This window comes from Gadus chalcogrammus, unplaced genomic scaffold (assembly GCF_026213295.1).
Source record: "Gadus chalcogrammus isolate NIFS_2021 unplaced genomic scaffold, NIFS_Gcha_1.0 GACHA103, whole genome shotgun sequence".
In the NCBI taxonomy this organism is placed as follows: Eukaryota; Metazoa; Chordata; class Actinopteri; order Gadiformes; family Gadidae; genus Gadus; species Gadus chalcogrammus.
In genome coordinates this window covers 27,501-90,000 of record NW_026613538.1, presented here as the reverse complement: position 1 = coordinate 90,000, position 62,500 = coordinate 27,501, and the positions used below count along the sequence as shown (strand labels likewise).

Genomic DNA, 62,500 nt, shown 5'->3' with positions numbered 1-62,500 from the left:
CGAGCAGCGTCTTCTCGTCTGCCTCCATTTTGTTTCAACGCAAATGACGCACCGGGTCAAAGGGCACTATAGAAGTGCGATTAATGTTTTTTTTTTCTTTTTTTCTGTGATTAATTAATCGAAATGAACGCGTTAATTTGATAGCCCTAATTTTATTCATATTAAAGGTTGCATCAGCGATTCTGATTGAAACATAAAGTATCACATTAATCTGCTTTTTCCTCACGATCCGCTAGCTGCCCGTCCCATAAGCAGGCTGTCAAAAAAACGCGTCTCTCTAGGCAGCCTAGGCTACGAGATCGCACACAGGAACAAATGGTACTACCAACGCCTCAAAATCAAAATAAACAGTGTTCCAACCAGTCACAGACAAGGGGTGGGTGTTGTGGTGTTTCGCGCTTGTGCACACGAAGTGGTAGCTACAAATTCCTGTCGCATTTTCATGCACGTTCATGAAAATGCACGTCCATGATCATTTTCAAAACATAGGAGGGAGGGGCTAGCTGGCTCTGTTTTTTTGGAATCTCGCAACGGAAGTCAGGGCAACCAGAATCGCTAATACAACCTTTAACCAAGAGGCGGTGAATCCATCTCGGTGCAGTTCACCTTCTGGCCAACAGGATTAGGGTGAAGGAGACACAGGTGTGTGTGTGTGTGTGTGTGTGTGTGTGTGTGTGTGTGTGTGTGTGTGTGTGTGTGTGTGTGTGTGTGTGTGTGTGTGTGTGTGTGTGTGTGTGTGTGTGTGTGTGTGTGTGTGTGTGTGTGTGTGTGTGTGTGTGTGGCGGAGGTGTTGAATGGTTGAAGAGCCTTTGGTGCTCAACACACCACAACAAGCAGGCGAAAAGAGAAAGAGACCCCACACCAACCCAACCCCACTGAATGGACACATAATGAAAGGTTCCTTCAAGGTAGGTTTGTACAACCTAATTCATCCTTTCACCACAGTGACTGAATTAGACTTCCCAGAACTGTGCGTGTGTGTGTGCGTGTGGGTGTGTGCGTGTGTGTGTGTTTGTGTGGGTGTTAAATAACAAAAATGAACGATGCTAACGTGTTCAATAGTTAACCGTCTTCCAGGGGCGCAGGCTTAAACCAGTAGATACAGAGTGAAGCGTTTGAGTCTGCAGCCGTCAGAGCGGCCATGTTGAGTCAAACAGCGCTACGTTAGACGCTGGGGGGGCCATGACGGGGGTTACATCTTGACACGCTAAGACTGTGTGTGTGTGTGTGTACGTGCGTGTTATTGTGTGTGTGTCTGTTTATGTAAGTACGTGTGTGTGTGTGTGTGTGTGTGTGTGTGTGTGTTTGTGCGTGTGTGTTCGATGTTTGTGTGTGTGTGTGTGTGTGTATGTGTGTGTAGCCTCGTAGATGGGTGGGGGGGTCTCCCTCTTCTCAGCGGGGGGAGCGAGAGAGAGAGAGAGAGAGAGAGAGAGAGAGGGGGAGAGAGAGAGAGAGAGGGGGAGAGAGACAGAGAGAGAGGGGGAGACAGAGACAGAGAGAGGGGGAGAGAGAGGGGGAGAGAGAGAGAGAGAGACAGAGACAGAGACAGAGCGAGAGCGAGAGCGAGAGAGAGAGAGAGAGAGAGAGAGAGAGAGAGAGGGGAGAGAGAGAGAGAGAGAGAGGGGGAGAGCGAGAGAGAGAGGGGGAGAGAGAGACAGAGAGAGAGAGAGAGAGAGAGAGAGAGAGAGAGCGAGAGCGAGAGAGACAGAGACAGAGACAGAGACAGAGAGAGAGACAGAGAGAGAGAGAGAGAGAGAGAGAGAGAGGGGGGGAGAGAGAGAGAGAGAGAGAGAGAGAGAGAGATAGACAGAGACAGAGACAGAGAGGGAGAGAGAGAGAGAGAGAGAGAGAGAGAGAGAGAGAGAGAGATAGACAGAGACAGAGACAGAGACAGAGAGGGAGAGAGAGAGAGAGAGAGAGAGAGAGAGAGAGAGAGAGAGAGAGAGAGAGAGAGAGAGGCCTGAGAGAGTGGGGCCCTCACCTCCAGGGCCGGTGAGGGCCCCAGGGGAACCCAGAGGGAGCAGGGCCCCGCGGGGGCCGGTGAGGTTGTTGTGGGGGTCCTGGCGGCCGGCTCCAACAGGCTGTCCCTGTGGTTGAGGCCCAGAGAGAGCACCAGAATCTTGGTGTGGATCTTGGATGTTTATCTCAGACCTGTGTGACGTGTTGCTATTTGGCACCGGGATAACTCTCCATGTGGACGTCTGTGTGAGTGTGGGGAAGGAACCGACTCAGGGTTGAGTCACCGATGATCACTACGGGCTGGATGGATCAAATAGTCCAATCCCTAACTTTATGCCCGTAGGATCGTGTCTGGTCCTTTTGAACATCGTCTTGTTCGGTCGAGGCTTCGGGTCGGTGGTTCCACTCGGCCGTCGGCGCTCGGGAGTGATGGTGAGGGGACTTAACGAGGCCGAATTAAGGACGCGGTGGAGTCTAAGCTGCACAGTGCGCTGTGAGGGTGTGCTCGTGGACTGGACGGACAGCGGAGGAGACTTGGTGTTATTAGAGGGGGCTTCAGATTGGGATTGCATGATGTAGTCAGGGTCCAGGGCCCCGGACCCCGGGGAGCTTACAGTCCCAGGATGTGTTGTGCTGTGTTTGGTGTCCAGTGTATGTTGTCAGGTTGAGTGGTGAAGGTGTCGTGGGGAGTTTCTAGTAGGGGACTGAGATCAGTGACTATATAGCTGTTGAGTGGCGTAGGTTGGGAGTGGGAGAGGTTGGATGCAAGTGTCTGGATGGAGTGAGGGGGAACTCTGGAGAGAGGGTGGTGTATGGTGGTGTGTTGGTTGTTGCTCGGTCCTCTGAGACGGAGGTTCATCTGGTGAGAGGATTTCTGACTGACGTGGGCCTAAATAGAGTGATCTAGGGTGTGTGTGGGTGCTGGTTGGGGAGGCAGAGGGAGGGGGGAGGGGGGGGGATCTGTGTGGCTGAGTGTGGGCTGTGGAGGTGTCGGTGAGGGGAAGGTCCAGGCTCGAGGTGGGGTGGTATGAGGACTGGTCGGTATGGGGGAGGGGGGGAGTAGGTTGAGGGGGTGTGGGTTGGTAATGAGTGGTGAGTGAGGGGCGGACGGTGTATGGAGTAGTGTGTGTTCTAGTTGATGTAAGGTGGTGGGTAATAGTCTGTGGCCCAATCTCTTGTGTGCCCGGTTGGTAGCGGTCTTAAGTGAGAGTGTGTTGGTGGGCTGGGGTGTTTGTGTGAGTTGGTCTATTGTGTGTGTGTAGTGTTCTTTTAGGATCTACATGTCATTGTGCATCCAGGTGTTGGTGTTGTCATTATTTCTTTGTGATGTGGTGTCTGTGGGTGATGGGTTTGATGAAGTGTGATCATTTGTGGACCTGTCGTGACATCCCCCTGGGGAGTTCCCGGGAGGACACCGCTCTGTCCGCTGTGTCCCTGTGGTGCAGGGCCTGGAGTATTTTATAATATACTTTGTCTTTTCCACCGGGTGTGTGTTGGTGGTGGTGGGAGGAGTGGACGGGTGGATGGTGGAGGTGGTCTTTGTGGTCTGAGTGGTTGTGTGTGTGGGTGTGTTGGTGTGGGTCTGGTGTGCTCTGTGGTTTGATATGTGTGTGTGGGTCTATTGTGGTGATGGTGGGTGTGTGGGGGTCTATACTGAAGGCTGGGGGGGTCTATAACGGGATGTAGGTGTGGGAGGTAGCGTGCGTCTGTTGTGTGCGTGGTAGTGTGGCTGTGTGGTGTTGGTGCGATTGGTGTAGGTAGGCCTCCAGCTGACGGTGACGGTGGTGGTCCCGTGGTGGGTAGCCGGAGAGGGTGGTGGTCCCGTGGTGGGTAGAGGCGATGGCAGGACGGTCCCTGGTAACTGCTGACGGTGACACAGCCAACGGGCCCATAGAAACACACTTCTATTGGAAAGGATGAAAAGTACATCAGAGTAAATAAAAGGGGGGATCTGAGGACCCCGCCGGCACACACACGCATATAAATATATACACATAAATATATGTATAGATATAAACATATGGATAAAGAGACACACACACACACACATATATCCACGCATCCAGACCCATCCATAAACATCCTCTCATTAATTTTCAATCATGCGCATTAATACAAAATATAGGGATAAAAGGAGCACACTGCAATCTCAGTGAATTCATGGGTGAAAAATGCAAGAACCCTAAAAACACATATAAATATATATTAAAAAAACATGGTATAGCATGCAAGAAGTATTAAAAACACACAGGGTAAAGATAAGTGCTGGCAGATAAGTGCAAAATAGATAAAATGAATAAATAAATAAATAGGAATATGAAAAAAGACTAAATAAGACATAGTAAGAGAGGGGGAGAGGGGGGGGGGGGGAGAGGCTGGGGTCAGTGGGGACCGTTGGACTATGTCAGGTGAGCTAGGGATCAATACACGTTGGGTAATGGTTCTGCCGGGGGCGTGGTCGAGGGCAGAAATCCTGATATGGGTGAGTTACTATAAATGGGTTGGTGAGGACTGAGGTCCGCTGTGGTGGGTGGTGTTGGTGGAGGACCAGCAGTGGGTGTAGTCTAGTTGATATCTAGTGGTCTAGTGGACACTATGAACGCATTCATCAACTCGCGTGCGACATGTTCCCTACTGATTCTAAACTGGAGTTGGAAGAAAGTGAAAGAAAAGTCTAAATGGAGCTAGATGACGTACGGGCACGGACCTGTGAAAACAAGGCGCGTAATACGCCTCAGAACGTCCCTGGGCCGACGGACGCGTTCCGCAGGCAGCACATGACGGGATGAAGCAGACTCGGAGAACGCGGTAAAAGCAGCGACCTCGTCAGAAGAGACTCACGTCCAGGCCCAGCGGGAGGGCCAGCTCCGGAGTCCTGGTCCCCAAGGTGTAGTGGCTGGGTCGGCGAGGCTCCGGGCCCCCCACCGGGGGTCCATAGGGGCTGGGGTCAGGTCTGTAGCAGGGCCAGCGGTAGCCAGGGGCAAGGGTGGGCTCAGCCCACCCAAATGTGCGCCATGCCCACCCAATCAAAATAGAAGAAAATGAATGATAAAATTTTGGTGGAAGTCCAGACCCACTATCGGACGGACCTGTTCGTTTGCTGTCCAACAAAATGTCAAATCTAATTCAGCCAATTCATTAATACTAAAGAATATACCATTACCATGCATTGCTTCTAATTGGGTGGGCCGGACAGCCTGCCTCCAAGTTACCCACCCGCTTACAGTGGATACTGGTACACACACACACACACACACACACACACACACACACACACACACACACACACACACACACACACACACACACACACACACACACACACACACACACACACACACACACACACACAAACAAACACACACAATGCATTGACCAGTGCCATCACTATGCCATTTTATTCGGGTATTCGGGATATTATTGAATTAGCCCTGAATATATATTGGGTAAAAAAAAAATATATATATAACAGTTTAAAAATAGAACCTGTTTACCACCTCAAGTGAATTAACTCATCCTATCCCCAGTCAGATCCATGTGTGTGTCTGTGTGTGTGTGTGTGTGTGTGTGTGTGTGTGTGTGTGTGTGTGTGTGTGTGTGTGTGTGTGTGTGTGTGTGTGTGTGTGTGCGTGTGTGTGTGTGTGTGTGCGTGTGTGTGTGTGTGTGTTTGTGTATGGTCTGGCTCACTTGTATTTATTTTACTCTGAAATAACTTGAAAGCAGCACAGCAGTCAGGTAGCTATTTAAAGCTATAATGAACCACGTCTTTTTTTAATTTAGGTAAAGCATTATGAAGAAATTTGCATGCATAATAAAGCATAGGAATATATTTTTGAACCTTTACTCTGAAGGAGTGTCTTCTTGAACCTTTACACTGAAGGAGCGTCTTCCTGCCCTCAGAGGGTTCAGGTTAGGGTGGAGAGTCAGGGTTTAGAGTCAGGGACAGAGCTGGTCAGGGAGGAGTGCTTTAACACAAACCTCTTCACCTGCCTTCTGAATGGTTGGGACATTTTGCAATGATTAATTTGGGAAAATGGTTTCCTCTGCTTTTCTTTGCAAATGTATTGTATGCATTAATGTTCTGTCAGGTGTTTTTGTTTATACTGTATATTCAAATCCTACATTGACTTCTGCATGTTTGGTGCGGTTCATTAATTGTCCTTTAACTTGGTTAATGTCTAGCTAAACTCCTGCAATACATTTAATATACATGATGAATGTTATTCGGCAATGTTCATATCATCCATTTTGTAAAAATATAAAACATTCATGTTACTACTAAATTGAAGCCTATTCATGTATTTAACAACGTACATTGTTAAATACATGAATCATTTTGATTAGCCCCGAATATAATTTTTGGGTAAAATAAATAAAATTACAAATATTTAAAAGTAGCCTAGTCTAGATAGTCCATCTGGCAAGAGAATAAACAGTTTAAAAACATAACCTGTTTACCACCTCAAGTGAATTAACCTATCCTATCCCCAGTCAGATCTGTGTGTGTACGTGTGTAAGGTCTGTCTCACTTGTATTCATTTTACTCTGAGATAACTTGAATGGAACTTAAGATGTTTGGGGATGAGCAGCACAGCAGTCAGGCCGCTATTTAAAGCTATAATAAACTGTATTTTGTTTATTTAGGTAAAGCATTATGAAACAATTTGCATGCAAAATAAAGCATACAAATGCCCCGGATGTTTATGAAATTTAGAAACACCCCTATTTTTTTTTACTGTAAAGCAAATAGGCCTATTTAAATCACTATTTGAGGCATCAAATGAAAATGGCCAATCAAACATTTACATCACAATCATTTATTTGATATATATATTCAAACACAATATCTATATAGTCTGTTTAGTATATAGCTCTGGACAACCACAATCCAGGTTGCCCATCAGTGTGTGGAGGGAGGATATGACCACACACACAACAGTGGAGTCTCCATCACCTCTTCATCAGTGTGTGGAGGGAGGATATGACCACACACACAACAGTGGAGTCTCCATCACCTCTTCATCAGTGTGTGGAGGGAGGATATGACCACACACACAGCAGTGGAGTCTCCATCACCTCTTCATCAGTGTGTGGAGGGAGGATATGACCACACACACAACAGTGGAGTCTCCATCACCTCTTCATCAGTGTGTGGAGGGAGGATATGACCACACACACAACAGTGGAGTCTCCATCACCTCTTCATCAGTGTGTGGAGGGAGGATATTACCACACACACAACAGTGGAGTCTCAATCCGTGTGTCTAAAGTAAGTTTGGTTTTCATGCGTCCTATCATTACTAGTCCGATCTTTGTCCACTGGGTGGCGCTTTAGAGACTGATTCAACTTGTGCTCCAGCAGCTGCTCTGTGTGGAGAAGCTTTAAGGTAGAACCTTAACACTAACTTAACCTCTTTGTTATTCACTTTATGTCTCCTCTTTGTGGTTCCAGTCTTTACTAAAGGCCTTAGCTGTTCAACAACCCCATTACAGCAAGTTTATGAATAACTAATACCTCTGACAATTTGACCCAGTTATAAGATCACCTGAAGTAACTGATTAACTAATATCACTGACTATTGAGCCCAGTTGTAAGATAAGTTAATGAATAATGTATATGTATGACTGTAGCAGCCAATTCCTTTGCATCGTGTGTGTGTGTGTGTGTGTGTGTGTGTGTGTGTGTGTGTGTGTGTGTGTGTGTGTGTGTGTGTGTGTGTGTGTGTGCATGGCCTTGTACTAACCTATTTAAATGGCATTCAAATAGGTGGCAAGAATATATATCTCAAACATTACAGGTATATCAAATGTAGATCAGTGAGGTACTCAGGGATTAAAATCAACTTGTGAATTTATTAATTCAACTGATTTAAAAAATACATAATTTGCTACATGTGTTACATGTGTAAGATGAGCCATGCATAATCAAATAAAACAAATCCCTATACCACACACATGGGTTAACATAAAGAGGTGACATGCATGAGCATAATGACTCACTTCTACTGAGACAATCACCATGTATTCAAACAATTGACAACAATAGCACAGTATGTGATCGTGGAACCCATTCATACAATAGGCAGTCTTTGACTCTAACTATAGCATCAAATAGTTAACTTTAACCTATAAGTCAAGTCAGAGCTCTGGTCCAGACAGTGGTTTGTTACCAGTAGAGCTCTGGTCCAGACAGTGGTTTGTTCCCAGTAGAGCTCTGGTCCAGACAGTGGTTTGTTACCAGTAGAGCTCTGGTCCAGACAGTGGTTTGTTACCAGTAGAGCTCTGGTCCAGACAGTGGTTTGTTCTCAGTAGAGCTCTGGTCCAGACAGTGGTTTGTGACCAGTAGAGCTCTGGTCCAGACAGTGGTCTGTTACCAGTAGAGCTCTGGTCCAGACAGTGGTTTGTTTACATGTCCTTGACCAGACCTGCAAACCTGAACAAATGTCCTCATTCCCCCCAGTTGGGACACTCTGCTCTGTTAAGCTGCTCTCACTCCGCCGCGCGGCAACTCGCCGCCTCCATTCATTTCATGAGGGACGGGCGGCAGAGGGGAGGCGGTAACAACCACGGCTGTTGGACCAGGAAGCCCACGTGAACGCGCACAGATTTTGCCCTACTGTTCATGTTTTCCTGCACTTTAACTTTTGGAGAATATTTTCAAAAAGCACAAATCACTTACTTTTAAGCAAGGCATTTATTCAGACAAATAAAGCCTAAATAAATAAAGCCTTGTATAAATAAGTAAAGCCTTGTTTGAAGTCTAAAGTGCATACAAGACAAATAATCTTCTGACATTCAGCTTGTGTGTGTGGTGTGTGTGTGTGTGTGTGTGTGTGTGTGTGTGTGTGTGTGTGTGTGTGTGTGTGTGTGTGTGTGTGTGTGTGTGTGTGTGTGTGTGTGTGTGTGTGTGTGTGTGTGCGCGCGAGTTGACCAATCATTGCAAGCCAATGATTGGTCAGAGTTAAAACATGTGACACCGTTTTTCCAGCTAATATAGCAGGGCTGAAGGCTGAGAGAAGCCCTGGAAGCTGTCAGAGAGGAGCCATGGACACTGTCTCTGAACCGGACCCTGGACTCACTATGGAACCTGAGGACAAGTCTTTGGACCCGAGGAAGACCAGCCACAGAAGATTTGGTAGGTGACCTTTTTAGAGCATTTAAAAGAAATAAACCACTCAAATAAATACTTTCATGTATGAATGTATGAATGTCTTACTGTGTAACTGTATGTGTGTACATGTCAATAATCAGGGAATAATAACAAGTATGCTGGAGACCAGTTGTTCTGCTTAAGTGTGTTCATAATTCAACACGAGAGCTACAGTACTTCTGATGTTTCTTCTAGATGGGGAGGGATTCTGCAGACCGTAGGAACACTGTCTGGACTGTGAATGACAGCCATGCAGTATGAATATATCCCTGTGTACATAACTGTGTCTGTGTGTGTGTGTGTGTGTGTGTGTGTGTGTGTGTGTGTGTGTGTGTGTGTGTGTGTGTGTGTGTGTGTGTGTGTGTGTGTGTGTGTGTGTGTGTGTGTGTGTCCTATTCCTGAACAGCCCTAAAGTCCTGCAACATTGTCTTGCTGATATTCGGACTGCTGAGTATTCTCTTAATCTCCCTGCAGTTCAGTGAGTCTAAATCATATCATCCTGATTAAAATAAAAATAACAATGGAGGTAAAAATTATAATTAGGGGTCCAAGCCAACAGGTTGGATCCCTATTGTTTTTGTAAGGATTGTTATTATACTTCCTTCGTTAGAAGTGGTACTACAGCCCAAACCGTAAATGGTGCACACAAGCCAATTGCATGACTAGATCCAGGTCCGTGAGGTGACGGCAGACGACAAAATCCAGACACGCCGGCCACTAGGTGGCGCTATACCTAGGAAAACATGTTTGGGGCTATAACTCCCACACCGAACGTCCCACAGTCAAAAACGTTATACGCACAGATTCACTGGAGTCTGCTGCATCTTTTGGCCTAGGCCACGCCCATTTGCGTCTATAATTTTTTTTCGCAAAATCGCGAAAACCGCTAAACTGTTTCTTCGCTACTCCTCCCACATTTCTTGACCATTCGACACCAAACTTTGCACACGACATCTTCAGACGCACACGCAAAGAAATCTACAGACACTTTTTTGATCCGACCTTCGACGACGAAACGGTAGCATTTTGAATATTGGTTTATGAGCAAAATTAGACGTGGAAAATCCAAAATCCAAAAAAATCAAAAATTAGACATCGGATCAAGTCCAAATTTTAGACACATGTCGGTGCTACCCTTAATGGCGTTCAATACAAAATTCGGAATATTTCGCCATTAGGGGGCGCAATAAACGAGGAAACTGTATATCTTCTACTAAATTTCGCCATTAGGGGCCGCCATAAACGAGGGAATTGTTCATCTCCTAACTGGCCTAAGGAATGTTCTGAAAACGCGTTTGGGGATATAACTCCCACACCGAACCTCCCACAGTCAAAACCTTCGTATCCACAGGTTCACGGCAGCGTTTTGAACACATGCTCCGCGTTGTGCCGGCGAAATGCACATTTCTTGGACCCCTGCATAACTGCTTGCAGTTCTAGTATTATTATTGATATTACTATTATTATTATTATTATTATTATTGTCATTATCATTATTATTATTAATAATAATAATAATAATAATAATAATAATAAAAACCATAATAATTCATTCTTATAGTAAAACTATAATGCCATCCAGTCCCTTCCGGCTACCATTGTATGTTGTACATCCTGGCACTTAATGTACACACTTTGGTACGCACTTAATCTACATTGCACATATTCATAGTACTTAATTGTGAAGCATCTGTAGTAGCTGCAATCACTGCTATACACAGGGGATGGGGTAGCCTGGCGATTGTTAGAACTTGCACTTGGTGCTATGAACATCTTTACTGTACCGACAGTGATATATTGTTTCACTTCTTATGAAAAATTAACTTACTGTAAGTCCCTTTGATAAAAGCGTCTGCTAAATGCCCTAAATGTAAAAGTAAATAATCATAATAATTGTAATTGTTATAAGAATTTGCATTAATATTAATTTGTATTAATACTAATTAATATTAAACTCATTAGGGTTTTCTAAAAAACCCTAATGAGGGTTTTATAGAAGTTATGAGAGTTATTAAATACATTTGAGTTATTTCATTCAATTAATTTTTTTTCAGGCTTAAAGAAAAAAAAAATGGTAGGACCTTTTAGGACAGGTTATAATCGCCTTAAAATATGTGCAATACAAAACTTGTAAGGGATAATTAGGATGCATACAATAAATAGCTGATAGTAAGAAGTTAAATTTAATTAACCACAAATCCATTGCATATTTTAAACAGTTTAAAATATGAAACGATAAACTGTTACTCTGTCTGCACATCTCTAGTGTTTACGTAGGATCTTTTTCTGCAATTGCTTTTGTTGGGTTCAATTGGAGCTGGTTAAAGGTTTTGCTTTCTTCGCTGCAAGCTCTGCCCCTGACTCATTAATCTCCCTGGGAAATCTTTGTAGACACTGCTGTGTTATTCAATCATGTTTGAAATGGCAGGCCAGAATACTGGGTGTGAATCCCCTGGGTCGCCCTCTAGTGGACGGGTGTTAGGAGAGATTGAAGGGAGTGTCTGACGCTGCATCTCTAGATGCGTGTTGTAAACGTTCACTCCTCTCCTCCTGGTTTCTTCAGGTTCAGTGATGCCCACGGAGGAGGAGGAGGAGGCCCCCAGCATCACAGAGTTCCACTCCTCTACCCACGTGTTGCCCGTGGGCCAAACGGCCCGCTATACCTGCCATGCCGGCGGCACGCCGGAGCCCACAGTAGAGTGGCTCCACAACGGCAGGCCCCTGGAGAGGAACAGCACAGTCAACCAATCAGAGGCCTGGGTGGAGAGGGGCTTCCTCTTCGTCAGAGGTGGGAGGTACGGCGTGAACACGGTCTGCTGCATGGCGAGCAACAGCGCTGGCACGGCCAATCACAGCGCTGAGCTGCTTGTCTTTGGTAAGTCCTGGATCCAAGCAGAGATGTTTGTTGTTGATGTAGCAATAGTGTAACTATCATGTCATGTTCAGGAAAACAGTACTAGTGATGAATGAGTGTATTCATAACACTGTTGTTGATGTTTTCATAACATTGTTGTTGATGTTTTCATAACGTTATTGTTGAGGTGTGTGTATTTATGTATGTGTACATATGTATGTACAGTGTTGGGAAAGTTCACTTTCTACGTGAACTAGTTCAAAGTTCAGTTCAAAATTTTTAAAATGAACTAGTTCAGTTCAAAGTTCATAATTCAAGTTTCAAATATGATCTAGTTCATAGTTCTTTTTTTCAATATGTTGCTGTGAGCTATTATTTTTCAAAATGTTTGCCACAGCCCATATAGAACCACAGACAGCAATTATTTTATCAGTTTTATCACTGAAACTATGTATCAGATATCCTCTTCATATCCAATTATCCTGATCCAATCCTTATCCAACCAGGGTATACATTAGCATTGAGGGGACATCCTTTCCCCATTGTTGCTTTAACGCTTTGTTGCTGTCCATTCAGTCCACACTAGTAGCAGCTGCAGCTTTCACCCTACAGTATATTCTCAAAAACATGAGGAAAAACTTGCTGCTTGAATGTTATTTTTTAATAATACTGGAATCCTGGAAAAATATACCAGGCAGGTTCAACAAACAAGTTACATTACATGAACAGTAAAGTAACCATTCCAATAACACAAACTGAGGTAGGAAATCAAGGTTGAACTTGAAAGTCCAATATTCAAAGTGCAAAACATTTAAACTTTATTAAGTCACTTTGCTTGCCAAATGAATACGTAAAACAAAACAATAACTTAAAAAGAGTCAGTCAGAGTCCAAGGCCATGGACAGTGCTCCTACTTTCCTTCCAGTGAGTGGAACTGAATGAATATCACTGGTTACAGAAATAACCAAAGTAATAATAATAATAATGAATGAAAAAAAGTCTGTGTGCAGGGCCAATCCCTTATCTGAATGAAGATCCTCTGTCATTGGTCACAGTGTTCTCTCCCTGGTGGATCTGCTGTTTTTTAGCTTCCTGTAAAAACAAGATACAGGTATGCTGTTATTTTTATGCGGCCAGGCCCGCCGCTCCCTATACGCAGAGTACGCAGAGTGCGTAGGGCACCAAAAAGTAAGGTTACAAAAAAAATAAAATAATTGAATGACAAAAATATATAAATGAGTTATGAAGAGACCGTTGTTTTTTCTTAATTGTATAACCTATCACTAAATTTCGGAAAATTAGATGTTTTTACCTAATATATAAAAGGAGCCCCCCTGACCCTAACGGTACAGCCTTCGAAGCTCTCGTCTTTTCGCATCGGAGACAGAGCATGCTTTTGCCGGTTTTATCAAGCTGTTTTTGAATGGCGATTCTTCATAATGGCAAGTAAGAGACAACAGGAATCTGGTGCTGAAAAGCTCAACTGGCCTCCCTGACCGGTTGAGCTTAGGGCACCCAAAAGCTTAGCAGCGGCCCTGTAAACACAATTTTTAACATACCGTCAAAACTTTTTGTTGGCATTCAGGATGAGCTGCTTCTCAAAGTTGGCATCTCCCAGCCGGTTTCTCCTGGGTCTGAATGAGATTGTAACATCATGATTATTATGGTAAAAAAAATTTAACAGTAATCTGTATTAAAGGAATTGTGAACTGAGGCAATCACTGGTATATTTTTTTATTTTGAAAACCAGAACTAGAATGATATCACCAAGAACTATAATTTGAGGCTGGGTATTTACTGTACTTATTACCAAAGAATAATAATTATGTAATATAATCACAGTTTTTTCCTACCTGAATATTAGACCACCGATGCTGAAGAGCCTCTCTACTGGAGCGCTTGAGGGCAGGGCAGTGTTGTGTTTAATGAACAGCCTTCTGAGCTTTGAAAACTGCAGGTATTCATCAAACCCATCTGTGGTTGGGGCATCCAAATAGGTGTCCACTTCAGATTTTGGATTAACCTCAGTTTTTTGGTTAAATCTGAAGAATGACGCTGCAGGATCTTTCTTGACATGTTTACCACTGGACTTGGCTGGACCTGAGTCATCAGAGTTGAGGGTTTGAAATTCTCTTTTCAGCATCAATCTGTACTGCAATTGTTTCTCCTCATCTTGGACCCAGTCTAGCTTGAATCTTGGCACCAGCATAGCGGAGAGTATGTGGTCCCTCTTCTCCAGAAGACCTGCCAGCCTTTTGCTCAGGGATTTCAAGATACTCTTTATGAGGGGTCTGCATGTAATGAGACCCTCTGCTGCAGTGGGCTTTATGCTCTCATCCAACAGGTCATTCATATGACATTTCAGCTGCACAATTGTTGGAGCCAGGTAGCAAAGAAAGATGTTCTTCTCTGCTTGGAGGATGTTTAGTGCAAGTGCTAAAGGCCTCATCACATCCACAAACTTGTGTATGAATTCAACTTCCTGTGGAGTAAATCTGCGAAAGCCAAACTCATCACTCACAGTGTGCAAAAGCAGCTCGTCATGTAGGGGACTGGCATCATTTTCAGGGGTGACCTCAGCCACGTTCATTTCTGCCTTGGTAGTTAGTGTTGCTATGCGAGACAGTCGCTCCATCGCGAGAAAAACTGAGTTCCATCTTGTGTCATTTGTCTCAACAAAACCAATCCCAAGCTTTTCCTCCACAGCATCAGAAGCCTTTGTACTTTGCTTAACCAGGTTCCACAGAGCAGATGCTTTTGCAAAAACAGCCCTCGACATTGTTTTGTAGCGTTTTTCAGTAACCTTTTCCGTATCTTTGGCCACTAGATTCAAGGTGTGAGCCATGCACCTTCTGTGAGGGGGGAGAGAGGGATGATCCAGACCTGAGAGAGGCTCAGGCTCCATCTGGACATTTTCATCTGAGTCCTCACTGGCGGCAGCAAAGGCTGACACTTCATTGTCATCTTCACTTTCAGTTTCATCAAAGTGGACCACTGTCTCTGGCACTTCAGTATCAATATCCATCCCAAAACAGTTGAATGCCTTGATAAAATTTGCAGCATTGTCTGTTACTGTACACACAACCTTGTTGTGGATTTTGAATTCTTTGTTTACTTCTGACAATAATTTTGCCAACACATCATGTGTATGTGCTCCTTTAATCCGCCGGCATGCCAGTACTGCAGAGTATCTCTTAGAAACATCAGTTTTGTTTAGCCAGCGGACAGTGATTCCCATAAATGCCTTGTTCGCAGCTGACCAGCAATCTGCTGTTGTGCACACAGCATCGATCTCAGACAGTTCAGTCTTAAGTTCACATATGTTTTCTTTAAATTTCTTGTTTAACAGTGTCTGTAGTTTCTTTCTCGATGGCACCGTTTTGGATGGCTGCAACCCCTTAATTAAGTTTATGAAAGCTGGGCTTTCCACTTTACTCAAAGGCTGCAGGTCTCCGACAATATACTGCACCACCAGGTGGTCCAGCTGCGGCTGGGAGATGAAAAAGGAGCCGCTGTACGCGGTTAATGGGATTTGAGTGGAGGTCGAGGATCTGTCTTGACTGTCTTTGGATTTTTAATTTGCTTGCACATACCTTGAAAGGCTAGCCGGGTGCTTCAGTTTTATGTGCCGTTTCAGGTTTGCTGTGGATGTGACTGAAGTGCGGATTTTCTTTTTGAAAGCCGGCGGGCAAAGTTTGCACAGAAATGTAAGATTTTTCCCATCCTCACCGACCTTGTCATACAACTCTTTTAAATTATTATACGAGTCTAATCGCCTACATGCTGCTGTCGTAGCCATGATGTTTATTGTTTTGAAGACGCATGCGCGTGCGACACTGGTGGCTGTGTTGCCAGGCAGATAGGGTGTTTTTCCTAGGGTGAATTTCGAATTATATTTATAATTCGAAATTCGTCCCAGCCTTTATACCACAGATACTCTAGGGTCTATAGCGTATAACCGCGTTGTCTGATTACAGTTTAATTCATTTTTCACGATTTACCAGCTCTCGTTTTGAAGAATAATCACCGCTCCATTCGTTTCAATGGGAATCTTGACGGTCCATATTTTTGGCGGATGCGCATGCATCCGCCGTGTAGATAAACAAATAATCCCCCTATTGAACGAAGTTAAACCGAGTGACCGTGCCGTTCACAGACACCAGAATGAACTAGTTCACAGTAACGTTCATCAGGCAGAGATACAGTACGTTCAGTTCACGTTCGCCCAAAATATGAACGATTTCATAAACTATCGTTCAATGAACGCGTTCAGGCACAACACTGTGTATGTATGTGTTCATATCTATGTATATGTACACAGAGCGCAGGAGAACAGTACTAGTGATGATGATGATGATGATGATGAGGATGAAGAGCGGTTCAGCAGCTCATCATGTCTGGTTCTCCCTCAGATGCCTGTGACCTCACACTGGACCCCAACACGGCCCACAGACAACTCTCTCTGTCTGAGGACAACAGGAAGGTGACACGGGTTGGAGAGGACCTGTCGTATCCAGATCACCCAGACAGATTTGACTCCTGGCTCCAGGTGTTGGGTAGAGAGGCTCTGACTGGCCGCTGTTACTGGGAGGTAGAGAGGGAAGGAGGGGTTGGTATAGGAGTGACATACAGAGGAATCACAAGGAGAGGAGGGGGTGGTGACAGCCTGCTTGGACTGAACAACAAGTCCTGGAGTCTCGATTGTCTTGATGGTGGTTACTCTGTCTGGTACAACGGTATAGGGACAGTCCCCCCTCTCTCCCCCGCTGGCTCCACCAGAGTAGGAGTGTATCTGGACCGGCCTGCTGGCTCTCTGTCCTTCTACAGAGTGTCCCCAGGTGGAGGAGGGTCCTCAGACACACTGACACTCCTCCACACCTTCTGGTCCTCCTTCACCCAGGAGGACCTCCTCCCGGGGTTCAGGGTATGGAGGAGGGGGTCATTCACTGTGTCGGTTGTAGGAAAAAAACAAACGGGCGTGGGGGCCCCTTTGTTGTAGAAAACAGTGTGTTCGGGGAGGTGCTGCTAACCCACACAAACACACACACACACAGTCACATCGACACACGCATATACAAACACACACACACACACACACACACACATAGACACAGAAACACACACATACATACACACACGCACACAAAAAACACACACACACACACACACACACACACACACACACACACACACACACACACACACACACACACACACACACACACACACACACACACACATACAAACACTGAGAGGACTGATAACTCAGTGTCTCTGTGGCAGTTAGTCTCTCTCTCTCTCTCTCTCTCTCTCTCTCTCTCTCTCTCTCTCTCTCTCTCTCTCTCTCTCTCTCTCTCTCTCTCTCTCTCTCTCTCTCTCTCTCTCTCTCTCTCTCTCTCTCTCTCTCTCTTCTGGTATAGCATGATAAACCATCAAAATACATTTAAGATCTCCCATAGTTAGATAAGCACATTTATTATTTGAAATGTATATAAACAACGCCTGTTTTGGTCTTAAGGGCTCTTATATCATCATTTTTATCATAATCCTGATTTACAACCTGATTTAAAGCAGATTTTATATTTTATTCATGTTAACCAAGAGGTCTATGGGATAATGTTGCATGTTGTAAATTACTTAAGACTGAATCTTGATTTTTCGTGTTCTGTTGGGAACCAAGCGGCCGCAGAACATGTTCAGTTATTAAAGATACGTGCTCACCTGTTGATGATTTGTAAAGTCTGCTGCTTCTATTGTTTTAGTCCTCGTATTTATTGTGTACATGTAAGGGACTATTTTTCTGTCTTATTTGTTAATGAAGCATAATTGCAATAAACAACTCATTGGATCCAACTGAATGTTCTCGTGTGTTCAGCTGATGATTTCTCCTTTTATTATTGAATAATGCTTCTGTGGTGAGACGCAGGGGCAGAGCCCTTTGTAATGATCAGGGCCGTCACAGCCAATGGCTTGCGTCTCCATCCTATTTATTCTGAGGTCGCTTTTTGTGTCGGGAGGTGCCACAATTTGTCTCCTCGTTACTTCCTGCTACGCCCCTCCAGGCAACTTGCTACCGGTATGAACGCGTGCTTTTCCTATGGACGCTCTGGCTCTGATTTGTTTGTAGCATGGTGATTTACTTTTCCACACTGGTCGCTTTGCAGCGCTTGTGCCTGTTGCTTGCTGGTCCCTGCTGGTGCCTGCTGGTGCCCTGCCTTGGTTGGTGATGCGTGCAGGTTGTTGATCGCGTAACAGTCTCGGTGTGGATTCCAACCGAATGCTAACATTCAGCGGTGCGCTGTGAGCCGCTGGCTTAAGTAGGAAGTTGCCAACTTCCTGGTAGGTATCCCTTATTTTATATCGCTATTGTTTTTAGAATTATGTTTAGCACTAACGGGGTGACCTGTATGCCTTCTAGGTACTGCCGATTGTGTCGTTGCCGACTGCTGTTTTTGCCACCCGTTGTTTACCACCAAAGCTGCCCAACGGTCCTGGGCTAGCCTGGAGGATAGCGGCGAAGACGCTAATGACCACTCCTTTTGAACGTGATCCGGCTGTCTGTTGACTTGTCCTTGTGTGTTTCCACCTGTCCGTGTCGCAACTAGTGTGTGTCGGTGTGTGTGTGTAGAGTGTTTGCGCGTGCGTGCGTGTTTGTCCTGGGGAAGTGTTTGGTTTAATTTGGGGGATTCTGTTCATGGTTTGTTTGAGCCCTGCTTCTGTTAACCCACTGGCAGGAGGCCTTTTCATAGCTGCGGATAACCAGTGGGCTATCACTAGGGTTGCCAACCGTCCCGTAAAATACGGAATCGTCCCTTATTTGGCAATTAAATGTTGCGTCCCGTATTGAACCAATACGGGACGCAATTTGTTCCGTATTTCCATAAATTTCCAATACACATGTCTGTCACACACACAAATACTAAATCTAACAATAATGATCAAAACAAAACACAGGGAATACTACGGTCAGCAAAATTGTCGCGGCGGGATCTACGCAAGACCCGCTCCGGTCATCTGTGTGTCTGCGCATGCGTGTGGTGGTCACGGTTGCCTAGCGACAGACACCACACACCGGCGCTGCTCACAAAACCCGCGCCTTTTAAAAATGCCCACTACACCCGGTACTCCACCACGTCCTCAAAAGCGTAAACGCTTGCAGAAGTACGGACGTGAGTGGGAAGACGCACATCCTTGGCAGCGTCAATGGAGGTGTTTACAAGGCAAGTTGTAAAATATGTCGACGAGTGTTTTCAGTGGCGCACGGTGGGCTGTCTGACATCAGACAGCATGCAACAGGAGAGCAACACTGCAGACACGAAAGATCACAGAAGACCCATAAGCGTCAGTGTCACAGTTCTTCATACCCCAATCATCTCCTGAGGTTGATACGGTATGGGACATTATGTTGTGATTGATTTCCTATCTGGTTGTGCTTTTGCCAGAACATCGCAGTGCATGGGCAGAGCCTATTTTAGTAAACTTTTGTGGTTTGATTGATTGTTTAGGATGTTGAGTTTTAAAAGTCGAATGAACGACCATTTATTTAATATACAGAAGTATATAAATATTATATATGGCCATTTAAAGAACAAATCATACTAATGGATTAACAGTTAATAAATAAAAAAATACATTTGTTAAAAGAAAACCTTTATTCTTTAATATACATACATTTCCTGGATTAAAAATGTTTGTAGAGCTTTCTGTGTATTCTGTGTCACAATTTTTATATTTTTGAGGAATGCAGTGTTCAGTGATCATTACATCAATTATATTATTAGTGTGGTTTAACTGGATGACCTGACTTCTTTTCAAGTCATAAGACAGGCAGCAGACAAATGTTCAATTTAATCAACAATATGTCATCCCACTCTTCCTCTCTATATTACCGCAGCTGAGGTGACACAGGTGTACCCAGGGCTGTAGTGGTCAAATTAGAGGTGGGTAAACTATGAATTTTTTGATCAGACCGACCTCGACACAACGCAACGCAACGCAAAGTGTTGCGACTATAAGGCTAGCCTGGCTATATTCCATTATGTTATCAATTAAAGTCATATTAAATCAATCGATGACAGTCAATGAATGTGTTTGTAGTTTATTCAAGTTATTCAAATTTCAACAGTAAAGAAAAGTATGTGTAGATTAAGAACTATCTATCTATGGCATGTGTGTATGTGTGTGTATTAGTATGCATGCTTTTCACAGTAGTACCCAGAGGGCCTCCTTGTCCTCCACGTCAGGTCCTGCATTGCAGGGGTGTGTTCTGGAGTTCATGGGTCCCCTGTGCTTCACCAGCCAGGACTTCTCATACGTGTTGGATTGAACTTTGTGGTGGCTGAGTGGTGGGCCATTCAGTTGAATAAACATCAAGGACGACACTGTGACCAAGTGCAGACTGCATCTCAGGGGGCACACTATGATGGTCATTAAGCTGAACCCCCTCTCACACTCAGCAGTGCTAACTGGAATGAGATGGTCGATATTCAGGAGTGGTGCAAGGTTTTCTGGAATGATGCTTGAGTTATCCTTAAAATCCCTATATCCTTCAAGAATTTTTCTGTCATCAAGTCTAAACCTTTGGGCAAGTTGTTTCAACTTGGATTCCCCTTACTGCTCCTCCAGGGAACAGGCCAGTTTGGTGGGAAAATAACTTTAAAGAAAATAAATAATAAAATAAAAATATTTATAATATATAAAATACAAATATTTATAAATATTTATTTTTTTATTGGTTTAACCGCCAACCGCCCGAATTTAATTAAAATATATTTTTTTGTCGCGTCATCCGCCCGATCCACGGTTCAGCCGCGGAGCCCACGGCTGCAACCGCCAACCTTGCATCTCCAAATTGAGGCTTTAACATAGCGACCAAGCTATAGCGAAGTTGATACGCCGAAACCGGAGTTTAATATGGATAGTAAAACTCTGAATGACTTTCACTCATTTTGACGTGGGCAGTACACGGATAGCATGACTACGCATTGGCCAATCTGAATGCTCGTAGTCACTTAATAGTTTGTCAAGTAAAATTGATTTATAAATCACAAAAACAACTCATGTGAATTGATCATCTTCAGTCTTACTTTGTACTTGAGGCCTTTTTCGGGCATCTGTTGGAGTGGGAGCACTCGAAGGTCTCTTCAAAAATCGCCTGATATCCATGGCTAATTAATGACAGGTAGGCAGGCATGATAATCCACAACGCGCAGGGCCATGTGTTTACATACTTCCTGTTTACATATTTTCCTGGATCCTGATTGGTGTCGCTGCCGCAGCCGCAAGGCACTGATTGGAGGGTCACAGACCATAATAGCATAGGCCTAGCGCAGATGAAAATGATTCAGATTACAGCGTTTGTTTGTTCAACAATATGAAACCTAGTCTTAGGTGTTTTAAAGTGATGCTGAATTTATTTCCGATTATTCCAACGGCAGAATACAAGGCACAGGGAACTTAGAGGTGCGTAAACGCTATTTAGAGGTGCGTAAACGCTATTTCCTAAATTCCAGAGGTGCGTAAACGGCGTTTACGTGCGTTTACCCTCCACTACAGCCCTGGGTGTACCACACAGTCAGACACAACCTCAGCTACAACAGTGTTGACTGTGCACATAAACTGAATCAAAAGATTCTCCTGGATTCAAAAATTGTAAAAAAAAATGTATAGGGAGAACAAAGGCAGAGGCAGTGGTTAAAGATGTCCTTGCTCCAAAGGTAGTGGCTGATGTTCTTAAGGCCCTAACATCAGATAAACCCCTCCCATTTTCCATTCAGACAGATGCATCAAATAAAGGCAACAGGAAGATGTTCCCCCTTGCTGTTCAATACTTCAGTCCAGAATGCGGGGTCACCAACAAAATGCTGGATTTCATTGAAAATGCAGATGAGTCCGCTGCTGGGATTGTAGCTCTCATTGAGCAGTCGCTTGACAAATTTGGCTTATCGTTGGATCATGTGACAGCATTTAGTGCACTGCAGACAACACAAATGTGAATTATGGAATTCAAGACTCTGTCTTCACCAACTGGAAGAAGTAATAAAAAGATCTGCTGCAAGGAAACTGCCATGCCCATATTTTGCACAACTCAGTGAAGCATGCTCTTGACCAGCTCACTGTAGATGTGGAAAATGTTGTGCTGAAGGTCTATGCCTTCTTTTCCACATCTGCCAAACGAAGAGAATCACTCAAAGAGTTTTGTAGGTTTTGTGATGTTGCGTTCCAGGAAATTCTGCGACATGTCACAACCAGGTGGCTCTCCCTTAATCCAGCCATCACCCGGCTAATGCAAACCTGGATTGCACTGAAATCGTACTTCATCAGCCTGGGGGGAGGAGTGTCCCAAACAACTTCGAGCATTGTTAAATTTCAGTGAGGACTCAACTGAGGAAGATGGAGACATTGTGGAGGTTTACCTTCTTTTCTGCAATAATATCCTCTCTCTCTTTGAGGAAGTTGTAAAGAAGCTGGAGAGTGATGAAACCACCTGTGTTGAGTTATATTCCATCATGGAAAACTTCAAGCAAAAGCTCACACAGAGACGAGATTAACAGTTCTATGGCTACTTAACTAAATTGAAGCTGCAGCGTCTCCGTCCACTTGATGCTGACATGGCAAGGGCAGATTTTACTGTATTCCTCAACACAGCACTCTCATATGTTGAGAAATGGTTCAACTTTTCGGAAGACTACTGGTTGTTCTCACTGCAACCTCTCTCTCTGCACCATGGCACCATGACCTTTACTGACATTGAGAGGGTGACCACCAAGCTCAACGTCATCCATAAAGTCAACATGGATGAACTTTATGATGAATGCTCCACATCAAAACCCATTCTGAAGAGGCTCAAAGAAGATGCTGAAGATGAATGGAAGTCCAAAGGTGTGGCTGCCAGGTTGGTGGCTCTCTTTCGAGTAGCTGACCTGCCAAACATGCTGTCTATCACCAGACACATCCTGAGCATCCCAGCATCCACTGGATGTGTGGAAAGGATCTTCTCCAGAATGGCCAACAAATGGAGTGACTAGTCTGCAGGAATAGGTGCTCCACAGAGCTCATGAGAAGTGAGCTGCTGATCACTCTCAACTTTGAGCAGTCCTGTTCAGAGTTTTACAACAGCGCTTTGAAAGACAAAGAGTTACTCAGTGCTACAAGGAGTAACAAGAAGTACACCTGGAAAAAGAAGTAACAGTTTTGAGGGGAGGAGTAATGTTGAGGGAAGGAGTAATGTTTTGCACTCTTTTTTTAAATACGTTTATAAGTGTTTTTGTTGTTTATTTGTACTGTTTTTTTTTGTAAAAATGTTCAAAGAGAGTCCCTATAGTTATGCACTTAAAAAGTAACATGAAGTTCTCAGTTTATTTAGTTTATATTTTAAAAGTTCATTGCTGCACACGCCACACAAAGAGATTTCATTCAAGATTTAATTGACTGCACTTTATAAGAGAATGTTATGTGATAATAAAGCATTTCAAGCTTTAAGTATGACTAATTCCTTTCTTGATCAACCCTTTACTAAAAACACCAGCACAAAATAAAACATACCACTGCTGCGGGCGCCGGCCCCCGCCCCACAGGAGTCGGGCCCGTGGTGAGCGTCCCTTATTTTAATTTCTGAAAGTTGGCAACCCTAGCTATCACGCATGTTTAAGATCCTTTTTTTTGGCCTGGTTTGTGTATTTGTGTTATATTTTGTTTGTTTCTTACTGATTTCCTTTTGTGAATTACATTTTGTGTAGTTGTGTGTTTATTGTTTTGTTTGGTCGTTTGTATCTGCCCTCATCTCTCTTTTGTTCCTTTGTTTTCAGGCGCTGAGTGCCCACCGCAGGGAGGCAACTAGATCCTTTAGGTGGTGGTGCCCCCCTTCCCGAGTGTGGTTTCACGTGTGTCCTCTTGGAATTTCTCTTATTTTACCATTTTGATCCTGTGTTGCTGTGTATGTGCGAGCACGAGTGACTGGTTGGTGTTTATGTATCTTCCCCTCCGTCTCCTGGTATCTTGCCCCCTGCTGGTAAGCCTCAGCCCTAACCATCCTGTCTATCCCCTACATACCAATTGATTTCCTTTATCATGTTTGTTACATGTGGAATCCACATGTTTTAGTTAATAAAAACAACTTATTTTTGGAACCTCGTCTCTGGTGCCGTCAGTCAACGAACGTGTGTGCTAAATAATTGTTTTGATTTAATCGATTATTATATCCCAGGGTGCAATTCCTAGGGTGGCGTTGTCGGCTAGCTTGTTTTTCCCGTAATGCCACAGAAGCATTATTGGCCCTTAACACTAATATTCAGAAAAAACACTGCCTCAAAAGGCTATTGGCTTAAGCAATACAAGTAGAGGCATATACTTGAACTTTATACCCTGAACTTTAACGCTTCGTGCCCACTGCACCGTCAGTCAACGGACGTGGGAAGGCGTGGCTGACGGATGGGGGAGTAGTCTTTGCAGAGGCATCCGTCAGCCAATCAAATCGCTTCGCCGGGTTCTTCCCGCTTCTTCCTGCTTGTTGCGATGCAAGATGACCCGCTTTCCCGCTTTCCAGTATCATCAGAGCCCGAGTCGCGTCACAGTGCTTAAATTTGCATACGCGATCTGATTGGATGACGGATCCGTCGCTGCCGAAAAAGTTGAACATTTTTCAACTTTTTGACGGAGCCAAAGGCTCCAATGGAACGGACGGATCCACAATGCATTGCGCGTCCGTCCCCATTCAAAGTCAATGGTGATCAGTCAACGGACGGAGGTAGTGGGCACGAGGTGTTAAACGTTGCAAACGTGCAAAAACATAATTATATATTTATGTGGCATTCAGTCCAATGCTGGAAATATATCTGTGGCCTTCAGTAGGCCAATGCTGTGGTAAAGTATGTAAAGTATGACCAAGTGTTTCTTTCGTTCAATAGATAGAACGTTATCAATCCCCTGTGGGAGAAATTTGTTAATGTTTGTCCCTACAATACAACAATGGTAAAAAAAAAAATACACGACGGTAACTGCGTAAGTCAAACCGTCCAATCTGAAGGCTCTACTTAACCACGGCCCCTACTCACTTCCCCCAATGCAAAGCGAACAGAACTGAGTAGGGGAGGGCGTAGCCTAACTAGTTTGTGACAGACCCAGAGAAATGCAACGCAAATTCAATGTGAACATATATGAGGCTTTAATAAAATCCCAGATGATTTTTAAATTCCGCCACACATTTCTTAAAAGTGTCTCAAAAAGAGGGCATGTCCAGGCAAAAGAGGACGTCTGGTTACCCTACGTACGGGAAACCCATTTGATTCCTACCTGTAACACTGTTAAATAGCGGCCCAAATTGGTGAGCGCTATCCTGGTAAATTCTCTGCGTGAGAAATACGAAGTGTGGCGTGTGAGCGTGTGCATGGGTTGAATTGCGTGTGTCTCACGCTGAATGCGTGAGACTTGAGAGCCCTGTTACCGGTATATTATCCCGGATGCCGGACAGTCGCAGTTCAGCAAAAGAGGCGTAGAAGAAGAAGCGGGCCGGATGTTGACAGTAATGGTTGTGGAACTGCGCAGCGCCGTATAACGAATGTATTAAATATGCAAATTAGATTGGACCTTACTGGAAAGTATTACCCGACACAGTGGCGGGTGAAGTGACACAATTCACCCGCCACCTTACAAATCCACCCGCAAATGGCGGGTGGCGGGCATTCATTTCCATCCCTGACGCACACACACGCACACACACACACTTTCATTTTTGCCTGACTTGGAAACATCAGTGCCAGTAAAGTCTGATAACAAGAACCAGGATTTATGGACGTTTGATAGAAGCTGTATCTTTATGATCTTTGTTATTCCTCACCTCTTCTCAATAGACTGATTTCCATCTTTAAACTCGTCAGGATGATCCATAGACCAGTCACTCTTCATGGAGACACAGCTGGGTCCAGGGGAGTCTGCTCTCTGCTGCTGTACTCTTCTAGAAAACAAGAACCAGGATTTATGGATGTTTGATAGAAGCTGTACTTTTATAATATATGATGAATCCTCACCTCTTCTCGATGGACTGATTTCCATCTTTAAAGTAAACAGGATGATCCATAGACCGGTCACTCTTCATGGAGACACAGCTGGGTCCAGGGGGAGGGAGTCTGCTCTCTGCTGCTGGACTCTTTTAGAAAACAAGAAACAGGATTTCTGTAAGTTTGATAGAAGCTGTACCTATATAATCTCTAGGGCTGTCAAGTTCTGGTCGGTTGGTTGACTGGTTAATCGATATGCACTTGTTGGACCAAATTCTCCTTGGTCGGACAATGGCTGGTCTTCCTTTCATAAGAACAAAGAGCTTCTTAATCCATTATTTTAGGGCCGGGAGGGACCAATGCAGACCGATGTGTTTTATATTTGAGAGAAGAGCTATATCGTGTTAGAAATAACATTAATTATGAATGAAAATATGGTTGAAGGCTCCGTAGTTTCTGTTTAAATAATCATATGGTTAATTAATCTATAAGACTTATAAGACAAGAGGTCAAACCCCCTGGTTTCTCAACGTTGAACTGGCCCATAAGGAAGAACGCTAGTCCTAACTTACTGAACCTTTACTCCGCTACTTACTCATTGATTCCAACAAAGTCATCGATCTGGCAGCATTTGGTTAAAAGGACAAGGAAAAAGCATGCAAAGTGTAGAGTAAGTTAGTGGGCAGATCAGCTAAAATGGTAAGGCATGAGTACTTTTTTCTTAATATGTCTGTGATTCTTCATCCCTGTAGAATGTTGGTGTATTTTAGTGTCTCTCTATTGTTCATATCTCTAGTCTAGGGACAGGCCAGGGCCTCTCATACTGGTACAAGGTGTTCCCCAACATTCTGCCATTGTTATGTTTGAACAAGGTTAAACCGACCTGGTCCTCCGGGACATAGCCAGGGCCAGATACCTTATCAATGCTGAGAGTGCGTCTGTTTTCATGTTATTCATATATCCCCTTTTTGTATAATACTCGCCCCAACCCTTTGGTTCGACGAGAAGAGGGTTCGACAGCCAAGGAACAAGTCATCGACCACCGGGTCCACTATAGATTATTCAACCTAAGTCTGTATCTCGCTGTATTCCTGGAAAATAAACCATCTATTCAACCCTCTAATCCAACCTGTCAAGCTGCTTGATTTCGACTTCAAGAATTACTACTACGACTGAAAATACACAACGCAGAGTCCGTCCGAACAGTTTAGAAATACCGTATTTTCCGGACTATAAGTCGCGTTTTTTTTGTAGTTTGGCTTGCCCTGCGACTTATATTTCGAAGCGACTTATATGCCAAAATTGTGCGTACATAATCTTCGGCCGCAAGATGGCACCGTCATTCATTAGGCCTACAACTGAACGCTGCAAGCCTACTGCACCACCGAATAAATTATATTCTCGTCGTCATCGTCCTCAATGTCCTCCGGTTCAACCAAAGCTACCCCAGCCTTAGCTGCAATGTTGTGCAACATAGCTGTCACACATATCACAGCGCATGACTTGGCCGGCGAAAACTGGAGCCCTCCGCTGGACTTGTGAAGGCATCTAAAGCGCAACTTCCACCTCCCGATCGTGCGCTCAGGTTTAGGACCGCGGCGCATACGCGTCCGGTGGAATCCCGGTGTCACTGAATTCGGTATACTCTCAGAACTACGAGTGGGACTGACACACCTATATTGCTATTGCAATTTTATTCAGTCTCTCCAGACTAAACGTTCTTGTTTAAATGTTTAAAAATAAATGCGACTTATACACCGATGCGACGTATATATGTTTTTTTCCTCGTCATGGAGCATTTTTTGACTGATGCGGCTAATACTCGGGAGCGACGTATAGTCCGGAAAATACGGAAAGCTGAAATCTAACATCCCCCTTCGTGTTTAACGCTCGCTAGGCTTTGAGTGGGAACACATCAGAATTGGCTTCTTGGCACGAATCCCAGCAGCATCCAGTGGGCCCCATTATATTACAGAGACTACAGTCCAAATCATCATCTCTAATCAATGCTTACCTCTTCTCAATAGACTGATTTCCATCTTTAAACCCAACAGGAGGATACATAGAGTGGTCACTCTTCATGGAGACACAGCTGGGTCCAGGGGAGTCTGCTCTCTGATGCTTCTCTCGGCTTCAACACACACACACACACACACACACACGAACACACACACACACACACACACACACACACACACACACACACACACACACACACACACACACACACACACACACACACACACACACACACACACACACACGCGCACACACGCACACACACACACACAGCTTTTACTCAGACTAATGATGGAGTCATGATGCATCACTGCTGAGCTCTGAGATGGACAACAGTCACAGACAGAGAGATCCTCTTCTTACCTCTTAGCTTCGCTCTGGCGGCCAAGTTCCCCAGACAGAGCGGTCTTAGAGGTAGGACCCCCCTCCTCTATCTCCTCATCCATAGTAGACTGGAGACCAGGACACAAACACAACTCATCCATCACTTCAATTGCCTTTTAAACTTTAGCTATTTATTGAGAGAGAAGATCATTGTGACTGCGTCACACTAAAGCATTATGGACGTCATAGACCATCAATATGAACCCCACAACATAACCACACTGCCCTCACTACAGTACAGATTAGGGCTGTAAGGATACACAAACTCACGATTCGGTTTGTATCACGATTTTTGACCCACGGTTCGATACATCCCACGATTTTTTTTAATTTAAAAAGCATTTTATTTAAACAACACTTATATACCAATTATCTTAATGTAACATTTAATAACAAATAATTTGGAACACTGAACAGATTTGAACAGAAAGAATACTATTAAAGTATAGCTAAATTAATAAAGAAATAACCAAAGATTGCAGTTGGAGGATGCTTTTTGCTGGTAGGCATAATAGGGCCCCTTTAACTACGCTTCTTATTAGGCTATGTAGCTTAAATAATGACATAATCAGGCCGTATAGAATGCAACATGTTTAATAGCCTAACTTTCAATAGATGAGGAAAAACATGAACGTCGCAATAACGAGGCTTAGTGTTACGAGTAGCATATGTGTGTGCGCGAGAATGGCAGTGTGCGTATGCGTGTGTGAGTGACGTCAGTGAGTGAGTGGACGAGCGAGGAGAGCGAGCGGTAGCGCGTGTGTCTAGTGAAGAAGCGAACGAGTCCGGTAGAATAAAGTACCCATCCTGTCAATAATCGGTGGCCGCTTCATTCCGACCTATAAGCAGACAAACTGCCAGTCAAATCACACAAAAAAATAGAGACAGGGATCACATAGGCATTTTTTTTCGCGCTTGGCACACTCTGGATAAATGTCGTTCATATCGCATATGAGGACTTCGACAGCTGTGGAGAAATGCAATCCTCCGTAGCCACGGAGAGCTGTCATCACAGAGTGGGCATCTCGTCGCATACTTATGGCATCGATAGGAGGGGGCGCTGTCAGTAGACTATTATTCAGACAAATTATTAGCAAATTTCAATCGGACAATTTGACCGAAGAGTTAGAAAGGGTATATCGCGCTTCTGCCTTCTCACACCGCGAGACAGGTTTGTGGCTTTGAGTGTCGCGATTTCGGTTTCGATACGCGTATCGTTACAGCCCTAGTACAGATGTGTACAGCAGATGACAGATGAATAATTAAAGACCTTGGAGACTGAAACTGTGCTTAAACTACAACACAAAAAAGATATACAATACACTTAAAAAATGCATTGCGGTACAATTAAAAGTAAAGAACGTTACAATAATTTCTCCACTAGAATAAAGTCTGAATTCTGTCACTTTACTGAACCACAGATTCCCTATAAATCATCTGGTGAAGCTCAACACATCGATAGTCAATACAAACAAATATTCAACTTTTTGGCAGCACATTCACATATCAGCACATTGAAAGGACTTCTGTCACGTCCTTTTTTATTTTGGAGTAGCATCAAGACAAACTAATCTCTTGAATATTGAACGTAGTGTTCAATTTACCACATGGCTCAGAAAAGCAGTGAAACATGAACTAACGTTGTATTGTACAGTAAACTCTGTCTTTGATTGATAAGTGATACACAGAGACATATACCATGATGAGATCAGTATTATATACCAGTAACCTAAAGACAATATAAACGCTAGTAAACTGTCAGCCTACCTTACCTTATCGTATCTACTCCGGGATTATATTGCGTCCATATGGTATAAAGTTGTAAAAGTATAAATGTAAGGGAAGAAACGGAGGTTAAAGTGTTTATAAAACAAGTTAATCAGGTGAAAGGAAGTGAAAGAAAGGCTCCTGGCTGCGAGACCGTCCTGAGGAAGAGAACTGAACGGTTTGACTCGCAGTGAAAAGAAACGAGGATACGCCCCTCTCAGCACGGGTCACGTGTTTTCTGTGCAAACGAATGTTATGAATGCAGCGCTCGCGCACAAGAGTCAGGTACAGAGAGAGATAGAGGATGGTAACATCCCCCATATAAGGTAGTGGTGTCATCAGCCACACGTGGCTCCATGACATATTTGGCGCAACAGTGCCTCCTCCTGAACAAATACAGTTAGATGCATAATGATGCATTCATACACTTATCCACTCTCAACACACACACACACACACACACACACACACACACACACACACACACACACACACACACACACACACACACACACACACACACACACACACAAACACCCGCGCACACAAGCACACACACACACACACACACACAGTGGCGTAACTATCGGTAAGCAGGGTATGCGGGCGCGTACGGGCCCGGGCCAATCAGGGGCCCGCCCGTCGGTCTTCGAAATGTTCCACTAAGGGCGTGTTCACACAGGCAGTTTTTTTATATTAAAAAACACCTGACCCGGGCGGTTTTTTACCAACTAAAAAACTGACACGGTGGTTATGTCAAGTTCATTCTAGAGCAGAATGTTCTAGAGCCAACGTTGCCAATCGGTTACCGTATCAAAGTGGTTTGACTACGCTACAGTAGCCGCGTTTTCATGGCAGATCTATGCCGCATAGATTTCTATGCGGCATAGATCTGTTCCTAAAATGTGTTCCGAATGAACTGTATAGGCTACATGGCAGTAACAAAAGTGTCCGTTATGTCTCTCGCGCACACCTGACACGTCTCTGGACCGGCGGCGACATAATGGATGTCTTATCACTATCGGGGATTTTAAATTTGATTTTAATGAAAGCACAGCAGGAGAGAGCTTTTCTCTGCCTGCTCCTTTAATTAAGAAGGAGGAGGACAGCGCAGCAACGTCAATTTCTCGTCAGATCTTTATATTTACCCTAAGCGCCGCCGCAAACAAGAGGAAGTTGGATGCGAGTCCGCAGCCAAGACTGGTGGGAGAGAGTGGTCTTACGGGAATTTAGTGTGTCAGTTACAATATCGAGGATGAGAAAATTAGCCCTTGTTTTGGCGTTAGATGACAACGACGAGGATAACGATGAACCCTCCCGTTTGTGGGTGCATGACATAAACCGGGGACGGCAGCAGTACGGGGCGTTTCATAGTTGTATTCAGGAGCTACGGTTTGATAATGTCCCAAAATCCCACCGATCGTCCTCCAGATACTCTCCTTGTGATATATGTTGTGGTATAACTTGTTGGTCATGTCATATAACTCAACATGTTCACTAACAAGAACAACAAGTTGCTCCGTCGGGAAAGACTTCTTGGTTTGGGTCGCCATTCTTGAATTTCCAACGTTTTTCCTAGTGACGTAGGTTCTCGTTCATTGGTCAGCTGTCAAAAAACTGCCTGACGTCGGGTGCTTTTTCTTGGCGAGTTGAATTTATCCCAACTTAAAAACCACCCAGAGCAGTGAAAAAAACCCGCTGGCAGCGGTGTTTTTAAAAGCACCCAGGATGTTTTTACAAAAACACCCTGTATCATAGGAATATAATGTAAAACATCCACCCGCACCTGAAAAAAAAACTGCCTGTGTGAACACCCCCTTACGATACTCTCAATTGAGAATGCCCGTGCGCGTCACCTGGACGTGAAGGACTTAATTGACAACTTCGGTAAGAGGAAAGCCCGGAAAATGCAGCTATGATGTAAGTAAGCACATTTCTATCTATTTAAATAATCGGGTATTGCCTTTTAGTTTGTATTGCGTCTTTGGTTTTTAGGTGTGCAGTTCTTCCGTACCCCCCCCCTGCTCTCCGCAGAACCTGCTCTCCGCTGGTTCTGCTCTCTGCTGGTTCTACTGGTTCTGCTCTCCGCTGGTTCTGCTCTCTGCTGGTTCTACTGGTTCTGCTCTCCGCTGGTTCTGCTCTCTGCTGGTTCTGCTCTCAGCTGGTTCTGCTCTCCGCTGGTTCTGCTCTCTGCTGGTTCTACTGGTTCTGCTCTCCGCTGGTTCTGCTCTCTGCTGGTTCTACTGGTTCTGCTCTCCACTGGTTCTGCTCTCCGCTGGTTCTGCTCTCCGCTGGTTCTGCTCTCCGCTGGTTCTGCTCTCTGCTGGTTCTACTGGTTCTGCTCTCCGCTGGTTCTGCTCTCTGCTGGTTCTACTGGTTCTGCTCTCTGCTGGTTCTGCTCTCTGCTGGTTCTACTGGTTCTGCTCTCTGCTGGTTCTGCTCTCCGCTCAACCCTGTCTCGTCAAAATTACGTTCCCAGAAAACTATTCGGCATTATCAATTACGTTTGTCATAAAACGTATTTTGTCCACGATTACGTTTTATTGAACGTATTGCAAATACGTTCGTCCTCAGCCTATTTTTTGCCATTTATTAACCTCTAGGATTATGTTTGGTTGAAACGTATCCCAGATAGGTTAAATGTCAACGTATAGCACATTATTGTCATTAAGGCATATCTCCCTTTCAGGGAACGTTTCATTTAACGTATTTTGTCTGAAAAACGTATCTTGGCCGTGAATACGTTTTATTGAACATATCGCAAATACGTTCGTTGTACGCCTATTGTTTTGCTATTTATTAACCTCTAGAATTATGTTTGGTTGAAACGTATCCCAGATAGGTTAAATGTCAACGTATAGCACATTATTGTAATTAAGGCATATTTCCCTTTCGGGAAACGTTTCATTTAACGTTATTTTGTCCCTGATTACGTCTTATTGAACATATTGCAAATAGGTTCGTTCTCAACATTTTTGTTGTTATTTATTTAAGCTACCTCTTGGATTACATAGGCTACATTTAATTGAAACGTATCCTTAATAGGCTACGTTGAATTTCGATAACACATTATTGTCAGTATATAGGCATAGGCCTACCTCTCGGGGAAGCGTACGTTTGATTGTAATGTTAATAGTCCAACGTTATATCAACATGTCACAAGAGGAGAAATTAGCTGCTGACGGGGTAACTGTAGGAGCGGGGGTTGCTTTGTTGATTTCTTTATCTAGGGCTATAGCTGTGATCAAAGCGGGAAGTGTGCGTTGTCTGGGCGGCTGCCTGAACTGAGCTGCAGGAAATTATGTTCACATGTTTCTTCATTCATTCATGAAGGCTATACCGGTGAACGGTGACGTCAGACTCACGCCCACCTACAAACCAATCAATGTCCAGTATCAGCCTGTCCTCTCGGAAAATACGACCACGTAGGTGGTTTGTTCCGCCACAGATTACGACCCGTTGGAATTTATCCAAAACGAGCGAACGAGGCCCCCTACAACATGTGCGGGAGGTAATAGGATATTTTTCCGTGAAATGGCGGAGGCGGACAATAGGATGTTTTAGTATTTGGGTTTGATAGTTATGACAAAGAATATTTTAGCTCTCGACAGAAAAACATGGTTGCTATGGTTGCTATGGACGCTGAAAACAGCAGCTCGCATGCCGTTTAAATCATGGCTATAAAACCTTTTTCTTTGCTGATTATGCTATTTTACGTAACCGTGTAACGATATTTAATTTAACAACTTTAAAACAACTTTAAGCACGGAAGGAAAAGATAATTCACCGCCGGAAGTCGGGAAGGCCCATGCAAGTGAACGGAGCGTTCCACGGCATTGAGAAGAGCCGTTTAGTAAATAAATAAATACATTTATTTATTTATTTATTATACGGAGACCACCAGACTTCCTCGAGGTAACAAGAATGGTCGATTAAATTCAAGATGGGAGAATGGCGATAGGGTGGCGTACGGTCCATGGCCTTGCGTCTATGAATTTCATTCATAGAATTACCGAGTTGATGTTCAATGGTCTGATACAGATCTTGTTATAACGATAATTGAATAAAAGCTATGGTCAACTTATAATATTATAACAAAAATAATTATATATATATATATATATATATATATATATATATAGAGATAGATAGATATAGATATATATATATATAGATAGATAGATAGATAGATAGATAGATAGATAGATAGATAGATAGATAGATAGATATAGATAGATAGATATAGATATATATAGATACATATATAATGTATATTTTAATATTTAATGATTGAAATAAAATAAAGGCTTTAAACATGTGACATGCCTACGTTTTTTTGCCACGTGACAAAAAACGCGTCACGTGACTCTTACGTTCGCTAAGGTTGTTGTTGCCCCCTCTGCTCGACATGGCTCCAAACCACTTGGGCGGCAAAGGAGCTGCCTCAATTGTTATGTTTTTGTCGTAAACTACGGTCCGCTGGTTAGGAAATATTCCAAGGAGTCCTTCAAAAGGGCACCTTGGAATATGTTTATATTTTCCGCATTTTAGACTTTTAGAGTTTAGAAATTTTATTGATACAGCTTTAACCTATTTGTGAAAGCCAAACACCAAGCTCATTGATTTAACGAGGCAGGGTTATTTGAAACAATTAATTATCACATGTGTGAGGTCATTCCTCCTCCTGAGTGTGCTTCCTATTTATGTCTGTAGTGTACCCCAATGTCCAGTATAGGGTGACGCACTGCAGCCCGTGTAGGTGATAAACAGGACGTAGGTAGGCCGTAATGAAAAGTTATTTAGTGCGCTGGCAAAACTGCAATGTAGCCCAATTTTCCAAGTGCCCCTGACTGCAGCCCGCAGATCGAGGAGGAGCTAAATGTGGGCGGGCTTAAACGTTTAAGCCAGCCCACATTTAAGGAAAATTCTGCGCAGTATCATGGACTCAGACGGAAATACGAGTCCATGATACTGCGCGCTTTTCTGCCTAGAGGTAAGTTGCCGCTCTCTGTTCGTGTACATTATAAACTAATGTATGGATAGACCAACAAGTTGATCATTAAAATATTCATGGAAGTAACATGCATAGGCCTCATGTTTATGTCATGAGGTCGTTTGAAAAATAGCATTTAGGCAGTGTTTTTAAGCTTTTTTTAACGCCATGCCCTCGGGCGTGGCGTCCACATATGAGGACAATTAAATAATCTCCAATATTTTTGCTTATCATGGTAATATTCTCCAAACCACATTGGTAAGATATGTTTCGTGAAACATTGAAACCTGATTTAAATTTTGCTTTTCCCCTCCAGATGTGCCTGCACCACGACATTGCACCACATAACACACACATTACGAAACCAACAGTTCTTTTAAGAACTCCTCTCTGTTTGTCTGTCTGTGTCTGACTGACTGACTGATGGTCTGTCTGTCTGACTGACTGATGGTCTGTCTGTCTGACTGACTGTCTGTCTGTCTGACGGACCGTCTGTGTCCTTATTTTCTCTGGTCAGGTAGGTTCACTGCAATGCTTAAAAAAAAATCATATTTCATATCCGGGTTTATAAAAACAGTTACTAATGCGCTATATTTGTGTGTGTTTCTACCCTAGAGTATGTCTGAGAGAAATAAAGAAGGTAATCAATGAATCATTCACTTGAATTAGAGTATGATAAGGCATAATAACAGGATTTGAATATCAACATTTAATGCATAGCCTTACTCTTTGTATAGTGCATTCCATTTTGATATTGGAATTCTGCGTTGACAATGATCAAAATAAATGTAATGTGTGACGGTCACAGGGTTGCCTTGTGTGGTGGTGGTGCTGCTTCTGGTGTGTTCTGTGTTGCAGGTTGCTGGTTGGTGGATTATCACCTAACGAGATGCAGCTCACCTGAGCAGGCTGGGCTCAGGAGCCTATAAAGCAGCCCCGATCAAGTGACTCCTCTCTCTTCCTGGCCTGCAGCCCGATCCTTAGTTTCTGTTATGTTTGTTTGTTCACGGTATTCTTTAATAAATTCATTAAGTTCATCCAAGACCATGTGTGGCCTCCCCTTCAATGGTACAACCGTTGAGCCAGGTTGTAACATATGGGGGCTCGTCCGACCAATTTGAGTTTTTCAACGATGGTAAAACTATTGATAGTTTTCACTGGTTTTTGGGGAGGCCGGTAAGTCTTGATCTTTGTTTTGGTGTTTCTATCAGTTAATTGGTGCACTAGTTAATATGTTTTGAAGCTCCTTTGTGGTTTTGTGGATCAGTAGTGCATGGTTGGGGATTGAGCTTTTCATTGGGTAATCTGCTGAGGTTAGGCTAAACAGTTGATTGTCCAGTGAGCACATGTCGGAATTTGAACTTCCCCTGTTAGGCTTCAGTTGCGTTTCCCCTTTGGGTTGCGTGAATTATTTTTGTTTCGTTTGTTTAATCCTTTTGGTAGTGCTGTGGCAACGTGGTTAGTGTCAATTGTTTTCGGACAATTGTCTCGGGAGCACGTCCGAAGGATCTTGGGGGTTGTCTGCTTGTAGGTCGCCTTTCAAACCGGCTGGTTTACAGTGCATAAATACCCACCGCAAGCTGCATGAACACTAGGGTCAGGATTATTTAGTTTTGGATAGGCAGTTAGTGGGGAAGTTCCAATTCTATTTGCATCCCAATAATCAACAGTCTTGTCATGGCTTCTGTCAGTAGTTTTGTTCAGTCTCCCACTGAGGCAATTTTGAATAGTTGCACAAAAGACCAACTTTTGAAGCTCGTGGAGCATTATGGTGTTGACATTGGGGATAAAAAGTTAAAGGAGGAAATTAAAGGGGCATTGAGGGCTTCTTTAATTGAGAGTGGTGTGTTGCCAGCCACAGTGCAAAGTAATGCTGCGGTTGAGTCTGTTTCTCCTCCTGTAGGTCTAACATTTGAGCAGCAGAAGGAGCTGTTGCTGTTGACATTAAATGCGGAGATGGAGAAAGAACATCTAAAACATTCTTTGGAAAAGGATAAATTAAATGCGGAGATGGAGAAAGAACATCTAAAACAGTCTTTGGAAAAGGAAAAATTGGGGTTGCAACAGTACCGATTAGACCTTATTAAAGCAGGAATGATTGTGGGTAATGCTGAGGGTTCAGGATCGTCTGAAGAACCCGCTACAGCACAGGTAAAAGGGTTTGATGTGGTTCGTAATTTGCGTCTTATACCAAAGTTTGACGAGAAAGATCCAGACACGTTTTTTATCCTTTTTGAACGTGTAGCCGATATGAGAGGTTGGCCTGAAACTGACCGGGTTGTTATGTTACAATCAGTATTCACCGGAGAAGCCCAGGAAGCTTATTCCGCTCTTAGTGCAGTGGAGTGTCAGACCTATTCCACTGTAAGAGATGCAGTTCTTGGAGCATACGAGTTGGTGCCAGATGCTTATAGGCAACGCTTCAGGTCCTGGGAAAAGGCTGATAAACAGACAAACGTGGAATTTGCAAGAGAGTTGTCTAAACATTTCAATAGATGGTGTTCAGCAGTAGGGGTCATTACATTTAAAGATCTCTGTGATCTCATTGTATTGGAACAGTTCAAAGATTGTCTTCCATCTGAAGTTGCCACTCATATTGATGAGCGTGGAGTGAAAACGGTTAATGAAGCAGCAATTCTGGCAGATAAATATATTATGGCTCGAAAAGGAAAGTTGGGGAGAAGCCGTATTCCAGATGTGCAGGCTAAGAACATTGGCCGCTCTGCTAAAATGTCGTGGTCGGAGTCTGCAAAGCCGAACCGTAGTTCACGTTCAGGTGGCTTTGATGATGTTTGTAATTACTGCCGTGAGCGAGGACACTGGAAAGCGGATTGCACCTGGCTGAAGAGCAGATTTAACCGAGGAGGCAATGCATTTCCTAAACCAGCTGCCTTAAGTGTTCCAATTAGGAACCTTCCAGTTGTTTCTGATAAAGTTCTTGAGGCAGTTAAAACTAGGGATGGGAATTGATAAGAATTTCACGATTCCGATTCCGCTTATCGATCCGATTCCTTATCGATTCTCTTATCGATTCTCATTGGGTGAGAAAATAAGTATAAATGTGTTTGTTTGCATTACATCTCTTTAATATCTGATCAGAAGTGCTTCTAGTATTAGGAAATTGTACATTTTCAAATCAATTGGTCTAGATGAAAAAATATATCGCTTTTTAAGCCCAAATGCCATCATTATGTGCCATACAACTAAAAACACAGACTGAAAACAGCCAAGTAAGAGCTTGTGCCTTTTGGAATTCTAACAGTGCTCATTTGCATTCAACTTGTAACAAAATTAAACTGACATAAACAAAATGAAGCATTTATTAGACAGATTTATTAGATGGGACTACCTAATAAACCGTTGGAACACACAAGACCGGAAACCATAGCAATGCCGGTAAACAAACCCTGAGAAGCCCAATCCCTATGAGAGCTCCCCACGCTACGGCCATCCGGAGGCGACAGAGCTGTTGGCCGTGATATTATATATACAATTATAATATAGTATATAATATATTATATACTATTATATATAGAGATCCGGGAGTCGCAAACTGCAACAATCACTTTCTCCTCCATTCCGCGGTTCACCCGGACTGCACTGCACTGAGTTTGACGGCTGAACGCTGATTGGCTGTTACGTTACACATGTCACTCAGTTATCACGCTGTTGAACGCTGATTGGCTGTCATCACGACAAAAACTTTTTTTCTCCCGCGACAAACTCGCCCTTATACGCGTCTCTACGTTCACTTTGTATGGGATCTTGTCGCCCCGTCGCGTTTGGTTTGAACGCACAATGCGATTCTTCCTCGGCGGCGACATGTTTGCTGCGTTCTGAACCAAATCAAAGCAGCGTGTGTGTGACGTCACGACGCATTTGCCGCGACCGGAACCGATAAGCGGAATCGTTAAGCAGGCTTGCTAACGATTCCAAGGAATCGGATGACTCGGAACCGGTTCTGAACAAGAACCGGTTCTCGATTCCCATCCCTAGTTAAAACTGGAAATGGGAATTTTTCTGGTTTTGGAGCATTTGTCTCAGATGGATTTGTATCTGTGTCTGGTGGTAGGGATAAAGTGCCAGTAAAAATTCTATGAGATACAGGAGCAAAGGACTCTTTCATATTATCTTCTGTTGTGAAGTTTTCTCAGGACACTGACACAGGTGACTGTCTGCTAGTGCAGGGAATGGGCTTAGAGACTCTCAGTGTTCCTTTGCACAAAGTTAGTTTGGCTTGTGGCTTTGTGACTGGTGATGTCCAACTCGGGGTTCGTCCTGCTTTGCCACTCAGTGGAGTCCATGTTGTTCTTGGTAATGATTTAGCTGGCAATCATGGCTGGGTTGATGGTGCCCCACCTGATACATATACTCCGTTGATGAATAACCCAGCTGATTGTAAGATTGAATTCCCTGAGGTATTTACCGATTGTGCTGTGACACGGGCAATGGTGGCAAAAGATTCTGAACCTCAAGATTTTGCTGTTGACCATGAAGAACTGGACTGTGGGAGGGATTTGCATGTAACTGATTCTCTGTCTATCTCCCAGCAGGAACTTATCACTGAACAACAGCCGGATGCATCGTTGAGTGAACTGTTTGATCAGGTGCGGCCTAGCGTTGAAGCTCGGAGTGCAGCTAGTGGGTACTTTCTGCAGAATGAGGTATTGGTCCGTAAGTGGGTCCCACAGGGCATGGATGGTGTTGGTGATCCAGTTTACCAAGTAGTAACACCAACTAAGTATCGAAATAAAGTGATGCAGTGTTCTCATGACCAGACTGGGCATCTGGGAGTTAAGAAAACGTACTGTCACATTCTGCGGTATTTCTTTTGGCCTCGTCTTAAGCGTGATGTGGCAGGGTATATCAAGAGCTGTCATACTTGTCAACTTACAGGCAAACCCAATCAGACAATTAAAGGTTGGGTATGGAATTCGCTTTTTTGGCCATTTTTGCAAAACTACTTGAAATCCTTATCATAACCCGCTTACAGCCACTGAGTTAGAAGTACTGACATGAAAATTAAACAAGTCAATCATCTGTGGAACGGGCAGGGCTCGAAAAACGCCAGCCAATCATTTCCATTGCCACCGAGTTGCATTGGACAGTAAGTACGTCAATCAAACGGTCGTACTGCACTCCCCCGCGGCCCGCGCGCGACCCCTTCGTGCAGTACTCGTGACTCAGAGCTCGTGACCCAGAGCAAGCTCCTGTTTGTTGTTATCCTGCGGTAGCTACTGGAACTAGTTAATCCACATTTGGACCTAGCAGTAGAAGACAATTTCCATGGCAGACAAGACGCCACCATCCCCACCACCACCAGCAAAGAGAAGGAAAACTCTTTTTCAGAGAGTAATTGATAATAAAAAACGCTGAAAGAGAAAAACTGAAATCAAGAATAATCCTAGGCGCTGCTTTCGAACGTTGGCGGCAAATGAAGGACGAGAAGGGTCTAAAAACCGATGCTTGTGTGGCGGTTGACCTAGTTTCAAAGTTTATACCGTTTATACTCTGCAATACCGGTGTTGAGACGAGTGTATTACTCGTTGTGAAAATGTCCACACCGCGGCAACCCTAGTGAAAACCAGGACTTCCAATACAATTATATGAAACAAACATACATTTCCTAAAAATAGTAATGATTTATGTGACCGTTTAATGTTTATAACATCTGGTGCAACCATAGCCGCGAGAACGTATTCTCAGCAGGGGGTGCTGGAAAAAAAAAACTCAGCCTGCACTAGACTCGCAACTCGTTACATTGATAAAAAAGATATATAGCAGCGCAGCTCAATTACACCAGTGCATGCGCGCACAGTTGAAAATCGATCGTTGTGTTCACTTCCTTCACACCATGGTTCACATCCAGCTGCTCACAGAACAAGTTTAGCGCACCACCGCTACCCTCACACTTTTTCATATAACCTTTTTTCAGCACTAGGTCATATGAGCATTAAATAAATGCTGCTTCTCAAAATGCCTTGGACAGCAGCGAGGATGACTCGCTTTGCCACGGGCCGAAACAGTGCGGAGCGACCACAGCCAGAGCGAACACAGCGGGGCAGAGGAGTGTCAGGAATAGTCTTTGGTGTACACATCAGTACGGCCTATTTGCACTACTGTTTAGTGGCAATGCAGTGTTTTATTCTATGCCTTTTTATTTTCGTATATTATTTCAATGAATACAATTTATTTATTCATAAAAACAAGATCTGGTCTTCAAATCTTTTTTCCAAATATAGGTCGTCTTACAATGGGGTTTGTGTTTATATTCGGACCAATACGGTACAGCGGGCGCTCACATGACGTTAAGCATTTCCTGGTGCATAATGTGACGCTTCAGAACCTAAAATCCCATTTCTCCCCGTTGACACAACACATAACCGGCGTTTTCAGAAATCTCCACTTTGGCCGGAGTTTTTAGAAATGATCGTTTTCTGTGATAAGACAGGGCCTCGGACAGGGGGTGTTGCAGCACCCCTACTTCCCGCGGTACTGGGTGCAACTTACAGCTGAATGTAGTGCCATGTTGTTAAACGAAAACCTACGCTAGCCTGGCTCGCTCTCGCGCATCTCTGTTCGCGCTCATGCATGATTGCGCGTCCAGGTACTTGGAATGGGTGGAGTCAGAGTCAGCGTTGAAGGAGAGGGGGTAGGACCATTTGAGTTGTGTATTTTCAAATTCTGCTGGCGTTTCGCAAATCGCATACCCAACCTTTAACGGGCTTAAAAAGAACTGCCTGTCTCAATAAAGATGAATAGTTCTGTTTCCATCTGTTTAAGGAATCAAAATACTGTAGTTGGAATATGGAATGGATTATTTTAGATCAAATAAAAACAGAACCATCGATTAAAACAAACAAAAGGACAAGTGGTTTAAAACAGAACTACCACTGTCCAGAAAGGATTATGCGAGGTGCCCTAAAAACCTGAATAGACTGGTTCTACTCTCATCTCTCCAACCGCTGCCCCAGAGGGAATCTAGGAAGAAAATCTCCCTAGCCTGTGGCCTCAGTATCTGTTAAATATTGAAATTCAAATATAACCAGTTGCAGTGAGTTGTGTAATGTTCCTGGAATCCCAACAGAGCTGACATGCATTTAATTATTATCGAAAAACATTAAAATCAGCAATGAGCGACTTGTTGTGTAAAGAAAAGAAAGGAAGAAAATATAAAAGGTATTTACACAGTGTCCAATGTCCAGGTACGGACACTGGGAGAATAATCCACTGTAGACTGGCTGCATTATCCTGTAAAAAGACAACAATAGCTGAATATTAAATGCTCAAACTTCACTCAATAAAGCAAAACTTTTAAATAAATTACCGGAAGGCTGGTTCCATGGCGTTCCTCGATGATGGTGGGAACCAAGTGGAAATGACATAGCTGTCTGCAGCAAACAGGTTCTCTACTCTCTTTTTTAGAGAAAGTTTGCTAAATCTCTTACTGTCAAAATATATTGACTATTGAACTAGACTATCCAATAATTTTGAATTAAATATTTCACAGGAGCTACAATACCTTCTCAATCATTTTGAGACAAGAGTTCAGGATCTAGTAGAACACATAAACACAAATTATTGGAAGATTTTGAAAAATATTACATAAACCATATCAGCACAGCACATTCTCTATGCCTACCGTTCCCTCCATGTCCCGCTGCAAACCCAGAGTCCAAAAGTCAAAGCGGGTCAGGATGATGTTATTCACCATTGCAAGGTGCTGAGTGTGACTTTTGGTCTCATCCAAGACATGAGACAGCTAGTGGAAGAAAACAAAGTCTTTATACATGTATGATTAGATGAGTGACATGCATAGATAACCACAGTGGCACAATGGTTAACTTTACCAGTTGTTCTTGGCTGTCTTGGAGTTTCTGTCCCCAGCATGCTCTGTGGGCTGAAAACTTGTGGAGACTAGGGAAGTCTCCATGAGGTCTCTGCTCACTGTCATCATTTACTAGTGTAGAAAGCAACAGAAAAATGAAATTAAGTGTGAAATGTCACATTTCTCATTTGAATGAGGTGCAAAATAGAGCCATGACTCACACTCTTGAGACTCCTCTTGTTCTTTCCCTGATGACCCAGTTGACATCACGGTTGATTGGGAGTGAGCTATGGGAAAAACATGCAACAAACTTTATTGTCTAAAGTAGATGAAGACGACAAATGTGCATAAATATTCAATCCCATACCTAAGACTACCATTCCATGGCTGTCACACTGCATTTCAACTTCTGACTCACACTCTTGAGAGTCTTCTTGTTCGTTCCCATATGACCCAATTGACATCGCAGCTGATGGGGAGTGAGCTATAGGAAAAATATCAACAAACTTTATTGTCTGAAGTAGATGAAGACGACAAATGTGCATAATTATTCAATCCCATACCTAAGACAACCCTTCCATAGCTGTCAAACTGCAATGAAACATCTGGAGGAACAATCTTTCTGTACTGATTCTTGATTTTTTGGTTCCTTGCCATGATGTAATGGTGGAGAATGTTTCTTTGTAGAAAAATGTATGTTGATGGGGTTGTCTGATTTAAAAAGTAGTTGTTTTTTCTCATCCCTGAGAACAGCTGCTCCGCACACTGGCTGTTAATAAGACCAGCAAGTTCAGGCACAAGCTCCAGCTTTCTTAGAACCTCACACTGGTCTTTGCTGTTCCCCTGGTGGAACACATCGTTCAAAGCAAATTTTTTTAAAATTTCAGCCAAGGCAAGTTGACATGGACCTTTCCCTCTGAGGCCTGCTTCACGTTCTCTGGGGTGGTATCCAGTAACCTTCCCTGAAAAGGGGCAAATATTCCTGGCTGCCTGCGGTTGGCATGCAGTGCCAGGCCCCTGGCATAATCATACACAGCCACATTGGGGAGGTGTTTCCAGGACAGCAAGAGATCCACAAAGTCACGTGGACTCTCTGCTCTAATGTTGAATTTTACTGAAAACACAACCCCACATGGGCAAGTGATAACTGCCCAGCCACCTGTGAAACAGAAAAACATTAGGAGCATGTGACATTAGGAGCATGTATAGCTAAACTACTACATAATGATCATTTCTTTAACGCAACAATGCATAACAAAGTGAAATTATCTTCAACATTCCATATTATTTCACTTACCAGAAGCACCCCACACTTTCTCAAACACCTTGTTGTAGGTGACTCTATTAGACGTTTTGTCAGACAGTCTCATAACCATGTCTATCTTGGACCCCTTATCATCCACACCACACTGTTTGCACAGTGCCCTGACCTCCTGTACCTGTTGTGAAAATGCAATGAAGTTGATATTGTTAATATAGCATAAACATAATTTTTGTTAGCATAAAGAAGTGGATTTGGCATATTTCATCAACTCATTCACCTTCAAGTTCACAAGCTCATCTGTGAGCCGCTCCTCATTCATTTTTTCGTCATCATTAAAGTTATCATCTCCATCTGCTTTGGGGCTTTGCAATTTTTCAAATTCTGTGTTCAACACAGAATTTGACCTCCGGGTGTGTGGGCCAATCCAGGGGGCCCAGTGATGATAGCTCGGGGGCACAACGAAAGGGTTCTTCCGTCCATCTTTGTGAACAAATGTGATGAGTATTAACTATTATTATCACAACATTAAACACATTATTAAATTAATTAAACGCGTTATTCAAGGGCATGGGTAATATGATCTTACACAATTCAGAGACAGATGAGGTGCTATACAAACAATGAAGCTAAAATATGGGAAATAATAGCATAACTCACCTGGCATATTGAAAACGCCTTTTCTGTGGAGGTCCATAACAACAACTGCTGGGTTGTTTCCACATGACACACAACTGTACGTGCATTCAGGGTCGGTTGGGGCCTCAAAGTGGAGGTATGCCTGCAGAACTCTTTCCTTGTTTGGAAAGGACAGCTTTTCCGTTGTCTCTATAATTTCTATCACTTTACTGATAGCTGTATGGGTCTGGAAAATTATGAATAACAGGAGTGTTCCAATGTTATAACATTTCAAAATAAAACTAATGTATTTTGTAAGAGTTGCATCTTCAATCGTCATTTATTTTACAGAAATTATCTGTGATGAATATATTTTAATAAAAGAGGAACAGGCAAGGATATCTTATTATTAGTGTGCTTGCGGTAGCAAAGCATATCTAAGTCCTGAACCGTTGACATTATTATTCTCCCCAAATTTTTTCGTGTGTGTGTCTGTGTGTGTATGTATGGGTGTGTATGTAGAGAGAGAGAGTGAGAGTGAGAGTGAGAGTGAGAGAGAGAGAGAGAGAGAGAGAGAGAGAGAGAGAGAGAGAGAGAGAGAGATTGGAAGAGAGACAGACACAGACAGACAGAGGGAGAGAGACAGAGAGGCAGAGAGGCAGAGAGAGAGTACCTGTAGTGCATTCCGGACCATCAGGCACAAGTGCAAGTGCAAAAGACAGGATGATGTGGTCATCAAAGTTGTGGATACCCTCCTCCCACTCCTGGTATCTGTAAATCATGCCACAGTTCAGGCATGATTTCCTGTATGTTGATATTCCTAAAAACACAGTCCAACCAAAGATCATGATTATTGCTTATATGTCATTTGAGATTAGTAGAAACATTTTTTTCAGTTTCTCACGTACATATAAATTATGTCACCCATTAACTGATAAGAATACAATAGAAAGACCTGTGATGGTACTTCAACTACACCTGTGCTTGTCAGGATCTTGCCTTTCACTGTTATTAGATGTTCACAGAGTGTGTTTTCACATTCTGCACACTTTTCTCTTGGGATAAGGTGCTTAGGAAAGCTGTCGTCTCTTCTCCCCTCTCTCGACTGCTCTATGAGAGCCTGGCGTATATTTGCCGGGATCTTTTTGTTGTTGAGGAGGTATTTAAGCATCCTTGCAATTTCTCTGTCATCTGGTGGATAACTGTCCTATTTAGAGTCGCTGTCGTATTGGACTGTGCTGATCTCTGTAAGATTAAGTGTCTCTTCCTCTGTGCTCTTCACCTTCCTAAAAAGCTCCCTCTTTGTCACAAACAGATGCCATTTAGCAACAGCTTTATGGATACAGGATTGTCTCGCTTTAGAGCAGGGACAATGCCAGGTGTTTTGCTTTGCATCATATGCCACAATAACTCTTCCCAACCTGCTGTAGTATATAACCTTTTTTTCATAAACGGATACATGAAATTTAGATGGTGGACCACCTACAGTCAGGTGCAATGACAGAGGCACACCCTCAGCATCAGCATTTTTTTGCTGACGCAAGAGTAAGCAAGTAAGTAAGTTTTATTTATAGAGCACATTTACACACAGCATACACTGACCAAAGTGCTGTACAATAAGATAAAAATAATAATAATTAAAAATAACAATAATAATAATAAATAAAGATAAAAAGTGAATAAAATACAACACAACAATACATAGAGGTCATAGTAATACAAAGGGGGAACATTCATTTCCAGGGCATACCACACAGACATGAACAGGAGGTAGGCTAAAAGGTCAAGGGGCAAGGAAGGCCAGGGAGTAGAGGTGGGTTTTTAGCCTAGATTTGAAGGCAGAAATGGAGGGGGCGGATCTAATGTCCAGGGGGAGCTGGTTCCACAGACGTGGAGCAGCAATGGCAAAGGCTCTATCACCTCTCTGCTTGAGCCGTGAGTGTGGCACAAACAGAAGCCCTTTGTTAGAGGATCTGAGGGACCTTTGGGCAGAGTGGGGCTGAACAAGCTCAGTGATATAGGCCGGGGCCAGCCCATTGAGTGCCTTATAAACAAATAAAACAATTTTAAATTGGATCCTAAAAATAACTGGGAGCCAGTGCAAGGAGGCCAGAATGGGTGTGATGTGCTCGTGCCTCCTGGTGCCAGTCAAAAGACGCGCAGCTGCATTTTGGACCAGCTGCAGACGTCTGAGTGAGGATTGGGGGAGGCCAAGGTAGAGGGAATTGCAATAATCCAGCCGTGATGTAATAAAGGCATGGATAACTATCTCGAGGTCGTTGATAGTTATAGAGGCCGGCCTTACGCTCCTCACCAAACCACTTGTTTTCCACCATTCTTTCCAAGGCCTCACCTGGTAGTGTCACGGTTTGACCGTCAGTGCGTGTGCAATACAATAATGATTGGATGTGGTGGCACTCGAAAGGCAACATCCCGCTCCTTTGAGCAAAGTCAGCATTCAAACGACACTGGTCGACCTCACAGATGATCTTCTGTGCTGGCCCCCCAAATATTCTTGATGACATGTATGGGTGTTGCAGGACCACAAAAAGATTTCTCAACTGCAAACACACCATGTGTACCAGAGTGGGGGCCACAGGGAGCTGAGTGGGGGCCACAGGGAGCTGAGTGGGGGCCACAGGGAGCTGAGTGGGGGCCACAGGGAGCTGAGCGGGGGCCACAGGGAGCTGAGCGGGGGCCACAGGGAGCTGAGCGGGGGCCACAGGGAGCTGAGCGGGGGCCACAGGGAGCTGAGCGGGGGCCACAGGGAGCTGAGCGGGGGCCACAGGGAGCTGAGCGGGGGCCACAGGGAGCTGAGGGAGCTGAGTGGGGGCCACAGGGAGCTGAGTGGGGGCCACAGGGAGCTGAGTGGGGGCCACAGGGAGCTGAGCGGGGGCCACAGGGAGCTGAGCGGGGGCCACAGGGGGCCACAGGGAGCTGAGCGGGGGCCACAGGGAGCTGAGGGAGCTGAGCGGGGGCCACAGGGAGCTGAGCGGGGGCCACAGGGAGCTGAGCGAGGACCACAGGGAGCTGAGTGGGGGCCACAGGGAGCTGAGTGGGGGCCACAGGGAGCTGAGTGGGGGCCACAGGGAGCTGAGCGGGGGCCACAGGGAGCTGAGCGGGGGCCACAAAGTGCTATGCAGGGGCTGCAGCTTGCACCTCCTCCTGGTGTATTTGTAGGTGCCTTACCAATTGCATTCGATTTCGAAGTGTTGCTGCACAATAGAAACAATGAAAATGTGTTGCCGTCCGACAACTCAATCCACACTTTATTATTGTGAACTCTGTAAGAGAGGAATTAAGGAAGTAAGATTCATACTTGTGAAAAAATACAAATTAATTCATTTGTGTAATATTTTAGATAAGCACCTTTGTGTTTCAGTGACGAATGGCCTTTTACGTGGTTGCCTTATATTTTGCACCCACGAATTTACAGAAGGGACAGTGGAACAGTTCACTGTTGGTGATGTTATTAATGTTTGGTGTATTACCATCCAAAAGCATACTAATGTGTCTCTATAAATCAGAGGGGAAAAGAATAAACATTAAAAAGGCACAGCGTCACTTAAACCCCTGCTAAAACATAACTTTTACCATCTGAAATTGACGCTGAAATTTTTATCTTTTTTACCACATTGACGTCATCAGGGATGGCCTCAGGAAGAGGAAGTAAATCAGCCTGAGCTTGACCATGGAGAGCATGAGAGGCCTCCAGCACAGGATGTGGGGCTCCATGTAGCGGGGGGTACCGCAGTGGGACACCTGTCACGCACATACACACACACACACATGTACGAAGGCAACTCAAGGTCAATCAAAACAGCTGTATGTAACAAACGGACACAAAGAATGCATAAATGAATGTATTTCATTTGTTACAACCTGGCTCAACGGTTGTACCATTGAAGGGGAGGCCACACATGGTCTTGGATGAACTTAATGAATTGATTAAAGAATACCGTGAACAAACAAACATAACAGAAACTAAGGATCGGGCTGCAGGCCAGGAAGAGAGAGGAGTCACTTGATCGGGGCTGCTTTATAGGCTCCTGAGCCCAGCCTGCTCAGATGAGCTGCATCTCGTTAGGTGATAATCCACCAACCAGCAACCTGCAACACAGAACCCACCAGAAGCAGCACCACCACCACACAAGGCAACCCTGTGACCGTCACACTTCCCCCCATAAGACAGGAGTTCTACCCCGTACATTCATAAAGGGCATAAACTCCTGTACACTGCAACAGAATACACACTTTCAATTTCACTTTGCGAGTTACAAAGGCGCACAGGACAAAGCATCCGCCATGACGTTGTGGGTGCCCTTAATATGACGGATGTCTAAGTTGTACGGCTGCAAAAACAGAGCCCATCGCATAAGCCTCTGATTAGGGTTCTGCAAAGAATTCAAAAAGGTGAGAGGGTTATGGTCAGTGAATACAACAATTGGCATTCCAGAATCGAGGTACACATTGAAATGTTGCAGAGCCAGAACTAATGCCAATGCTTCTTTTTCGATAACTGAGTTCAGTTGGTTAGCGTTGAACTTCTTGGAATAGAAGCTAACGGGATGTTCGATACCTTTTCCATCAGCCTGGAGGAGTACCGCACCTGCTCCAACATGGCTGGCATCAACATGTAGTGTAAATGGCTGATCCAGTCTGGGAGCTAGGAGGACTGGCACAGAGCATAACAGGGTTTTAACAACAGTGAACGCTTGCTGGCATGAGGTGGACCAGATGTATTTAGACTTGATCTTCAACAAGTCGGTCAGAGGGGCCACCACTGTCGAGAAATTACGGCAAAAACAGCGATAATAGCCAACCAATCCTAGGAACCTCATTAATTCTTTTTTCGTAGTGGGAACAGGGAACTCCTCAACAGCAGTCACCTTTGCATGAACTGGACGCACATGTCCTTGGCCCACTACTTTGCCAAGATATGTCACCGTAGCTTTTGCAAACTCACATTTAGCCAAGTTTACTGTCAAATTCGCATTTGCAAATCGTTCAAACAAAGCCCGGATGCGACTTACATGATCCTCCCAGGTGTTACTGTAAATCACGACATCGTCCAAATATAGGCAAGGCAAGGCAAGGCAACTTTATTTATATAGCACTTTTCATACACAAGGCAGACTCAAAGTGCTTCACATATAAACATTGTCATACAATAAAATAAAATAATAGATAAGTAAAAGAAAAACATATGCAAAGAAATGGGTAAAATAGAAAAAGGCATTTTAGTATTAAAATAGAAAATAAAGGCAAAGTTAAAAAAGCTTTTTAGAAAGTGCAATGTATTTAAGATTTTAGCAGAAAGCTATAGCAAACATAAAAGTCTTCAGTCTTGTTTTAAAGGTGCTCAGAGTTGTGGCAAGTCTTAAATCCACTGGGAGTTTATTCCAGCTATTTGTTGCATAGTAACTAAATCCTGCTTTCCCATGTTTTGTGTTTACTCTGGGGATAATTAACAGATTGGTCTCAGAGGATCTTAGTGGTCTAGAAGGCTGATGTAGTGGAAGCATATCAGTTAAATATTTTGGGCCTAAACCATGTAGGGATTTATAGGTTAGCAACATGATTTTAAAATCAATTCTCTGACCTACAGGAAGCCGATGTAACGATTTCAGAATTGGTGTAATATTATCAAATTTTTGGTCTTTGTTAGAACTCTAGCAGCAGCATTCTGAACAAGCTGAAGCTTCCTCAGAGTTTGTTTTGGGAGACCTGTGAGGAGACCATTGCAGTAATCAAGCTTACTAGTGATAAAGGCATGTACAAGTTTTTGTAAGTCTTCGGTGGACATGAGCCCTCTAAGTCTTGCTATATTTTTAAGGTGATAATATGCAGATTTTGTAACTGATTTGATGTGACTGTCAAAATGTAAATCTGAATCCATGATAACCCCTAGATTTCTGGCTTTGATTGAGGTTTTCAGGGACAGAGAGTGAAGGTGTTGGGTTACTTTAAGCCTTTCCGTTTTAGAACCAAATACAATTATCTCTGTTTTGTCCTCATTTAGTTGAAGGAAATTTCGGCACATCCATTCCTTCACTTGCTCAATGCACTGGCACAGCAGATCTATGGGCCGATAGTCATTTGGTGATAGCGATACATACATTTGCGTGTCATCAACATAGCAATGATGGTCAATATTGTTATTTTGCATGATTTGCCCTAGTGGGAGCAAGTAGATGTTGAATAAAGAGGGTCCTAAGATCGAACCTTGTGGGACTCCACATGTCACGTTGGTTGATTCTGATACAAAGTCGCCAATGGAAACAAAGTAGTTCCTATTGTGTAGGTAGGACCTGAACCAATTTAAGACAGTGCCTGAAAGCCCCACCCAGTTTTCTAACCTTTCCAGAAGTAATGTATGGTCTACAGTGTCGAATGCAGCACTGAGGTCAAGTAGCATTAGTATTGAGGTTTTGCCAGAGTCTGTGTTAAGACGGATGTCGTTTACAACTTTAATAAGGGCGGTCTCAGTGCTGTGCAGGGGTCGAAATCCTGATTGGAAGGTGTCATAGCAACCAGTTGATGCCAGGAAGTGATTTAGTTGCTGGAGGACAACTTTCTCAATGATTTTACTTATGAAGGGTAGATTTGATATTGGTCTGTAGTTGTTAATAATAGAGGCATCTAGGCTCCGCTTTTTTAAAAGGGGTTTAATAACTGCAGTTTTCAAAGCTTTTGGGAACTTGCCTGACTGGAGAGAGTTGTTAACTATCTGCAATATGTCTACTGCTAGGCAGTCGAAAACATTCTTAAAGAGGTTGGTAGGTATAGTATCAAGGCAACAGGTGGATGGCTTTAGTTGTGTCACAGTTTCCACAAGATTTTGAGAGTCTATAACATTAAAGCATGCCATCCTTGCCACGTAATTTTTGCCTGAACAGGGTGGTAGTCCAACATTTTTGTTTGACGTGGAGATATTGATGGCGCGTCTGATACCTTCAATTTTATCAATATAAAAAGCTGAAAACTCATTGCATTTCTGCGTGGAATGGAGATCAGGTGGAATTTCTGTTGGGGGGTTGGTCAGTCTGTCAACAGTTGCAAATAGGGTTTTTGCATTATTAGTGTTGGTTTTAATGATATTGGAGAAAAATGTTTCTCTAGCATTTTTTAAGTCTAAATTGTAGGCACGGAGGCTCTCTTTATAGATATCATGGTGAATATGAAGTTTTGTTTTACGCCAGATGCGTTCAACCTTCCTGCATTCCTTTTTCTGTGCTGTTACAGAAGCAGCTTTTCTCCAGGGTGCCTTTTGCTTTCCAGAAATCGTTTTAACCTTATAAGGTGCAATGACATCTATGACTTTCAAAAATTTCAAATTAAAGTTTTCTACAAGATCATCAGCAGAACATGGGTTTAGAGGTGGTAGCAAGGAGATGGCCTTTTTAAAAAGTACATTAGAATCTTCATTGATATACCGTTTTTTGACAGTGTTTGATTTTGTCTGTATGTCGGGAATAAAAGATATCTTAAAGAAAACACAAAAGTGGTCAGACAAGGAAGGATCAGTCACAGAGATCAGAAACATTGAGGCCCTTTGTGATAACCAGGTCTAGAGTGTGCCCCTTACAATGAGTAGCCTCTTTCACATGTTGAGACAGTTCAAATGTGTCCAAAATGGTAAAAAGTTTTTTTGCACACTTGTCATTCAAATCATCAGTATGAAAATTGAAGTCACCAGTTATAACTAGACAGTCAAATTCTGTGGAGATGCTAGACAATAATTCTGTGAATTCATCGAAAAAATTTGCAGAATATGTGGGTGGCCTGTAAATAATTAATAGGAGAACTCTGGGGGAGCATTTCAATACAGCACTAAGGTATTCGAACGATGGAAAATCACCAAATAACATCTGTTTCCCCTGAAATACATTTTTAAATATAGCAGCAACCCCTCCACCTCTTTTTCCAGTTCTACATGCATCAAAAAAGTTATAGTCGGGAGGGGCTGTCTCTATCAGAACGGTTGCACTGTTATTTTGTTCCAGCCATGTTTCAGTTAAAAACATAAAATCCAGTTTGGAAGTGTTAATAAAATCATTAACTAAAAATGATTTGTTATTAAGAGACCTCACATTAAGTAGAGCCATCCTGATGGTGCTGTTGATAGGCTTTAAGGTTGTTTTTGGTTTGGAGGCAATAGATATGAGATTTGTGAGGTTAGCAGTGTGTCTAAGTTTCCCTTTGTTTACTCTCTTAGTGGTTACAGCATGAATGCGAAAGTTGCCCTGCTTTGACGTAGGCAACCTTGGGTTCAGCAGATTATGAGAAACTTCCTTTATACTGTGTCTACGGCTGAACCCTTTTTTGTCTCAGTAATACTCAGGACTCTCAGGACTACTATCAGTACGGGGGCGGGGGTGGGGCGCCATCCTCCTGGGTGTTAGCAGTGTTAGCACCCTGCGGCCATGACGTGGCGATGCTATCATTGACACAGATGCAAGTTTGATGCCAGCATGTTCCAGTTTCTTAAATTCGGCTGGAAAATCGCAAAGGGAGACATCGGAGCTGGAGTTGTTGTTGTGGCTATGGGAGAGATGAGGCTGGAGGTCATCATCGATGGGGGAATGCAGAGGAGGGGGGTGGCCGTTCCTCGCCAAGCCAGCATCAGCGATGGGGGAGGGCACAGTGTTGATGGCGTCGGGCGGGCTGTTGTCTCTCTTCAAGGTCTGTGGGCTGTCTGCTATCTGTGTGTCAGATAGTGGCAGAGTAGTTGTGTGGGGGAGGCTGTAGTCTCGCTTCTTCTCAACCTGTGCTCTGATTGTGGCCTGTGCGTCAGACCATGGCAAGATTGTGGCCTGCGCGTAAAACGAGAAGAGAAGATTGTCCCTCAACAGTTTTGAGCCTAACCTGTTTGGGTGTAGGCCATCTGCTCTGAAAAGATATTTGCGCCCCCAGAATAAGTTGAAATTGTCAATAAAGTCCCTTCCTCTTTCATTGCAGACTCTGGAAAGCCATGTATTCAGTGCAAGTAGACGACTGAATCTGTTTATTCCCCTGTCAACTGTTGGTATGTGTCCACTGATGGAAGACTTGATGTGTATTTTGTCCAGTGTATCCAATAGATCAGTGTAATCCCTCTTCAGAAGTTCTGACTGTTCTCTTTGAATATCATTAAATCCTGCATGCACAATAATCTGTGAGATTTTTGGGTTTTCCAATATGATTTTGGCTAGTTTATGGTTGATATCACTAACCATTCCATATGGGAAGATGCATGTTTTGATCTTCTTACCGGTTATATCCTTGATAGTTGAGTCTCCTATAATCAGAGTGTCTGGTTCATCTGCTTTCTCTGAGATGGGCCCTTGTTGGACGGTGGCAGACACATGCGCAGCCCGCCTCCGTGGCGACTGGTTGTTCCGTCTCTGTCCGCACTGTCCGTCCGGACGCATCTCGGGGCTCAGGGGTGCATCGGTGGCAGGCGCGTTCGTGGACTCTTGAAGTGGCAGGAACCGGTTCTTCAGTGGCAGGGTTGATTTGAGTGACGGGCTAATCCGGCTGATAACTTTAGCTTTGGGTAGCTTAGCATTTGGTGTTGAGTGAACTTGTTGATTCACTTTGGTATGTTGCTTTGGCTTAGCGCCGACTCTGTTCCAGTGAGACGCAGCTGGAACTGTCTCTCTCTTGTCCAGCTTTGGGAAGGATACAGTGTAGCTTTGATCATCTTGCTGTATCTGAGTGAGCTCAGCAAACTCACCCATCGGCACTGTATCCTGTGATAGTCCTTTGCATTTTTCTACTGCTGCTAGTCTCGTTTCAATTAAAGCCAATGTCTGTTTCAGTTTGGCGCAGTCTGTGCATTTCCCAGTCTCCGTGCCTGAGATATCCGAATACAGAGGCATGTTGGCGATAGGAAAGTCCAAGGCTTTTTCTGCGGTCTGATCCGGGAGTAAAAAGTGCCAAAATGTATTGTTGAATCGAGCGATTGAGGACGAAGGAAACAAACTATATACTGTTAGGTAAATAAAATAAGATAAAGTAGATCTGAACGATGAATTAAGTAGTTCTTTCCAATGCCCAGCGGAGCTTCGGGAAACATGACCTCTGCATGACCTACCGCACAACCTTCAAGTCGGTTAACAACCATATTCATTAACCGCTGAAATGTAGCTGGTGCGTTGCGCAAACCAAAACCCATAACAGTATACGAGAACAGGCCGGACGGTGTAATAAAGGCAGATATTTCCCGAGCTCTTGGAGTTAATGGAACCTGCCAGTACCCTTTTAACAAATCAAATTTGCTTACAAACTTTGCTGCACCAACCTGGTCAATACAATCCTCCATCCGAGGCAGTGGAAAGGAATCAGACTTGGTCACTGTATTCACTTTACGAAAATCGGTGCAACATCGAGGTGATTTATCGGATTTCTCAACTAACAAATAACCCTGGATAGCTTGCAATCAGTACAGCTAACTCAGTTCGCTTCTCAACAGACAAATGAGACAACAAGCCATCCATATTCTTTAGACATTCAGAGTTCTTCAGACGACCATGCAGTACAGAATCATCTGGAACTGCCACCTCCTCTCCCCCACCAAAACCTGATTGCATCACTGTACCAGCAGACACCACTGGGCTCACTTCAGATGGAGTGTGTGAACCCTCAGATTCATTCTGGGGACATTCACGACCATAATATGGTTTCAGCAGATTTATGTGGCAAAGTTGGTTTATTTTCCTGCGATCTGGAGTGGATATTAAGTAGTTTAGTTCACTGAGTTGACGTTCTACAGTATATGGACCCTTAAATTTAGCTTGAAATGGTGACCCCACAATTGGTAGCAAAGCCAACACTTGGTCACCCTAACTAAACTGTCGTCTCTCAGAACATCGATCATACAAACGCTTCATTTTTCCCTGTGTTTTTTCCAAGTTCCGTTTTGCCAATTGGCCAGCCATGTAAAGCCGGTATCTGAACCCGTTTACATACACTCTCAAATTGGACGGAGGTTCCTCTGTGTACCACTCATCTCGAAGCACTGCCAAAGGACCACGTACTCGGTGACCAAAGACCAAATCGTTTGGACTGAATCCAGTACTTTCTTGACACACCTCCCTTGCTGCTAAAAGCAACCATGGCAGACCTTCCTCCCAGTCCCTCTGCATCTCTGTACAATAAGCTCGCAATAAAGACTTCAGAGTTTGATGAAAGCGTTCTAAAGCTTCTTGGCTTTGTGCATGATATGCAGATGCTTGACTATGTTTGATGTTAAGTTGCTTTAGAACTTGGGAAAACAAATTTGAAGAAAAATGTGACCCTTGATCGCTCTGAATAATCTTTGGTATGCCGAATATTGTGATGAACCGAGTTAAAGCCTTAACTACAGATTTGGCTGTAATTGTACGCAACGGATAGGCGGCAGGATAGCGTGTAACCTGACACATGACAGTTTACAAATACTCTGAACCAAATTTTGACTTCGGCAAAGGTCCAACACAGTCAATTATTATGTGTTCAAATGGGTTATCCACTGCAGGGATTGGAGAGAGTGGGGCAGGCTTAAAGGTTGGGTATGCGATTTGCGAAACGCCAGCAGATTTTGAAAATACACAACTCAAATGGTCCTACCCCCTCTCCTTAGACGCTGACTCTGACTCCACCCATTCCAAGTACCTGGACGCGCAATCATGCACGAGCGCGAACAGAGATGCGCGAGAGCGAGCCAGGCTAGCGTAGGTTTTCGTTTAACAACATGGCACTACATTCAGCTGTAAGTTGCACCCAGTACCGCGGGAAGTAGGGGTGCTGCAACACCCCCTGTCCGAAGCCCTGTCTTATCACAGAAAACGATCATTTCTAAAAACTCCGGCCAAAGTGGAGATTTCTGAAAACGCCGGTTATGTGTTGTGTCAACGGGGAGAAATGGGATTTTAGGTTCTGAAGCGTCACATTATGCACCAGGAAATGCTTAACGTCATGTGAGCGCCCGCTGTACCGTATTGGTCCGAATATAAACACAAACCCCATTGTAAGACGACCTATATTTGGAAAAAAGATTTGAAGACCAGATCTTGTTTTTATGAATAAATAAATTGTATTCATTGAAATAATATACGAAAATAAAAAGGCATAGAATAAAACACTGCATTGCCACTAAACAGTAGTGCAAATAGGCCGTACTGATGTGTACACCAAAGATTGCTCATTCCTGACACTCCTCTGCCCCGCTGTGTTCGCTCTGGCTGTGGTCGCTCCGCACTGTTTCGGCCCGTGGCAAAGCGAGTCATCCTCGCTGCTGTCCAAGGCATTTTGAGAAGCAGCATTTATTTAATGCTCATATGACCTAGTGCTGAAAAAAGGTTATATGAAAAAGTGTGAGGGTAGCGGTGGTGCGCTAAACTTGTTCTGTGAGCAGCTGGATGTGAACCATGGTGTGAAGGAAGTGAACACAACGATCGATTTTCAACTGTGCGCGCATGCACTGGTGTAATTGAGCTGCGCTGCTATATATCTTTTTTATCAATGTAACGAGTTGCGAGTCTAGTGCAGGCTGAGTTTTTTTTTTCCAGCACCCCCTGCTGAGAATACGTTCTCGCGGCTATGGTTGCACCAGATGTTATAAACATTAAACGGTCACATAAATCATTACTATTTTTAGGAAATGTATGTTTGTTTCATATAATTGTATTGGAAGTCCTGGTTTTCACTAGGGTTGCCGCGGTGTGGACATTTTCACAACGAGTAATACACTCGTCTCAACACCGGTATTACAGAGTATAAACGGTATAAACTTTGAAACTAGAGTTTTCCTTCTCTTTGCTGGTGGTGGTGGGGATGGTGGCGTCTTGTCTGCCATGGAAATTGTCTTCTACTGCTAGGTCCAAATGTGGATTAACTAGTTCCAGTAGCTACCGCAGGATAACAACAAACAGGAGCTTGCTCTGGGTCACGAGCTCTGAGTCACGAGTACTGCACGAAGGGGTCGCGCGCGGGCCGCGGGGGAGTGCAGTACGACCGTTTGATTGACGTACTTACTGTCCAATGCAACTCGGTGGCAATGGAAATGATTGGCTGGAGTTTTTCGAGCCCTGCCCGTTCCACAGATGATTGACTTGTTTAATTTTCATGTCAGTACTTCTAACTCAGTGGCTGTAAGCGGGTTATGATAAGGATTTCAAGTAATTTTGCAAAAATGGCCAAAAAAGCGAATTCCATACCCAACCTTTAAGAAAACTTTTTTATTTGAAGTTCCAACCTCTTCCTTATTCAGTTCAGGCTTTGTTCCAAGCGTTTATGCATACTTTTCAAACAAAAGTTAATTGAAGTTGAGTTACTTTTATTTACTTCGCTTATTATTTGACAGACACGTTGCTCACAGCCTCTCTTCTGGCCCCTGGAGAGAGCTTGGTGTGAATGATGTCCAGGTAAGACATTATATAATAGCATTTGCTAACTTTTTACTATTTTCTTGCCATACTTTTATTAAAATAAATTTTTCACACCTCAGGGCCTAACAAAGCAAGGGTGCTCCAACAACTGTGGCGTGTTTGTTTTAATGGTAAGACCTAATCAGTATGTTATAGCATTGCTGTTGTCTGTAAAAATGTTTGCTTGCTACATTAAAACCACATTAATTTGTATTGAAAAAAAATTATCCTTGGGAACACGCCTGACATTATATTAACCAGTACCTCTTGAATTTCAGTACACTCTGTACATTGTAATGGGGGCCAATTGTGATTTCAGCGAGGTATGTGTAAATCGTGACACATTATGCTTAGTGTACAGGTGTTATTTATTTTTACAACATATTAACATCTTCCTGCATTTCCTTCTTCAAAGGGAAACATGCAAATTAGGAGGTGGTGGTGTCTCGCTCTCCTGCAGAACTTCCCCATACCGTAAGAGCCCTGAATGTCACACTTTTAAATCAAATGACAAAAAAAACTGTTTTACGCACTGCCAACAGACCAACGTGAATGTTTTCATAGTTACTGTATGTTGTCATAAAATCACTAAGGTCTGAGGAAGACCGATTGCAGGACAGAAAACGGCGACGAGTGCAAGGAGGGCTACAGGTGAGAGGTCATGTGATTAATTAGTCTTGTAGTCAACTATTGCTAGACTAAAGCGTAATACCTCCACTTATTTCAATTATCTGTTTCACATCTTGCATTGTTATTGTGCCTATAAGAACCGCAATCTGTTTCCTTTCTAGACGCTGGGAAATTGACGGACCTGGAAACCGGGAACAGGGTTGCTTGCTATGGGCCAGATACTTGATAATACCTTGATACTTGCCTTTGTCAAACATTTATGGAAGCTTTTTTTTTTTCTTCTTTACAGATCAACATTTTTTGCCTGGGGTGAAAATAAAAATCAATGATGCAAAGTCTTCTGTCTTTGGTTTATTTGACATGGCTAATATAATTGAGTGTACGAAATAATATGTGTCTATACTAAAAAAGACATTTGAAATGACAAGTTAAAAGTAGGAATGTCTAAGTCTATCAAATGCATGAACTTCTTTCCATATTACCGGCAAGTCATTGTGCTGTGCTGTGCTGTGCTGTGCTGTGCTGTGCTGTGCTGTGCTGTGCTGTGCTGTGCTGTGCTGTGCTGTGCTGTGCTGTGCTGTATTGATGTTTGAGAATGTACTGCCGGATCTCCGCCACCAGATGGCGCCCGAGAGGGTAAAACCATGGGTTAAACGTTTAGACCCGCCCACATTTAGCTCCTCCTCGATCTGCGGGCTGCAGTCAGGGGCACTTGCATGATACTGCGCGGAACTTTCCTTAAATGTGGGCTGGCTTAAACGTTTAAGCCAGCCCACATTTAGCTCCTCCTCGATCTGCAAGCTGCAGTCAGGGGTTACTCCAATTTTCAGCAGATCAAATCGATAGTTTTGTTTTTATATAAAGTATATAAAAAGTAGTCGGCTAGCCTTTATGGGTTTTACTCGGACCGCTCTCATGTGGCACCGGAAGTACTACTTGGCTTTTAACTGTCCTGACGGAATAGTGAGGGGATTTATTATGTAAAGTGGCAACGGTTATACAGAGTCATAAAGCGTGAGAGATCGAATATGTCTAAGTCCCTAATCAGCGCTGATGGTTCGTCCGGAGCTTCGCCTCCGTGGAAGGTCTGCTTCAGAAGAAGATCCAGAGTCCCTGTGTGATACATTCTTATGCTGTATCCTCCTCTCGATGAGGTTTGTGCATTTGAGGTGTGTGTGGTTCTGTGTGTTTTTGCTTGACCTTGGCTCCCAGGCCCTGGTATATGCCTCCTAACGGGGGAGAGCTTCGGAGTGTCTCCTGTGTGATAAATTAATGTGGCTCTCCCGTTCTTGAGGATGACTGGTGCATTGTCTGAGTGTCTACCATTTGCCTGCTTGGGAAATGGGGCCTTGGCTCTGGCCTTGACCTGACTATATTATCATGTTTGTGTTATGTGTTAAAAGTTTAGAGCAAGAGTTGACTATATTGTAATGTGACTGCCATGTGATTTGCTCATCAGGCTAGGGTAGGAGTTAGCTATATTTGTAATGTACATGTGATGTACTCAGCAGGTTATTTTGCCCAACAATAGCGACAACATGCGTGTCTACATTGACATTACATCTTCATTCTAGAAAGCCTAATTAGCTAATTTCACTGTAAGGGTTTTATTCAATTCTCTTGATCATACAATTCAGCAGTATGCAATTTCAACAGTGTTGGAGCACTTCATTAGGCCTGAGAATAAGATTCACATAGGGTTTGAATGCAGTTGGCTCTTCTGAAGGGTTCGGTGTTAACTTCCCTCTTAACAAATTTGGTACTAAACATAAGCCACTCAATACAGCACACCTGTGTACTCTCAAACATTAAATAGGCTATGTAAAACTATCACCACACTTTTGCTGAGACATTACAGATTGCAACAAGATCACAAGCTCAACACAACATTTCGAACAGTTTGTTTTTATAGATTTTATTATGCGATGAGGCCAGTTAAAATTTTTTACAACATATCTTGTCAAATTATCCCTCCTTCCGCTCAATCTGCTCCTGCAGAGACGCGTTATTCAGCATCGTCAGAGTCAGTCTCGTCAAGATGTTCTCCTCTTTTTTCCTTCTCTCTGAGTTGCACAAACACTGCGAGCTCCGACTCTGATATGGTTATCTAGCGCTTTCCTGTATCATTGAGAGAGTTCGCTTTTGTAGCCAAAGTGGTGTCATTTATATCGAGGATGGGGACATCAGGATTGCTGCAGATGACATGAGCCCATAGGTGTCACTGTGGAATCGGTTGTTCAGTTCATTAAGCTGGCAGCCTATTAGCGCGTTGGAAATGTTGCGCAGGTCACTGTCACTCCTCACTCTTGTCGATTTCCCCAACGTGCATGTGAAGATACTTCCCTCAAATCGGCCTGGGAGATTTCTTGAGCGGGAGGGCAAACTGGGTACATCCCAGTTGTTGACATCATGATCCTCCATCATCTTATTTGTTGTTGCCAACATGTTTAAGAACGCACAGTCACCTGAGCGCATGTCTGTCAGTTCTTGTTTGAGGTTCTCGATCAAATCAATCGTGTCTGTCACTGATGCGGTGATGGACTGGAGGCTATTAGACGTGAAGTTAAAGGCTATATTGCCAATGCAAAAAAAGAACTTCACAAGGTCTGTCTTTTTACAATTACTATTCGTAGCGTTGATTAGCAGAGAAATAGTCTGCATAAGACGTTTACGTTGCTTAGCAACCGAATACGCTGGGGTTTATGAATACCTGACATGCGGAGTGATATCAAAGACGTGATTCAGAGGCAAAAACACTTCCCTTGACGCTTTCATTCCACAGCATTGAAAAGAACTGTGCAATAAATTAAATATATAATATATATTATTTTATTTTTTATTTTTTTAAGAAAAGTTTTGGGTGGGCCTGTTGAACAGTGGGTGGGCCTGGGTCCGTCAGGCCCACCCATAACGCCGTGCCTGGTGTGAGTGCAGGCCAGAGAACAATGGGGCCAGTTGAGCAAGGTGTGAGTGCACCCTTAAGTAGCATAAAGTATGTAAATCCATTCCACATCCCCCCCTCCCTAAAAGCGGTATATAATGTGGTGAAGAAATGGTATAGTAACAAAATCCTACTGTATCTCTATAGTTAAATTAGTATTTTATTATGATCAGAGCAATTTATTAGAATTCAAAAGAATAATCTGCCTAGTTTGATAGAATCTAGAATAAAACTGGAAGCCGACCTGTCTGCAGTTGCATTGCCAGAGGCAAGTTAGCAACCTTGAAACTCACTGTAGAAAGGCCTAACGACCATCGTCAACTCAGGTAACCATCCCCCATCACGATACGAGACGAGAGCAACAACCCTCCCCCGCTCTAAGTTTCTCACTTCTCAGAGGCAGCACTCACCACAATTTAAGCTTAAAGTTAGGATCTGTGAAGTGCATGGTTGCTGGTCACTCAACTGTTCTTAAAAATATGTAGAGAGACATGAATGATTATTTAGCCATCCTCTAGCTGACTGGTTCTTTGCCTTCTGGGTAGCCCTTTATTTAATACAGTTTCATACTTGACAATGGTTAAGCAATCCATTAAAGCTGAGCCCTAAGATTCTGTTACATAAACATAGTAACATTGAGTATATATAGTTATTTCCTCTTTCATAAAAGCAGGAGTGTGAATGTCGCTCCGTGCTATCTAAGAAGGGACT

The 62,500-nt window shown here is 43.6% G+C and overlaps 2 protein-coding genes, 1 long non-coding RNA gene and 1 pseudogene across 7 annotated transcripts; 1 reads left to right on the top strand and 3 right to left on the bottom strand.

Annotated features, from left to right (window-relative positions):
- Positions 1-8,956: 8,956 nt before the first annotated feature.
- On the top strand, positions 8,957-24,085 carry LOC130378820 (stonustoxin subunit beta-like). 5 transcript variants are annotated; one of them, XM_056585430.1, is made up of 4 exons: positions 8,962-9,094; positions 9,516-9,587; positions 11,673-11,984; positions 16,376-17,336. In XM_056585430.1, exons 1-4 carry the CDS (start codon positions 9,004-9,006, stop codon positions 16,960-16,962), a joined length of 1,062 nt encoding a protein of 353 aa, XP_056441405.1. In that variant the 5' UTR covers positions 8,962-9,003; the 3' UTR covers positions 16,963-17,336. The 5 variants fall into 5 exon arrangements, with proteins under 5 accessions (XP_056441406.1, XP_056441409.1, XP_056441405.1 ...); XM_056585433.1 differs by lacking the exon at positions 16,376-17,336 and adding an exon at positions 23,771-24,084 and having other exon boundaries at positions 8,965-9,094; XM_056585432.1 differs by lacking the exon at positions 16,376-17,336 and adding an exon at positions 18,382-19,586 and having other exon boundaries at positions 8,965-9,094.
- LOC130378819 (uncharacterized) lies at positions 11,117-16,766 on the bottom strand. The gene is made up of 2 exons (XM_056585429.1): positions 13,523-16,766; positions 11,117-13,055 (listed from the first exon to the last, which is right to left on the bottom strand). Exon 1 carries the CDS (start codon positions 15,199-15,201, stop codon positions 13,813-13,815), a length of 1,389 nt encoding a protein of 462 aa, XP_056441404.1. The 5' UTR covers positions 15,202-16,766; the 3' UTR covers positions 11,117-13,055; positions 13,523-13,812.
- Positions 24,086-43,479: 19,394 nt separating the features above from the next.
- LOC130378822 (uncharacterized) lies at positions 43,480-46,379 on the bottom strand (annotated as a pseudogene).
- A 1,659-nt stretch (positions 46,380-48,038) lies between these two features.
- Positions 48,039-48,941, bottom strand: LOC130378828 (uncharacterized). Its single transcript, XR_008894949.1, has 4 exons — positions 48,710-48,941; positions 48,459-48,589; positions 48,197-48,343; positions 48,039-48,111 (listed from the first exon to the last, which is right to left on the bottom strand). It is a non-coding gene; the product is annotated as an uncharacterized LOC130378828 (long non-coding RNA).
- Between the last annotated feature and the right edge of the window lie 13,559 nt (positions 48,942-62,500).

Bases quoted from the DNA above. Each gene is read 5' to 3' on its own strand.
- LOC130378820 (XM_056585430.1), top strand. From the start codon at position 9,004: ATGGACACTGTCTCTGAACCGGACCCTGGACTCACTATGGAACCTGAG. The intron at 9,588-11,672 runs GTGAGTCTAAAT...TGGTTTCTTCAG, and splicing joins CTTAATCTCCCTGCAGTTCA to GTTCAGTGATGCCCACGGAG. The intron at 11,985-16,375 runs GTAAGTCCTGGA...GTTCTCCCTCAG, and splicing joins CGCTGAGCTGCTTGTCTTTG to ATGCCTGTGACCTCACACTG.
- LOC130378819 (XM_056585429.1), bottom strand. From the start codon at position 15,201: ATGGGAATCACTGTCCGCTGGCTAAACAAAACTGATGTTTCTAAGAGA.